The sequence below is a fragment of the Festucalex cinctus genome, chromosome 14 (genome assembly GCF_051991245.1).
Source record: "Festucalex cinctus isolate MCC-2025b chromosome 14, RoL_Fcin_1.0, whole genome shotgun sequence".
Lineage (NCBI taxonomy): Eukaryota > Metazoa > Chordata > Actinopteri > Syngnathiformes > Syngnathidae > Festucalex > Festucalex cinctus.
This window is the reverse complement of record NC_135424.1, coordinates 4420213-4492301: the sequence shown is the minus strand read 5'-3', so window position 1 is coordinate 4492301 and position 72089 is coordinate 4420213. Positions and strand designations below refer to the sequence as shown.

The 72089-nt window shown below is 40.1% G+C and overlaps 1 protein-coding gene across 2 annotated transcripts; it reads left to right on the top strand.

The window, feature by feature from the left end:
* Positions 1 to 28656: 28656 nt before the first annotated feature.
* On the top strand, positions 28657 to 71275 carry insyn2ab (inhibitory synaptic factor 2Ab). 2 transcript variants are annotated; one of them, XM_077495232.1, is made up of 8 exons: positions 28657 to 28931; positions 29033 to 29159; positions 39003 to 40134; positions 46486 to 46557; positions 59241 to 59711; positions 60828 to 61760; positions 70906 to 70998; positions 71115 to 71275. In XM_077495232.1, exons 3-5 carry the CDS (start codon positions 39008 to 39010, stop codon positions 59422 to 59424), a joined length of 1383 nt encoding a protein of 460 aa, XP_077351358.1. In that variant the 5' UTR covers positions 28657 to 28931; positions 29033 to 29159; positions 39003 to 39007; the 3' UTR covers positions 59425 to 59711; positions 60828 to 61760; positions 70906 to 70998; positions 71115 to 71275. The 2 variants fall into 2 exon arrangements, with proteins under 2 accessions (XP_077351358.1, XP_077351357.1); XM_077495231.1 differs by lacking the exons at positions 70906 to 70998; positions 71115 to 71275 and having other exon boundaries at positions 60828 to 62894.
* Positions 71276 to 72089: the final 814 nt, after the last annotated feature.

Here is a 72089-nt window from a genome sequence, read left to right as displayed (position 1 = left end):
CACACCCCCCCCCACCCCACCCATAAAAGGCATCAGGAGTCAGAGTGAAGATGGCTCGGCTCGGTGCTGCAATTGCTAGGTGAGGTAAACACTGTTTGGGTCGCAGGCGGCATGTGAAATCAGGATACATGATTGTCGTAGCGGAGGCGAATTAGTGTTGTACGAAAGCGCAGACCTGCTTTATAAACAATCCAAAAAAAGGTATCAGATGCGGAAAAGGACTCGTTTAAAAACAGCATTTGCAGAGAAAACTCAACACAAATTGTGAAGTATTATCGCTTTGTCTTTCATTACAGAAACGATGCATCATTGTCAAGTTTGTTGATAGGGCTATTATTAGGGGTGCACCGATCACACTTTTTTGGCCGATCACCGATCACCGATCTTTAAAACTGTCTGACCTGCCGATCTCGATTTTTGCCGATCCCGATTTTTTTTTTTTTCCCTCAAAACCAAGAGCATACACCTTAAATGTTCCTTTTTTTTATTGGAAAACACTGAGCAATACCTGTCAAACAAGGTAAAACATGTTTAAAACACATTTAGTAGTTCTCTCAAATATAATTGAAATAAAAAATAATAAAATAAAACTTGTGGAATAGGTTATAGCAAAGACCAGTTTTGAGAGTTTTCAAAAAAAAAAGTGCACGGCAGTATCAGTAAAGCTTCCTTCCTGAGTATTTTTTCCTTGTAGTGCAAAACGAATAAATGTCTAAATGCAGATGTGTCACAATCTAGATGTAAAATATCCATCCAAAAATATCTTGCACCATCAAAACCTCCTAAAGTAAAACATTCTACAAAAAAACAAAAAAAAAGTGCAGCATGCACAACATTTTCAAAGTCAACAAGTTGTCACAACAACACAACTCCAGTCACTTCTGCATTAATGGAAGGTTTTTCTTGATGAACAAAAGCATCTCTGCTTTATCACCAGACAAACGACTTCTTTTTTCATCGACGACATGACCAGCTAAGCTAAACAGGCGCTCGCTTTCAATGCTTGTGCATGGGGCAGAAAGATAGGCTCGGGCAAGTGCCGCAAGTTCAGGGAAACGATTTTCATTGAGCTTCCAGAAGGCCAATGGATCCTGGCTTCTGTCAATGGGGACCTCAGAAAGGTAGTTCTGTGCCTGCATGGCAGAAGGGCTGGCTAATTGCTGCTCCTTTTCAATGTTCTCTTTCAGGATTTCATTGTGTACTGAGAGCAGTAGACTACACCTCTTAGCTGGAGGCACTTCTATGTCAGGAGGTTCCGGTTGGGTCGATGTTTCAGTCGCGGGTCTCTCATCTTCGGGTCTGCATCTGGTCTCCTCCTCTGCAAGTTTGGCCAAAAGGAGCTCTCTCACTTCATCCTTCACCTCTGCTGAGAAGTAGCGATTCTTGTACCTTATTTTGTATAAAGAAAGATAGATCAATCATTGCGCTTTGTATACATTATTCCTTTTATGGCGACCATGTAAATAGGCAAATGCAGTTCAAAAAAACAATTTTAATTTTAAAATTGTTTTGTAAATAAAATAGTGTAACTAATTATTAAGGCTAAAAAATTCAATATTCAGAAATAGTTACTTGCCTTGGATCAAGAATGGTGGCTAGGCTGTACAGGGGCTCATGCTCAATGTTGCTGAATCTTCTCACAACAGCCTCCAGTAGTGTTGTTTTGGCTGTCGCCACACCACGGTCTGTCTCTGCTCGTCTCTCCAAAAGACGTTTGAGTGCAGTGACGGCTGGGATAACATCTGCTGCTGTAGCTCTTGATGAACTGATCTCCTTTGTAAGTTCTTCAAATGGTGCAAGGATGGTCAGCACATTTTCCATTAGCTCCCACTGGTGTGCAGTGAGTGTAGCTGGTAACTCGTACTCGGCAGCATACACGCTAATTGCACGTCTCTGCTCCATCAGCGACTGCAACATGTAGACCGTGCTATTCCATCTAGTGGTAACGTCTTGTTGTAGACGCTTCCTCGGTTGACCTAACTGCGTCTGTATGTCGTACAGTCGAGAATAGGCAATCGATGAATGTTTAAAATGTCCGACGATTTTCCTTCCCGTTGCTACAATATCTGCGATGCTGCGCTGCGCCAGTTGTCCCTCGTTGACAACGAGTTGCAGCGTGTGTGAGAGGCAAGGCAAACTCTTCAAGTTTGAATCATCCAGTGCTTTGGCCATATTACGAGCATTGTCCCGAAGAATAACATGAACTCTTGCATGCTCGATTCCCCATTGAGATAACATTGCCTTAAATTCTGCCGCTAAGTTAGCAGCAGTGTGAGACCCCGACATTTCTTTGCAGTGTAGAAGCACTTTATGGCGTTCAAATTTTTTGTCTATCCACTGCGTAGTAAGACTCAACATCGACATTAAACTTACATCAGAAGTCCAGATATCTGTTGTAAAGCTGAGTGTCTTTGCATCGGCTCTAAGCAGGCTGTGAGTATGGCTCCAAACTTTTTTAAACAACTCCGGTAACGCAACTTCTGAAAAGTATTTTCAACTTGGCAAATCATATCGCGGGCTCAAGTGCTGCATCAGGTTTCTGAAGCCTCGGTCCTCCACGACCGAAAAAGGCTGGTCATCTAATGCCATGAACTCCATTATTTTTCTCGTGGTCGCTTTGCTCCTTTCGCTGCTCATAAGCGCCAACAGCGGTCCATGGTCTGGCTCCTTGCTCGCGCTAGCTTTAGCTAAGTTAGCCTTAGCTTGGTTGCTAACTTCAAACGCCGCATACTCAGCAGTGTGGTGGGTCCTTAAATGACGAATGAGGTTTGTTGTATTGAATGCCTTGCGTGCAGTCCCACCACGACTTATTTCGACGTTGCACGAATTACAAATTGCGATCCTGGGCTCCTTTACTTTTATCGTGAAATACTGCCAAACTGTCGACATACTGTTGCTGCTGTTTGTATTGCAGCGCACACAAGTGCGCATTTGCACACGTGACCTTGTGAGCGGGCTTATGTCTCAGCAGAAGAGGGCAATGGTTGACTTTTTCGTACTTTTACGCGAGAGAGATGTGATCGGTAGACAAGATCGAATTTATTTTGAGGGATCGATCGATCACCGATCGCCCAAAATTACGAAAATTGAGGCCGATCGATCGGCCGACCGATCGATCGGTGCACCCTTAGCTATTATGGTAATATTGAGAGTGAAAATTTTGCGCACATTACACTGGAAGTAGAAACTTCCGCAGTGAGCTCTGCCAAAGTATTGCTTGCGGGAGCAGAGTTCAACTCAGAAGGCTTTTACCTCGTTTGTCTGCATCTGCTGGTTCATATAGCAAGAACCTTCGTCCATATGCTTCTCACTATAAACCTCCGCACTTCGATTTCCAGAACCAGATGCCGATCGGAAGTTTGCATGCATTTGATTGACACGTTGCTAATTTGCTGAATATACGTACATCTGGCTAAAGCGGAAACATACGCAATTTATGGAGTTAAAATGCGTGCCTTTGCACACAAATATTGTACGATTCCATCCAAAAAGCAATGCACTTATTAGAAAACTGACTGAATCAAAACTTAGACTTAGACTTGACTTTATTGATCCCTTTGGGATGGCTCCCTCTGGGAAATTTACATGTCCAGCAGCAATGAGAACAGATAATAAAAAATAATTCAATCAATCAATAAATAAGGTTATTACACCAGAGATTGAATTAATAATAATAATAAGAAGAGGAAAAATAAAATAAAAAATAAAAATTCAATCAATCAATAATTAAGGTTATTACACCAAAACTTCGCCGGTTTGGAAATACTTGAAAATTGTGAATCTTAAACTAAAAGAGCATTTTTGTGTTTTATTTTGAGCGTTTAAGACTATTGATGAGTGACTGTGCTGTTTTGTTTTTTTTTTGGTCAAAATTAAAGGAAATATATTTGTTTAAATATATCTTTTAGTGATTTTTTTTTATTTGTCAAAATGTACTACTGGTATCGGCAGTTGGTATCGGTGAGTACTGAGGGTCTAAGTATCGGTATCGGTCTGAAAAAAAAGTGGTATCGAATATCCCTAATTTTTACATTAAACACAATACTCTGTACGTTCTTCATTAGAAGGAAAATTTTCGACTCGAGTCTCATGGGAACATTTTTTCCACACTGATTAATCCCTATAAAGTGTGTGGGGGGGTAAACTATGAAAACAGTGCCAAGTTCCGGACAGGCATTTATAAACAAAGTGGCTTTAATTACGGCCAGCTGGATTGGGAATACCTCCCGTTGAGACAGAGGCGATGCCAAAAATCATTTTGTACGCACCGGTGGTTGTTGAATGTAAAGGTAATTATGAACGAGCCAATTCCCACTAGGAAAGGGAAAAAAATGAACATAAAAATAAAAACTGGACACCAAAAGACCGCATTTTGGCTGACCCGGCTGTATGCGACCAGCCGCAGCCAGCGCATAAGATCAAATATGGCGTCATGATATTTCAGCAGAGACTTGCCTGGCCCGGGTTTTTAATAATGGCCGACTATTAGCTTGCAGTGTTGTAGCGCTGTGCATTTCCCTCGAGACTGTATCGACACTAAACGCTGACTTATTCTACTCGCTAACCGTTTCATGCTCAGTGCTTACTTGCATTCCATAATATGATGTAATCATTGATCGATTCAACAAAAAGCACACGCAAAAAAAGGAAGCAGATGTTTGCATCTAATCCAGTTAGTCATAATTATTGCATCGCAGTACAAAAAGAGTTACTATTAATTTGGACCAACTTGTGCAAGTTTACTTTTTCTTACTCGACTAGAAGTACTTTTATCGCGCTTGTGTTAACAATTTAACACAGTTCCAGGGCGATATCAGTTTGCTTTAGGGCAGTGGTGTCCAAACTACGGCCCGGGGGCCATTTGCGGCCCGCCGTCCATTTTTTAGTGGCCCGCGACATTGCTAAAAATGGCATTTGACTGAGTTCAAATAAAATAAAAACAAAAAATGTTTGGAGATGGTCAAAGTAAGAAGGGAGGTGTCAAAAACACGGGTGCTATGAAAGGTTATTTTAGTTAACTCAAACTAACGAAGAAAAAAACCCAAAAATTCAAAAAAACAATTTCGTTAACTAAATAAAACAAAGATGCTTTTTTAAAAACGAAAACTAACTGAAACTACATTTTATGTTTGCAAAACTAACTAAAATAAAACTATAATTATAGCAAAAATGTCCTTCGTTTTAGTCTTTGGTAATTAATTTAATGCATGAGCCTTTGGGGATGATTTTAAATGTGATTTTTAGTCGATTTATTTTGGTATAAACTGGAATAATGACGTCGCGCCCATGGTGTTTTTTTTAAATGTTGCGCATGAGTAATACACACTAAAAAAAATAAAAAATAAAATAAAACTAATATGGAAAACTAACTCAACTAAAACTAAGCATTTATTAAAGAACTAAAACTAATAAAAACTAACACAGCCACCCTAAAAAAGAATTCAAACTAACTACATTTAAGAAAAAAAAACTTCAACTAAACTAAATATATAACGGAAATATATATAACTAAATATGCAGAAGCACAAATCAATTATTTGTCCAATTTTTAGGACTAAACACAATTTCTCTTCATAACATTATGTGGCCCTTGCGTCCTTCTGATTTTCTGTATGTGGCCCTCAAATGAAAAAGTTTGGACACCCCTGCTTTCGGGGATCTGTCTCATGTACTGCACCAGCTCTAATTCCACCCCAAATACTGCTGGTCTGAGTCAGAGTCGGGTTTTCCTTTGATGAGCAACAAGTGGGCTGCCAGTTTCTGGTCATCCGCTCTTCCGCCTCGCTCATCGTGAGTTGTTCAGCCGGCTGCTCGTTTCTTCCAACAGACGCAGAACACAGAGGGTGGAAAACGAAAATATCTCCGTACTGTGACCTTGACAGAGCTGCCAAACTATAGAGATTCACTTCCTCAATAATTTAGGTTAATATTTTCAAACTTCTGTCCGGAACATTAGAGTGGGGCTACACACGGGACTGTATTATACAGTATATATATTTTATATATTTGTTTCCGTTAACAGCATGGCAGCTTTTCTTAGACAAAAAAACAAAAACAATGGAACAATGGTTTGTTATGTGTATGTGATAGGGATGTAACGATAAGCGCAATATCATGATATTGTGATATTATTAAAACTGCCACAATATCGTCGTCGTCACGTTCACAACATTTAAATGCAACACAGCTGTTAAAAAAAAAAACAAACAGTCAGGTTGATTTCCCTTTGTGCAGTTCTAGCACCCTCTAGGGGCTAGTTTATTAGTGCGATTTAATTTTCATTAGGGATGTTTTGACCTTCTATGTTGTAAAATCTACACTAATTGTCAGATGAAGGGGAATGTAATATGCCTGTGAAGCAAGTCAATATGTGGAGCAACTTCATGTGTGCGTGCATTAACAACATATAACATAACATAATAATAATAATAATAATAAAATAGCGAATGTGAATAGCGAGATGCATGCGCAGAAGATCCCGCCATCTTGGACCGCTAGCTAATACTAATACTTTATCTCGGAGAATATAATAAAACAGCTGTTTATTCATTTTGGGAGTGAATGGAGTCGTCAGAAAGCTGGTTTGTAATCTATTAATAAAGTTTGACCTATGTGACTGCTTTGTTGACATTCCCTTTAGCGCAGCACCATCTAATGGATGCATAACGCAACCCCAGCCTCTACTGTAGCACCTTATACATGGAAAATTTGTCATTCATTGAAGGTGCGCCTTATAATGCGGAAAATACGGTATTTACTTTATTTTAATGAAGGTTGCAGACCAACAATGAGATTCTACCGTACTGTATTTTATTTTTTTCACCTGAGGCAACCGTCTCACTTCAAAGTGTCTGTACTGATTGATATTTTACAGATTTATTTATTTTAAAGATGATTTCATTTGTACCAGTGCCTGAGGGTAGAACGGGAAAGCGGTGATTTATGTCAAGGCTGCAGCTGGTTAATATTTTGAGTGTTGGATGACTTTGCTAAAAATAGCACATCATAGTAACATCTATTAATACTGAAATATTAAGTAAAGTACTGATGTCTAATGGAATACTAGGTTGAGCATGAAGGTTTTTTGGGGGGGGGAATTGACCATAATTTAATTGAGCATATGGCCATTTCTCTCCACACTTTACATGGAGACAGATGTGCATGACAGCTGATCATTTTTTTCGTATCTATAATAACATTTTGGAAAATAACGATTTTGGACGTCCAAAAAGCGCACGGGCGTTCAATGTCATCCAAAAAAAAAATAAAATAAATCACACGGCCAATGCGCACCTTCAAACTGAATCTGCATCTGTTTTCATTTGTGCTGAATGGTTTTCCAAAATAGGCTTGCCACACTTTAAAGAGCATTAAGTGTCTCCGATTCTCCACTTTCAGTGTGAAATTCACACTTTGGCCTCAAGCCTTCCTGGTTTAAACAATTTAAGAGAATAGAAATAAAGAATGACTGAACAAAACAGTTGGATTTCTCTTGCAGCTTTACCAGTGTTTAAAGATATGCAAAACCGATTTTAAATCAAGACCACATGAATAGATTTAGTTATTAGTGCCGACGGGCAAGACGCACAACAACCCTCAAAGAATGATTTACTACTTGGATTGTTAGACCTTGTCCTTGATATCAATTAAAAGACAAGAAATTTGGCATGCAATCATCCATCAATGTCTAAATGCTCGGGTCATTTTTCTAACATCCCTATTGAATCATTTTTTCAAGTACTTTATTATATTTAAAAAAATAAAATACAGAGATCATAAATTCTGCTTGTGAGCATTTATCAAATTAGTGAAGAGATTTGCTGAAAGCTACAAATGAATTGCTTCAATTAAAACTCATTCACTCGCAGCCATTTTCACAGAAGCAATCCCGTTCGCTCACGGCTGTTTTGCTGGATTTTGACTGGTTTTTGCAAGGCCCACAGAATATTGTGTTCTATTTCTATAAAAACATAGGAACCTATCAAAAGAAAGATTAACGTCTCTTCTTTCATCAGGGAAAAAAAACAAAAAAAGTATGTTTCCGTTTTGCAGCAATTAGCATTAGAAGAGCTACGTTTAATAAATTTTCATGAATCTATTTAAAATTCTAAGTAATTGAGCTTTTTTTCTACATGGCCCTGGTTGATCTCCTTTGCTCTGCTGCCACCTGCTGGCAGTTTGTATAATAACTACCATTTCTGCAACCGTTCTTTGCAGTTGAGGCTGCATCAAAGCCTTCAGTATGCTCTAGCATTAAAAAAAAAAACAACAACGTATAATTACGTCTTTGGGACACAAAACATAAAAAAACAACGTATTTACACGTTATTGGGAGCAAATGAGTTAAAGAGGCATCAACATTAAATACAGTACAATCTCATGATGGATGGATTGAATTATTTATTCACAAGGGAGATTACCTGTTCCAGTCCTCACAATGAAAATAACACAAACACAATTTAAGACTTCAAAGTCGATCTCCCCCACTCCCACCCCCCTCTCGGAAATGCCAAGTCACTCCAATTGCACTCATCAGCTAGGTTTGACTGAATTACTCTCAAATGGAGCCATTTGGTTCTCTTTGGCTGTTTCAGTACATACCTGTCTCCAAGAGACGGCTCCAGGGGATTTTTAAATCTGTCTGCTGTTCCATGTTGACCATTAAAGGAAAGGCTAAACAGCCATAAGTTTGGGGGGGGAAAAAACAAAAAAAACAATGAAGGAAAGGAAAGCCATTATAAGAAAGAAGGTAATCCATCCAGGTTGTCCAAACTAAAATAAGGTTAATAGCTTAAGTGTTTGGAGCTCCGGGAGAGGAAAAAGTGACCTGCCACCGAGTGTCAGGGGGCAGTTACAGTCTAATGTAATTTCCTGCTTACTGATCACCATAGGATGGGACTCATTTAAAGAAAACGAGCAAACATCCGGAGACGGGGTTGGGTCGGGATGCAATTAGAGCCGAGCCATAAGGGCTGGCCTCTTTTTTTATTTTTTATTTTTTTTTTATTTTAAATCGATCATCTTTTTTTTTTTTATACAGTCATGTTTATTATTTACAGATCAAACGTTTTTCTAAGTTTGTCGTCTGTTTTAGTAACATTCCTAACCTGGGCTGAACAAATAAATCGATCCAAATTGACGTCGCAAGGTAGAAGAAAGAACCTTTCAAATCGCAGATTCTGTATTTATATGGCGTCTGGTTAATTTCAGTGCATTCCACGTTTACATATCGTTTCATGAAACATGAAAAGTTGAAGTGATAAACCTTGACTTGTGCTTCCGCCACACTTGCAAGAATTTTGTGATGATGTCAGAGTGAATACGAGTTAAGACTTCAAAATACTGTTTAACAAGTTCACAACACCAATTTCAGTACTGTACATAAACTGTTTTCATGGTTTATTTGTTTTTTATTTTTGAGTAAACTTAACCTATAAGAACAAAACAAACACGTATAATCTTTTTTTTTTTTTTTTTTTTTGGGGAAGTTTATTGCTTGTTTAAAAAAAATACATGGGAAGAGGACCTTGAAAAACAAACAAACAAAGATTATTTTTCAAAATCATGCTGCTGTAATTCAGACTAATTTGACTAATTTGGACAACATTCAAACTCCACTCGTCTAAAATGTGATGCAGACGTGCTAACCACTCCTGTATTGGTAATCGGTATTTATTGAGTGGCCACATTCACCCATATTATGTTCAATAGTTATTATAATTATTATAATAATTATTATTATTATTTTCTTCTCCGTCATCATCGATGTTGTGATTAATTTAAAAAAAAAAACACAAACAAACAAACCCTAGAGCACAGGTGTCAAACTCCAGTCCTCGAGGGCCGTAGTCCTGCATGTTTTAGAGGTTTCTCTCCTCAAACACACCTGGTTCATCAGCAAGCTCTGCAGGAACCCGATAATGATCCTCATTATAGGATTCAACCGTGTTTTGAGGAGAGAAACCTCCAAAACATGCAGGACTGCTGCCCTTGAGGACTGGACTTTGAGACCTGTGCCCTGGAGCCAAAGAAAAAGCAAAACACGTATGCAGTTTCAATGCTTATGATGCAGATTTTCCCGGGAAATTTTGGTTTAACTCCAAATTGTGGATTTGACTTTGACTTGTGGGTTCCACTTCATAAATTCCTTTCACTTAATAATATATTGTTGTGCTAATCAGCCTTTGTTGCGTATTCAAGGACATCAAAATATAATAAAAATATAGTAAATCGTTGCATCATAACGACAACAAAAAAATTGGATGGTAAAACATTTGTAGATTTTTTTTTTTCTCTTCCCATATAAATTTTAAACAAGTTAATTAGACCCGAGAGACTATTCCAACTCACAAAATCGTTTAGCTACCAATGAAGTGGTATTAACAAAGCACCACTGCTCCTATGTTGTGCCTCAGCAATTTTGCAAGCAGAAGAAGAAGAAGGCAACTTGCACCATACTCATGTCTGAAAAGAACAATTAGCAGGGCACATTCTCCGCAGACTCAATGGAAGGCTGCTTTTCACTGACACTGTAGTACAAGTGAGGAGGTGGAAAAGAATTTGGAATGGGATTTTATTTATTTTTTATTTTTAAACGAGTGAAGCGGCGCACCGCGAAGAGTGATGCCGCCAAAGTGTGACCGATATAAAAGAAGACGAACAACGTCAAGCTGACAGGGAAACATCATTTGAAATAGTGCAGTGAGTTTATTGGTCTCCGCCAAGCAGCGAGATATTGTATTGACTCGAACAAAAAGCCATGCCTCAGGTGTGTCCCCACTTTAACAAACAACAAAGTGCCTCATTTCAAGTAGATGCCAAAGCACCATTTACTAATAAGCTTGCCGTTTTTAACCTACGGTATTTTCCGCACTATAAGGCGCACCTTCAATGAATGACATGTTTTAAAACCTTTTCCATTTATAAAGGCGTACAATAGTTACGTGATGCAACCATTAGATGGTGCTGCGCTAAAGGGAATGTCAACAAAACAGTCGAATAGGTTAGTCAAACTTTATCAATAGATTACAAACCAGCTTTCTGACAACTCCATTCACTCCCAAAATGAATCAACAGCTGTTTTATTATTTTCTCTGAGGTAAAGTATTAGTATTAGCCAGCGATCCAAGATGGCGGGATCTTCTGCCAATCGTGCAGGGTCATCGATTAGCGTATTGACAGCGAGACCTGTTGCGGCTTAATATTGATCCATATATAAGGCGCACTGGATTTTAAGGCGCATGGTCAGCTTTTGAAAAATTGAAGGCTTTTAGGTGTGCCTTATAGTGCGGAAAATACGGTACTGTAGTTATGCCATATGCTCCATTTTACTGTTTTATTTATAACATTTATAAAATAGTATTTTAAAATGACTACACTTTACATTTTAAATAATTACAATCAGGGTTATTATAGTTTTGGAATTTTTATTTTTGTTAGTTTTGATTTCATTTTCTTTTTTTTTTTTTTAATTAGTTTTCAGGATGCTTCTGTTAGTTTTTATTAGTTTTAGTTATTTAAAAAAATGCTTAGTTTTACTCATGCTCAATATTTAATAAACACCAGAGTAAAATTGGGGGGGGGGGGGTTGGGGAATAATCCTATGCTACTAAAGAAATTGAGCCACTCATTCAGCAGCAAAAAGTTCAATATTTATTTTTATTTTTTTTACATTTTATCCAGAATTAATTTGCCAAGTTCATTGTTGTTCAAGTACAATTTAAAAACTCATTTTTTCCACTTGCTGTTGACTGAAGATGACATCATCTGTGCTCAGGAAATGAATAACGACCAATCACGGCTCAGCTGCTTTATGGTTTTGGTCAGCAAACTGAGCAACAATTGGTCGTTACCGGTTGCTTTGAGCACGGGTGATATCATCTTCAGTTGACAGCAAGTGGCAGAATTAGTTTTAAAAGGTATTGTTTATGAAAAATAATGAAGTTATCACATTAATCAATGACAAAATATCTTCTTGCTGTTGAAAATGACTAACTGTGCTCTAAACTTTGTTTCTGCAAATTGTGCAGTCAGATAAAAGGATGCGCCAAGACCATGTATGCTTTTTTTTTTTTTTTTTTTTTGCATATAGCTAAGGACTATTTTAATGGCCTCGCCAGTGTGAGATAGTCTGCACAATCTCGTCATTGTTCCTTAGCAACCACGTTCCCCTCGACGCTTGCCTTCCAAGTAAGAGCGTTTCTGGTCGGCGGCGATCTATCTTCATCTGCATGCGCAATGATCACCTCCTCATCTCGGGGAAAGGTATTTAACTGTCAACAAACCGCCATCGCTTTGAACGAATGCCTCGGGGCTGCTGCGCCGTGTGCAGCGCTTGTAAAATATCTTGTAAAAATCATACGTTGTGAAATCAATGATGTCGAAAAGTCTTCAATTAGCCCGTCATTAGATTAGCCAGAATGATGCGTGCGCAAAGCTACCTCGAGCATGCTTTCGTTAATTGCCGCGTACAAATTCAGTTATTCCGGCCGCATTTAGTGTCTCTCGTTACCTGTACGCACAAAATACATTAGCACACAGATAGTATGTGACTATGTTATACAAATGCACCTTTTCAAATGTCTCTGGTCTGTCTAATTAGATTAGCCACCCAACCAAAATTATAAAAAATTTTTTTAATGTTTTCCCATCTCTTGATCAAGTGTGCAAACATGTATGATACAAAGATGGTTTGTGTAAACAATACATAATGGTCTTGTCAAGTGGATTTACTAACGTGCCCGGGATCTGTGACTTAGAGGTGTAATTACCGCCACCTAATTAACGATAGATCTTAAGCTCGGCCTACGGCGTCGCCGTCCGTCTTCAGGAATACGCTGGATCTGACACACTGGTTGACTTCCAAGTTGTTTTTATTCCAAAACGGGGGGAAAAAAAACATAACAAATAATGTGACATAAACTTGTGTTTTCCAGGGTCACGTTGTTGCCTATATGAAAAAAAAAAAAAAGTAATATTTTAACATTCGTAAATATCGTACAGCGGTACCTCCTCGTTACAAAATTAATTCTAGAAGAAAGTTCTTAACTAGAAAATTTTGTAAGTAAAGACGCATTTTCCATGTAAATGCCTTAATCCGTTCCAGTCCTCCCAAAATTCAGACATGAATGTCTTATAAAGCATAAAAATGCATCAAAACATGTCACTAATACATGTTATAATTAGATTATTGCACAATAAACGAGATTTGTGCATAATGTAAAAAAAACTAAGAATAAAGAATAAAAATGATGGTCATTTACCTTTTTAACCCCTGTCCTCATTGTTTTTGTTTTTTTTTGTTTTTTTTTGCCCTCTTTGGTTCATGTTCTCTCTCAAAGTGTTTTTTGCCTGTTTTGTAAAGAACTGATCCAAGAATGTTTTCTTTTTTTTATTTTTTTTTATTTTATTTATTTATTTTTTTATTTAAACAGTCCATGGCAAACATCATCATAGTGAGCGATCGCCCGTCTGGTGAACACTTTTTCTGGGCGATTCTTTCCGACAAATTCCAAAACTTTACGGAAACTTCAGGTACGGCGAGGCACCTTTTTCCAAAAAAACGTCAGTCTCGTCGCAATTAAAAACTTGCTGTGCAACGTAGCCTTCATCGATCACCAATTGTATGAATTTTTGCGCAAATGTGTCGGGCGTTAGTGAATACATTGACGTAAAACTATCTGAACACCTCGTGGGGCGAATGACGAGGACGCTACAATGTAGCGGCTACATTTACATATCTATTATCTATTTTACACACATAGACACATGCGGTATGCTAAGGTAATAGCCAATGGCAGAGCAGCTGTAAGTGTGTTGCGTTCAGGAAACTCTGGGAGCTGCGAGTAGCAGCCTACACTGTATTTTTATCTTTTGTAACCTGAAACGTCTTTTTGTAACGAGGCAATATTTTCCTGTTGAGGAGTTTCGTAACTTGAAAATTTCGTATGATGGAACGTTCGTAAGTTGAGGTACCACCGTACAAGACTAAAGTAAAGTTAACCATGTTGGAATCAAACTAAAATAAAGTAAAACTACACATTAACGAAAGCCTGACAGACGGTAATGGAGAGGAAAGAAATATTCAATACTGTCGCCTAGCGGTGTTTTATAACAGTTACTCCGTGTTTATTCTCACATCCATAAAATTGTACGACTGACTTTAGAGCTTCTGCCGCAGATATTTCTTTGACTTCTTTTCAAGCAAATGGTGCCCTTTCATCATAGTCGTGATTCTTAAGATCCGCGTGCATTCTGCTGAGTCGCAAGAGCTGCGAGACGAACCGCTGTGCGTTTGCGCTAACTAATAGCAAGGGCCTCCGCTGTGACAAACACACCACAAACAGAGAGATTCTCTGAAGTAGTCAATGGGAATTCTACTCGGAAACAGCGGTGTGTGTGTGTGTGCGTGTGTGTCCAGTCTGCGCAGAGAGCAGCGGTGAGTCTTCCAAGAGCACACATAGTCTGTGTGTGTGCGTAAAGCCCACGCATGAGTAAGCACTTCCACAATGGCCGCCGACAGATCTGGCAGCTTCCCTCAGCGATGCCAAGCTGCATCTTCATCTCGAGGGGCGCATGAATTCAGACACGCTATTTGCCCAGTGCTTCTGAAGTCGTCAATACAATCTGCTGTGATTCGCACCAGACGGCAAACGAATTTTACCTTCCACCGCACCGGTTTGCATGTTCCACGGTTATCTGCGTTTTTTTGTGCTGTACGACGATCCCGATGAGACGGAGACAAGACACCGGGGAGGGAGAGAGAGAGAGTGAACTGAAAAGGATGAAGAAATGGCAAAGGTGCTAATGGAAGTGCTTTCAGCAGGCTCACATAATCACGCATTACACACTTCTCGAGCCCGTATGGTCGTCTCCATTCAAGTAATGTATATTGCCATGTTTGTGAATCATTGACTGTAACTTCATAAAAAAAAAAAAAAAAAAAAAGTGCGGTAGAAAATAGCCTGATGCGCGGCACGTTTTCACGCCGGACGTACTGCAGGTCATCGTGTGAAAACTTCATTGTTGTTACCATGGAGATATGCCATGATGTCCTGATTTTGATTCAGATCAACAGTAAACATGCAATGTTAAACATAAACACTTAATACGGAAGCGCAGAGCTTCCAATGTGGAGTAAACATATTTGGCTGGCGAGTATGTTCGAACATACTCGCAAATATGTTCGAACGTACTCGCAAATATGTTCGAACGTACTCGCAAATATGTTCGAACGTACTCGCAAATATGTTCGAACGTACTCGCAAATATGTTCGAACGTACTCGCAAATATGTTCGAACGTACTCTCAAATATGTTCGAACGTACTCGCAAATATGTTCGAACGTACTCGCAAATATGTTCGAACGTACTCGCAAATATGTTCGAACGTACTCGCAAATATGTTCGAACGTACTCGCAAATATGTTCGAACGTACTCTCAAATATGTTCGAACGTATTCGCAAATATGTTCGAACGTACTCGCAAATATGTTCGAACGTACTCGCAAATATGTTCGAACTTATTCGCAATTATGTTCGAACGTACTCGCAAATATGTTCGAACGTACTCGCAAATATGTTCGAACGTACTCGCAAATATGTTCGAACGTACTCGCAAATATGTTCGAACGTACTCGCAAATATGTTCGAACGTACTCGCAAATATGTTCGAACGTACTCGCAAATATGTTCGAACGTACTCGCAAATATGTTCGAACGTACTCTCAAATATGTTCGAACGTATTCGCAAATATGTTCGAACGTACTCGCAAATATGTTCGAACGTACTTTCAAATATGTTCGAACGTACTCGCAAATATGTTCAAACGTACTCGCAAATATGTTCGAACGTACTCGCAAATATGTTCGAACGTACTCGCAAATATGTTCGAACGTACTCGCAAATATGTTCGAACGTACTCGCAAATATGTTCGAACGTACTCGCAAATATGTTCGAACGTACTCTCAAATATGTTCGAACGTACTCGCAAATATGTTCGAACGTACTTTCAAACATGTTCGAACGTACTCGCAAATATGTTCGAACGTACTCGCAAATATGTTCGAACGTACTCGCAAATATGTTCGAACGTACTCGCAAATATGTTCGAACGTACTCGCAAATATGTTCGAACGTACTCGCAAATATGTTCGAACGTACTCGCAAATATGTTCGAACGTACTCTCAAATATGTTCGAACGTACTCGCAATTATGTTCGAACGTACTCTCAAATATGTTCGAACGTACTCGCAAATATGTTCGAACGTACTCGCAAATATGTTCGAACGTACTCGCAAATATGTTCGAACGTACTCGCAAATATGTTCGAACGTACTCTCAAATATGTTCGAACGTACTCGCAAATATGTTCGAACGTACTCTCAAATATGTTCGAACGTACTCGCAAATATGTTCGAACGTACTCTCAAATATGTTCGAACGTACTCGCAAATATGTTCGAACTTATTCGCAATTATGTTCGAACGTACTCGCAAATATGTTCGAACGTACTCGCAAATATGTTCGAACGTACTCGCAAATATGTTCGAACGTACTCGCAAATATGTTCGAACGTACTCGCAAATATGTTCGAACGTACTCGCAAATATGTTCGAACGTACTTTCAAATATGTTCGAACGTACTCTCAAATATGTTCGAACGTACTCGCAAATATGTTCGAACGTACTCGCAAATATGTTCGAACGTACTCGCAAATATGTTCGAACGTACTCGCAAATATGTTCGAACGTACTCGCAAATATGTTCGAACGTACTCGCAAATATGTTCGAACGTACTCGCAAATATGTTCGAACGTACTCGCAAATATGTTCGAACGTACTCGCAAATATGTTCGAACGTACTCTCAAATATGTTCGAACGTATTCGCAAATATGTTCGAACGTACTCGCAAATATGTTCGAACGTACTTTCAAATATGTTCGAACGTACTCGCAAATATGTTCAAACGTACTCGCAAATATGTTCGAACGTACTCGCAAATATGTTCGAACGTACTCGCAAATATGTTCGAACGTACTCGCAAATATGTTCGAACGTACTCGCAAATATGTTCGAACGTACTCGCAAATATGTTCGAACGTACTCTCAAATATGTTCGAACGTACTCGCAAATATGTTCGAACGTACTTTCAAATATGTTCGAACGTACTCGCAAATATGTTCGAACGTACTCGCAAATATGTTCGAACGTACTCGCAAATATGTTCGAACGTACTCGCAAATATGTTCGAACGTACTCGCAAATATGTTCGAACGTACTCGCAAATATGTTCGAACGTACTCGCAAATATGTTCGAACGTACTCTCAAATATGTTCGAACGTACTCGCAATTATGTTCGAACGTACTCTCAAATATGTTCGAACGTACTCGCAAATATGTTCGAACGTACTCGCAAATATGTTCGAACGTACTCGCAAATATGTTCGAACGTACTCGCAAATATGTTCGAACGTACTCTCAAATATGTTCGAACGTACTCGCAAATATGTTCGAACGTACTCTCAAATATGTTCGAACGTACTCGCAAATATGTTCGAACGTACTCTCAAATATGTTCGAACGTACTCGCAAATATGTTCGAACTTATTCGCAATTATGTTCGAACGTACTCGCAAATATGTTCGAACGTACTCGCAAATATGTTCGAACGTACTCGCAAATATGTTCGAACGTACTCGCAAATATGTTCGAACGTACTCGCAAATATGTTCGAACGTACTTTCAAATATGTTCGAACGTACTTTCAAATATGTTCGAACGTACTCTCAAATATGTTCGAACGTACTCGCAAATATGTTCGAACGTACTCGCAAATATGTTCGAACGTACTCGCAAATATGTTCGAACGTACTCGCAAATATGTTCGAACGTACTCGCAAATATGTTCGAACGTACTCGCAAATATGTTCGAACGTACTCGCAAATATGTTCGAATTTTAAATGTGATTTTTTTTTTTGTAGATTTATCTTGATATAAACCAGAATAATGACTTTTGAAAGTATGTCACACAGAAGTGACGTCATCTAGCAGCAGCCAATAAAAAAGCACCTTCAGATGACGTTGCTCCCATGGTGTTTTTTTAAATATTGCGCACACGTAATACACATTAAAAAAAAACAAAAAAAACACCTAATACTAATATTGAAACTAACAAACTAAACTAAAATTAAGCATTTTTAAAGAACTAAACTAATAAAAACTAACTCAAATGAAAAATTCCAAAACTATAATAACCCTAACCGCCATATTACAAATAAATTGGTTTATATACTGTAGCATTTTTCTAAATATGCAAAAGCACAAATAAAATTATTTGTACAATTTTTAGGACTAAACACAATTTCTCTTCATCACATTATGTGGCCCTTGCGTCATCCTGATTTTCTGTGGCCCTCAAATGAAAAAGTTTGGACACCGCTGGCCTATTCTCAGCATATTGGCAGCAAGGACAAAATGCGATTGCTTTAGAACTGTCTTTTTTTTTTTTTTTTTTTTTTTTTAAGAAGAAAAAAAACTGTCTTTCTTGCACAGCAGGATTTATTCCACTATTTGAAATCACAGCATCCAAAATGAAGACTCACGAAGAGCCCCCCCCCCCCACTCCGGTTTGAGTGACATGTTAATTCCAGTCCATATTTACGTCTACTCAACCTGTGGCTGACAAGCTCGTCGATGCCGCCGCATATCTTTCGATTCTTCAATTCAGGAAGATGCCGCATCATGGCTTCGCCGGCGAAAGTCCCAGCGAGTCAATTCGTCTGCTCCGCTGCATCCCAGCCGGATGCCACTAACTGCTGAAATATGAGCTCAGATCGGGAAAGTGGATGAGTAGCAGCGGTGTTATTCGCATGAGCAGAGATGACGGCGTGTTCTGGCGCGCGGCAACCGCATGTACACATTTGGTGAGTCACGGGAAGAAGACTTCTCATATTAGTCACGGCGCAGCAAACGCGACATTAGCGTTATTGAATCTACCCTCTTGAATATCGTGCAAAACTCATCTCGAAGAACTCCTTTACAGATTAATTACGCTGTCGAGCATCTTTGTTTTGATAAGCTAAACGAGTGGACGCCTGATCTGATTCGCCGCACGGGCTGCAACTCAAACAGGCGCTCGGCTCGACGTTGCGTTTGAAAGGAAACAAGCGCACGAGGCTTAACTGGGCTCAGCGATGATCCTCTCCAAGATAAAAAGTTTCAACAAGTGTGGGCCGCGCGCTCGGATTGTGTTTACACTGGAATGATTACAGAAATTGCAATCTTTAGAGAGACTCAAAGCAAGAGCAAATGTGTAAATCAAACAACTGTCAGTCATGTTATCAGTCCACTTTTGCTGGTTCGGTGACGGTGCCATTCTACGGCTGGATGGACACAAGCCGTGAATAAATATAAACATTTGTTTTTGTGATCGTATCAGCAGCAATTAACTGTAGTCTATAATAAAATTAACGTTATATTTGTATGAAAAACACTTTTATGCCAAATAAAACGATGCAATAAGAAAACCGCTATTATTCCGGTAACTGAGCTTGCCCAGATTGTAACCTTGTTTATTAAACAATGTACCTGTCTTTGTCAACAGGTGGCGCACTTTGCGTTACGCTTACATGCACGAGGCTACAAAACTACAGAACAAGAGAGTAGTTTTCAGTGTTGCCAGGTGTACGATAATTTGACCCTCTGTACGATGTACGATCAATAATCCTAAAAAAAAATGGCAAATGTACGATAATGTGACCATTTCGTATTATTGCCGGCAAAACTGAAACTGCCAGAATTTTTTTGCGAACCCTAAAGGTAATTCTGTTAATTCTGTTCTGGCAGAATGACTCACCGTTTCCTTGTTGAATGTTAAACAGCGAGGGGCGCTTCGTGCGTTTCTAGCTGGTAAGATGTTCGTGTTTCCCCCCCGCCTTCGGCAAGGACAAACAGGAAATTTTCACCCGTGGCCGTGATTGGTTAAAACAAACGTGTAGAATGTCGCATCGTCCAATCCGATGGAATTATTGTACAGAATGTCCCGCCTTTTCCCGACGAAATTACTGTGGAGAGGTACCACATCTGGCTATTGCCAAGTTAGCAATGTACAATTTCCATTAATATGTGCCTTTCGAACTTTGGGCATTTGAACAGCATCTGGTCTAGTGATGTGATGTCATGTTTTGAGTTTTTGACACTAGAATGTGCCAATAGCTCCTCACGAAAAGTTGTGTATTTTGGTGCCCAAGTCAAATTTTTATGGATGAACGTCTTCTGAACCAGAACTTTTCCAAGTGAACTGGCTTTGACCTTCAACTAACTTTTGAATATGTCCAATTGTGAACATACAAATTCACAACAGGTGTTTGACCCATACACATTTTCAAGGAAGTCCACTTGTAAGCCATTCTCTTCTCGTCTGTCTCGTTTGCAAGCTGCAGATGACACTGTGGCACTCGAATCTCAGTGGCTTCTTCCCTCTGAGAACTTCCTGTTTGAAGCCTCCCAATGGCGAGTCACTGTAACATCAAACATGTTTTTTTTTTTTTCCCGTTCCATGTTAGCGAACAGCAAGTTGTGCAAAAAAGTACCGAAACATTGAACAAGTGGATTAAAAAAATCTTAGAGAAGGTCAACTACAGTTCACCTGCCAAACTCACATTTTGTTTTGCGTCAAACGAGCGTTGGTTGAATTCATTACAGTATTTAGGTACAAAACACGACATTCATCGGAGGATTTGTGTGGGAAAATCGTCAACAGAACGTGCTTTACGCAAATGAGCTTCACCTTAATTCTCTTTCTTTGAGCATTGTGGGTGCCCTCAAGGTAAGGTTTATTATTTTATCAGCCAGCTTCCGGATTTGCTACTAGCTTGCGCGTTTACCCCCCGAGAGAAGGAACTCGCGTCAAATAATGAAACACATTTTTTTTTTTTTTCACTTTGTCAAACTCGCCAAATTTGAATGGTTTCTTCCCCGTCTACGATAAAACGTGTCTTTGTCGAACCGCGCTGGCGTTAAAACAGGCAGGCCGTGCGATTTCTCACGATATAAAAAATAAAAAATAAAAATACGAGCACCATGGCTACTGTTTGACAGCTTGTACGCTGATAGTTCCATCATTCTTTTTCATGCGAGCACTCTCTGAGGGTGCAGTAACTGCTCAACTCTTTGCCCAAATTGAATCCAAAACGGTATTAAACATGAAAGAGTGCGCTCGCACATTTCTCGTCATTCATTTCTGTTGATCCGAGGAGAATCCCGCCCAGTGTCAGATTAGCCGGGCTTGAACGCGGCCTCGCGAGGACAGCGCATAAGTAAACACGATTATCAGACTGCAGTTTACACAGGAAACTCTTCACAGTTAAGGAGACAGTTTTCAGTGGAGGATCGAGAGCAGGCTGCCAGATTGTCATCCTCAGATTACAGGACAAATGACTGATTTTTTTTTTCCCATCGCGTCGTGCGTGGTTACCCCAACGGAATAGTCCGCAGCCAAAAGGGAAATGGCGTGTTATGTAACAACTTGCATTACTTGATTATTTGTCCCGTGTTTAATTATCAGCGCTTTATAACATCTTGACAAATTAGCATTTACTTTAACAGCCAATTTTCCACGGCCATTAATAGTGATGGATTGCGCTGATTTTAATGGTGTCTCGCTGGGGTAAAACTGCCCCAAGAGTCTAATAGGGCAGATTTTATTGCATTAACACTTGATTTAACCTATTAAAAAGAGGAATATAATTGAATATTATCTCATGGTCATGATCATCGAGACACAACAGTCGCTATTCTCCGGCACTATTCGGAAAATAAAGAGAGATCCAAATCAAGTGCAATTTACATTGAGTGGTTCTTGTGTATCGGATAAGCAAACTACAGAAATCTCCCACTAAATTGCAGATTTTTCTGTTAACATGTATTTTTCTTTAATTATATATATATATATATATATATATATATATATATATATATATATATATATATATATATATATATATATATATTAGGGGTGTTAAAAAAATCGATTCGGCGATATATCGCGATACTACATCGCGCGATTCTCGAATCGATTATTGAATCGATTTTTTTTTTTTTTTTTTTTTTTTTTTTTTAGGATTCACACCTTGAGCATGGAAGAATGTTATATGAATGGACCATTAAGCCTTAATATTTTATTTTAATGCTGTTCAAACATGAAACAGATTACAACCTCTATAAGACTGAAATTTCAGATAAATAAATAATACATTTTCATATAAATCTTACACTCTACAAGCTTACTGATTAGTATTTTCTAAATTTGAATGAAAAAAAATCGCAACAATCGACTTATAAATTCGTATCGGGATTAATCGGTATCGAATCGAATCGAATCGTGACCTGTGAATCGTGATACGAATCGAATCGTCAGGTACTAGGCAATTCACACCCCTAATATATATATATATATATATATATATATATATATATATATATATACACTGTATATCTGAAAGCCGCTCATTTCGACCAGGCATGGTGATGGCGTAAACCAGAAGTGCTGCCAACATTAAAAGAGTAAAACATTTTTGTCATCCGGCATAATAAAAAAAATAATAATAATGGAGTAGTATTTTCATAAATATATGTAAATTAATGTGAAATATCATGGTATGGTATGGATCGCCTTGAAGGCATGCATTGTGTGTCTCACGATACGTATCATATCGTGTTCTCTGTATCATGATACGTTTTGTATCGTGAAGTTGTTGGCAATACCCAGCCCGAGTGGTTATGGCGTACCAGACACAACCGGAATAGTATGCGTGTGTGTGTGCGTGCAAATACGTATAAATTTATACTCATTAATTCACCTAAAACCTAATAAAAATCCCATGACCCTTCACCTTAACCGGATACTTCAAAGTCTCGCCAGAGTTGCGAGGTTCAGACGGTCAGGAAACCAGAGAAAAAGTCAGAAAAGATAAAAAGAAAAGAAAGATAAATCAAAGTAAAATCCAGCACTGACCAAACACTTCCTGCCTTCCACGTGGTTACAAAATCAGAGTCTTACGCTAACCCCAGAAACCTCGAAATTCCAACAGATTAAAGAGATCTCAAGAGACCAGAGGAAAAACTAAAGAGAGGAAGGAGGGAAGGATCGATGAGGCAGAGTGAGATCCACGAGGGAGTCTTATTGTGGCAAGCTCGGCGTGCTGTTGATTGAGCGTATGGCAATGTCATCAAGTATCAAGTATTCTGATCATTTGTATGCCTGTCAACATATCTTTGAGCGTAATCCACCGAGTCTTATACATGCAGCAAGTGTGGAGAAGAGAAAAAAAAAAGAAGTCTTGTTTATTCAAGTTTGCTATTTCCAGTGATCACTCTTGTCCCGATCCCCCGGAGTTGGCGGTTGTACAGTAGGAAAACACTGACAAACAATTTAGATAAAAATGTACGTGCGCCCGCTTGGCTTTTTCATATGCTAATATAAGCATTTCCCTTCTCACCCGGGGACGAGCCGTGAACGTGGGAGATTTATTTGACGACGCGCGCGGCTCACCTTTGAGACTGAGGCGTTCCCTGTGGAAACGAGGAACGATCTCAGAAATAGAAATCGCGCTCGTGTCGGAACTTCCGCAAGTTACTCGCCTGCCATCTTTTATGGTACGTCTTCATTCAGACGCGCATGCTTGAAAGTCTGCGCGCGCGCGACGGCCCAGAGGCTCTCGTGCTCCCTTCCTACAATGAACGGTTAAACTGACAGTCATCAGTGAGCACTTGGAGGTCTTTTTTTTTTTTTTTTTTGCATTAATATGAGGAAGCGTTTTTATGTATTCCAGCCTGTGGCAAGTCAATCAAAGCAGTTGAAGAAAAGGGAATTACGGAATCGGTCGAGGGGGCGAGGCTCTACCCTAGTGGTGTCCAAACTACGGCCCGGGGGCCATTTGCGGCCCGCCGTCCATTTTTTTTTTTTTTTGCAGCCCGTGACATATGCTAAAAATGGCATTTGACTCAGTTCAAATAAAATAAAAACAAAAATGTTTGGAGATGGTCAAAGTAAAAAGGGAGGGTGTCGAAAAACACAGGTGCTAGTAGAGGTTATTTTAGTTAACGATCAAACTAACTATAATTAGAGCAAAAATGTCCTTCGTTTTAGTCTTTGGTAATTAATTTAATGCATGAGTCTTTGGGGATGATTTTAAATGTGATTTTTAGTGGATTTATTTTGATATAAACTGGAATAATGACGTCGCTCCCATGGTGTTTTTTAAATGTTGCGCACAAGTAATAATACGCATTAACACATTCACTGCCATTGACGGTTATAGACGTCAAAGTTCCATTTTATATAGGCTGGCAGTGAATGAGTTAAAAAAAAAAATAAAAAAATAAAAACTAAAACTAATACTGAAACTAACTAAACTAAAACTAAGCATTTATTTTTATTATTTAAGCATTTAAACAGAACCACCCTGAAAACGAATTAAAACTAACTAAATAAAATTAAAAAAAATAAAAAAAAACTCAAAACAAAATAAAAACTACAATGAAAAATTCCAGAACTACAATAATCCTACTGTCATATTACAAATAAATTGGTTTATATACTGTACCAATTTTCTAAATAGGCAAAAGCACAAATAAATTATTTGTGCAATTTTTAGGACCAAACACAATTTCTCTTCATAACATTATGTGGCCCTTGCGTCCTTCTGATTTTCTGGATGTGGCCCTCAAATGAAAAAGTTTGGACACCCCTGCTCTACCCGGTTGTCAACTGCGTTGTGCCGCTCATTACGCACAGCGAGATTTTCGAGGCAATCACTGACACGGATGACTTGCGCGCAGTGACAGTCTGAATGGGTGTCTGTCACTGTTGCTTGCCCTGTTGTTGTCTGCCAACCAGTCTAGGGTGTCGTCTGCTTTTCGCCTGAAGTATGCCGGGATGGGCTCCAACCCCCCCAACAACTCTGAACAGGATAAGCGACAGTGGTTGCCTGTCAGAGCCAGCAAGGCCTTCTCTGCTGACCTACATTTTACAACCTGAATTTAAATATTTGTTCCATGAAGTTGTAGTCACTTCACTTCATAGCGTGCGTTTCGGCTGCGGTGCTTCTGTTACATATCTGTGGATGTTAGATTTCACTTTGCAGCGACTGATTTTTCATCATATGCAAGTGGAGATCTTGCAAGTCCGTTATGCTCCCGCCATAAACGCCGTACATCTCGCCTATGCTGAATTAAAAGAAACGAGGTGGGCCACTTCAATTGGCTAGGAATCATCAAGTCGACTGTGTTCACTCCCACAACGGCTCGATGGCAATTTTCTAACTGCGCCTGTATATCACAATAGTCTAACATAAGCTAACGATAGCCACTTAGTGTAAAACTGGGATAACAAAAAAAACAAAAAAACAACAACATCCATCCATCAATTTTCTTAACCGCTTTTCTTCACAAGGGTCGCAGGGGTGCTGGAGCCTATCCCAGCCGGCTTCGTGCAGTAGGCGGGGGACACCCTGAACTGGTTGCCAGCCAATTGCAGGAAAAAAAACAACAACAACAAAAAAAACGTAGCAAACATATTTTCCCACTTTAGAAAATATGTTTGCTATGTGTTATCAAGTTTTCTCAATTTATTATATAGTGGCGTGACTCCTATGGTCACCCAACTATGTAAGTGGGCAGCCATTTTAAAGGAGAAGTCCCCCCCCCCCCCCTTTTTTTGTGGGGGGTGACAATAATGTGTTCTGTGCAGCCCCACTAGTCTAAATACGATATTTTGGTTAATACTGTGTTATCAATATGAGAAGGAGGCCATTTTGCCACTTGCTGTCTAAAAGTTACTCAAATCTCAGGTAACAACCAATCACAGCTCAGCTACAGAAAACATATGAGCTGTGATTGGTCGTTGCCTCAGCTGTGATGTCATCTTCAGTTGACAGCAAGTGGCAAAATGGCCGCCCCCTGAGATGGATAAAAACGGCTGGATTTTGTTGCATAACTCATTTTAAGGTTGACTTCACCTTTAACCATGCCCACAAAAAAAAAACGATAATGATAAAACACAGTTTTAATACTGTAATCTCAACAATCCAGTACTACATCGTTCTTTGGTCCTTCAAACGTGTCTGATACTTTTTTGGGCAGAATTAATCCCTGAATTCACAGCATCTTCAAAACCCCAGCGAAGGTCCAGCCAACCAAATGCGTGGCCCGCCAACTGATAAGCGATGGCGAAAATGGATGGATTTCGAGACGAGAATGAAGAAGGGGCTTGTTGCAGCTTTGCCATCAGCATGCACGCAGCGTCGTTGGCCCAGAAGCTTGTCGTCAGGTTTAAGAACATGCCGGGGCCGGAGCGGTGGACAGACAAGTAAATCAATAAGACAGCAGTCAGCAGATCACCGCAATGACCAATGCTACCCCCGCCTGACCTTGTGGAAGAAAACTCACTTAGAAAAAAAAAGCTTTTCTCTTGTTCGTGTTAAGACGGCTTACACGGGGAAATAATGATACGACTTTACTTTTCATTGTAATGCCACTCAACCTTCGGACCCTTTTTGAATCCTTTTTTTTTAAGCATTAAAAAAAATTAACTGGTAAGTCTTTAGCTGAGTTTGTAGCAGTAGATTCAGTGACAAAGAAGTCCTGCAAAATTGCCCCCGTAGACTTTTTTTTTTTCATCAATTAAATTGTTTATTTCAAGGTCACGCTTTATAAAAACTGCACAGTAGATTTACCTCAGGAACTGTACAACTATGACTAAGTCTTATTTTTCTTTGCCTTTTACACAGAAACCAGTAAAGCTGTAAATCGTCATAACTGTGGGTGCTTTTACACAAAGCTTAAATCAAGTATGTAAAATACTAATGAGACAACAAAAAGTGTGTTGAACTTTGCACTTTTGTCCTGCCTTATCCAGTGTTTCCATATAAACAGATTGGTTACAGCTGTGATATGGTCTCCAAAATTTCCAGGTAGCCTTCATATGTCACGGGATATGTAGCAATAATTGAGAAAAAAAATCAAGCAAAAGCCATTAGCCATTGCTAGCATTAGCAATGTAATTAGCTTGAGTGGCAATTAGAGATGCGTATCTCTCCACAAAAGACGATTTGATATGATTCTCGATACACATGGTACAGTACAATTCAAGCATCTGGATTTTAAAATATGATGATTCGATTTGGTTAGATTCACATGTGAAGTTTGATGGGAACTTCCACCGGTTCTTTTATCTTGAATGCTCGCGATACTAATAATAACAACCAGGAGACTGCGTATTCTCAGTTGAACTATTTAGTGGATGCCAGAAAGATCGAGTACACAGCTGTGGCGCTTTATCCGCTGAACGCTCAAAACAGTCGCTAATCATACTACCTTGGCCGGCCACCCCCACGGGGGTTGGCGCTGCCTTTCCCGTGTAAGAATGTGTGACCTGATGGTCCTAACTGGTTTCAACTGGATACATGTGTGCAAGAGCTATAGGAAGATGCCAAACCAGGACAGGTCAGAGCGACACAACGGCCTCGCTCAAGTAATCAATCGAATCATTAAGATCCCTAATCTAACACGGTGGAGGTTTAGTGTAGCCCAGCGGAGTCCATCACTTGAAAGTGACTCTGAATCTTGACCCAGGTTGCTGATCATGTCCTGGGTGGAAACAAATTTTGTCTGGGGGTGGTTATTATTATTATTATTATTATTATTATTATTATTATTATTATCCACCCATCTATTTTTTGACCACTTTTTCCTCAGGGGGGTTGCAGGGGGTGCTGGAGCCTATCTCAGCTGGCTGTGGCAGTCGGCGGGGTACACCCTGGATTGGATTATTATTATTATTATTATTATTATTATTATTATTATTATTATTATTATTATCATCCTTCTCAGTGTTATGTACACAGTAAATGAAATAAGTGCAACCGTTTCAAGTAAAACATTTCAAAGGGCATTTACGGTGACAAAACTCAATGTTGGCATCCTCAGATTAGATCAACTAAATCTCGCCAACAAATGTCATCCACAGACGCGTCAAATAAAATAACCCAATCAAGTTTGCACTTTTACTGCGGATAACATGCACGCTACATATTTAGAATTGATGCAGATGAAGTCCTCGATGAGTTTATCTATTGGCTTTATCGACAGGACTGTATACGTCATTAGGCCACAGAGAGAGCGAATGAATTTAGAGGCCGCCTAATAAATATCAGGTGGCTGCCGAATCGATATCAGGCAGCTACCCGAGCGCAAGTACATTTCTCTCTCGCCTTGACTCGCTGTCTCTATTACTTTCTCACATTATTTCAGTCTCCCACTCGTCTCTGTGTCTCATTAAGACTGCCGCTGCACTGGATCTCTTCCTCTTTTTGTGAACTTGCCCCCCCCCGCTCCAGCTTTGTGCGGCACCCTGGCTCGATTCAGCCCCCTTCATACCGCTCATAAACAATGTGTCAGATGTATAGACTGGCAGAGGTGGCAGCGGCGGTGGTCTAGAAGCGGGTGAGCGGGAGACATCCAATTAAAAAACATAATGCATTATCATTTTTGCAACCCCCTTCTCCCCTTTTCCACCTCCCCAATCCCTCTACCGTCCCCTCCCCTCGCCGCCGCCTTCTAAAGCCCCGTTCGGATTACATAACAGCTCAGTGTCAAAACATCCAGCATGTGGAGGACAAGTTAAGGGGGTCTTCACCAGCGATGCGGACCGCCGACTGGACTCTCCCCAGCAGCTTTCGTGCCGTCTTCCTCCACTCCTCCTCCTCCTCCCCACCCGCCAGCCCACCCTCTCCCTGCCTTCCTCCCTCGCACATACACACTTACACTCAATCATGAATGCACAGGGATTGCAGCAGCGGCGGCGGCGGCAGCAGCAGCAGCAGCACCGCGAGATGGAGATCTCCGCTGTGAGTGCCTGTAACCGGTGAGTGCCAGTTGGAGACGCGTGAAGGAGAAAGTCAAAGGGGTTGCGTGTCTCTGCCCGCTTCGTGTTACTCCCGTAACCTCCGATTCCAACTATTCCAGCTGTCACCGCACTGGCTGCCTCCCTGGCTGGACACAAGCGCGGCGCCCGATGAACGCTCGGATGGACACTTGGTACACGGGGGAGAGGCGCTCGCTTGTCCTTTGCACCTCTGATCTGTGTCTCAAGGTAAGAGTTGTAAATCCTCCCACACTTGCACATATTTCAATCGCGGCGGACGCCTCCGGAGGAACTTATGTGGATGCCATAACTGAGCATGAATTATCATGAAATACTGTCTTGCATGTGAATGTGTGGTCGGTGCCTGCGTGCATTTGGGAGGGGGCAAATCTGCATCCGGAATCAGTGGCATGTTAATTCGCATGCATGTAGTTGCATGTCATCATCAAGTACCTGTGGGAGGTGCAGAATTATGGATGAGGGTTCATTAGCAGCGTCTAATAACTGACTGTAGGAATGTCCGTCCTTCACGAGGGAAGACATCAGCTTTTATGAGCTTCGTGACACATTTATACGGAACGAGTGACGCGCTCCTCAAGGCGGACATACGCGTGGCCGGTTTCGGGAATATTATGACTGATCCTGGCGTTAATCCGGGAAGCTCAAGGGTACTGCATCACGTCCAAAGCAAAGCCGCACTTTTCGTTTTGTCTGGGCACGGTCGTAGCTTACCTGGAATGATGGGAATCACTGAGGGCGAAGCTTTGAGGTGCCAAACGTACTTGCCGAGCTCAGCAGTTTCTTTTTCACTTGTTACATAAATCCAGATACGCATCGCACTCCATCATCAGGTTGCGTGCTCGGAGCCCAACCCCTTAAATACTCGACGGATTCATCAGGGTGATGCACTGTGTGGGTGTGAAAGACACTCCAAACATTAAAAGACATCCACGAAATTGGGTTTAATCCCCAAATGTTCCTCTCCAGCTCGCCCTGCCTGACTTTAATTTTACAAAGGATGTTGTGGATTCCAAATGCTCGCCGGAGCCAAAGGCTTTGATAAATCGCCCAAAACAATGCGAGAGCGCAAAACTTCCACAGTGGTCGAACACAATCTGTTCCGTGACACCGGTCGACCTGCTTGTGGACTTTGCAAAACAAAATCTCCTAATGAAATCCTATTTCATTACAGACTGTCACCATCATAAAACCTTTATTTACTGTAGAGGCAATGTTGAAACATTTTAACATTATTAAGTGTCATTCAAGCACAAGACGACGTTGGTCATTTTAAAATGAATACATCAGAAACGATAAAACACTCTTTAAGCACACTTTTAACGTTAACGACAAACGATCAGGAGTAATAAACGCCAATCAGCATATTTTAACTGTCTGATGTAATACGACAAACATAAAACAGTGTGCATTTGCTTGCTTGCAAATTAGCATTTAGCATTAGCAATTACACCCCTCAACTCATTTTCTGAAAAATTGTATCATTTTGGAAAAACTGGTCACCCTAACACAACCAAGCCCTCAAGCAACCCTCGAGCAATCGCGATTCTCCTCCTCCCAAGGCAGATGTCGGCCGAACTACCGAGGCTTACCTGTGAGGGGCGACGTAGTGCCGCAGGGCATCCAGACTGCCAGAAAATACGAAGAAGAGTTGGACTCTCACAGTCGCAAATAACTAAAACCCACAAATGGTGCCGCCTCTAAAAAAAAGCTTATAATTACCCATAGATGCCACAAATCACAAGAGTCAACTCACTTCAACATTGTTCATTGTTCATGCCACAAGATGGCGCCCCAGCAATAACGATAGATGCCTTTTTGCGTGAATAATGGCGGTTAGGGTCCCCCCAAAAAAACTTTCGAACAGGTAATTCTGTGAGGAGCAAACTACAAATGCAATATCGTGATATCATAATATTAAAACTTCTACAATATCGTCGTCATCATGGTCACAATATTTAAAAGGAACACATACTGTTAAAAAAAAAGTCAGGTTGATTACCATTTGTGCTGTTCTAGCACCCTCTAGTGGCTAGTTTATTAGTGCAATTTAATTTTCATTAGGGATGTTTTGGCCTTCTATTTTTAAAATCTATGCTAATTGTCAACTCGACTCAACTTTATTTATAAAGCGCTGTAAAATGAAAGCTTTCACTCATTAAAGGTTTGGGAACACCGCTCGGCACAACCAGTAGCTCTTCTTGAAGGCGCGTTCCGATTGGCTACATTTTGTTTCACAATCACGGAGTTTGTGGCTGGGCCAAACAAACTGTGCGATGACCATACAGATTTGTGATTCTAAATATTTAACAGGTTTAATATTTACTTTTGTCAGGATCGACCAATTCATCAGCAGATCTGGGAGAGAGAGAAAAAAAAAACTTTCAGAGGCATTAGGAACAAGGAAGGAAACGCTCGACTTTTTCCCACAAAAATTGGACTTTGACTGTCACACTACACATTCCACTATAACTGCACATAATTATTGTAAATTTTGTGTGCGTGAGAGCCCAAATCTGACGATATATCACACAAGGTATTCCCATCCCTACGTAGTGTTAGAGCTTGTCCTTTACGGTGCACTTGTGAAGACGTTGGTGCAATGTCACACACTCGGAAATGTATGCAAGAAAACCCTGTGCATGCACAATGACTACACCGCATGCGGCGCACAATGTACGAGTCGGCCTAAATGCCGGGCTGGTGGGGGGACTTGAGCACAACCTGCGAGATAATGAATACAGCACACCCTCGCGTATCCGGTGACGACGCAGCGGCGGGTCTCCGAGTAGGCCCAGATGCTGTAATAGCATTACTTAAACGTTAATAAGATGAGGCAAGACCGGGTTATCAGATGTAAATATCCATATAGGCCGACGAGTACGTAAGGCGATGCGAGCTAAGCCGCCGCTTTCACTCCACGGCTGGCTTAAAATGGTGAGTCAGCAAGTTTCGCAAACTCCGATTGCATCGAAAATGGAAACACACCCCATTGGCATTCCTTTCGGTGAGTTTATGCAACATGGTGGTCATAATAAATCAATCACTGCGCCATGGCCCAAGGTGTGTATTTTTAAACCCTCGTACACTTCAGCAATGAAGGAGCGAGGGGCAATCGGAACAGACAAACACGGTCTGCCAGCGCACATAAGGAGATTTCAGAGGATTACTTTTGCAATTTTAGAGTCAATGCATTATTCATAATCCTTTTGGATAGCCGGGGCCAAATCGGGGAAGGACCTCGGGTCATTAGCAGAGATACGGCTGGCCCGGGGAGAGGGAGGAGCAAGATGCAGAAGAGGAGGAGAAAGGAGACTCTCGTCCAAGCGTGCGGGAAATATCCATCACTTAAGCGTGTTAGCAAGAGATTTTTCTTCAACTGCTTTTGTGTGATTACCACTTGGCTGCTTTACATGATTTTTACGGCTACATGAGACACTTTTTTCTTTTTTTTTTGCTCTCGCAGCGAACGTTGTGCCAACGTGATTACCTCTTAAGTGGTGTGAGATTGGAATTTTTTAGTACCGTATTTTCCGCACTATAAGGCGCACCTTCCATGAATGACATGTTTTAAAACTTTTTCCATATATATGGCGCTATAGTAGAGGCTGGGGTTACGTTGTGCATCCATTAGATGGTGCTGCGCTAAAGGGAATGTCAACAAAACAGTCAGATAGGTCAGTCAAACTTTATTAATAGATTACAAACCAGCTTTCTTGACAACTCAATTCACTCCCAAAATGAATAAACCGCTGTTTTATTATTTTCTCGGAGGTAAAGTATTAGTATTAGCTAGCGGTCCAAGATGGCGGGATCTTCCGTGCATGCGCGTCACCGATCGTGCAGGGTCACCGATAGCGTCTTGACAACGAGACGTGTTGCGGCTCATTTTTTATCCATATATCAGGCGCACTGGATTATAAGGCGCATGGTCAGCTTTTGATAAAAATTGAAGGCTTTTAGGTGCGCCTTATAGTGCGGAAAATACGGTAATAAAACAGTAGACTCCCATGTGGAATCAAGCTCATGCAGTCGGTTCAGCAGCACATCCACAATCGCTTCTGACAAGCAACCTATTGTGAAATCAAAGTGCACGTCAGGCAAATCCAAAATCCAAGCTGCTCCCTGTTTTCAAAACAACTGTGTGTAAATTCACCAGACAGCAAAGTATATTGTTTGTGCATAATGAGGATGAGCAAAGTAGCGTAGCGGTATTATCCTCATCGGGCACTGAATCCACTGCGGTGACTTAAGGCCCGCGAGATGAAACGCAGTTGTCTCTAAATATATTCCCGTGTCGTCCTCCGCAGTTTGAATTGAGGTGAGGTCAACAGTGGACGGTCTGCAAGGTGAAACGCATGGCACCGGTCCCGAGGACTCGCACTTGAGATGAAAGCGCTCTTATTTAGAAGGGCGACAAAAAGGCACATCGCACTCAGATAAACTTGGGCAAAAACATCAACAGCGGTCTTTTTTTTTTTTTTTTTTTTAGCTCATCTGTCTGCATATGCAAAGCAGGGAAATATCTTTGTTAGCCTTTTTTTTTTTGGTGGGGGAGCCGTTGGCCTTCTGTCAGTGTTTAAAAGATAATCGGATCTTCTAGAAAAGCCCCAAAGACCCTGTAAAGTGAATCAGAGATTTGGTTGGAGTATATTATAGATGTTTAAAGATAATTGCTGGAAAACGTGGCAAAGACTGAGAACGGTTTTGTACTGAATTGTTGAGATTGTCTCCATTTTTATTGACAGCGCACCTGCACGGTGTGCGCAAATGCCAGCAGTTCTTGATTTTCTTATCAGCTCATAAATTGTTGTGTGTGAGTTTGCCAATTTGGCAAACCAGGATGTGTCTTGGGGGCGGACTGGCAATTTGGTTGCAAAAAGTGGATCAAAAACCTTACGGCAGCTTCGAATACATTAAGTGCCCAGTGCAGGGTGATGTTTTTACGGTCACAACTCACCTATTTTCTTGTTTTGCTCATGTGAGCACAGCAAGTGGCCAAATGGCCGCCCATTGAGATAGCTAAAACAACGGGTGGATTTAGCTGCTTAATTCATTTTCCAGAAACATTAATCAGAACGCTGCGTTTAGACTTGAGCGCCTCCAATCGCATCAGCGGTTATCTGGCACAATTGTGAATTACTTGGTATTATTACTAGGTCCATTTCTACCACTACAATAGTCATTTAGCTAGCTAGCTAACTAGCTGTGCCTTCAACCTGAAATACAGATTTCCCACATGGCATAATTTGCAAAACAGCTTGATGACATTATTTAAATCCCCAAGCTAAAGACAGTTTCACCATAGACAAGCCCGCCACCTGTCCACCGATCGATAGAATGCTCCAGAAGTATTCTAGCTTGCAAGCTAGCTGGTGGCTAGCACTTCTTGTTGCGGCGTTGTGGCATATATTCCGCATCCACTCCAGGCTTTAAGCAGATATATTTTCGTAGCTCAAACATGTCAGAATGTGTAGGCAACAGAATGATGCTAGGAAGTAGCATCCATTTTTCGGTTGGTTTTAGCGAACTCAGCGGACACACCCACAGCGTTTGAGAGCAGAGAACCTCCATTGTATGTACTCAATTTTTTTTTTAAATCATTCAAATTTGGCAAGATGGTTAATAACACTCTTCTGGTGTGTCAAATATAGATGTTCACTTTACATGGATTTAACAGTTACAAAATGTAGCACCGTTCCCTAGCTTTTTTTTTTTTTTTTGCAGATAAAAACACAGATGAACAACACATCAAAAGTGGTCTATTTTTACAGCTGTGCCAGCAGCCGATGCCCACTGTAGAGACCCTTCTTTCTGTCTGGAATTGATCTAACAAAGCCTTGAAACTTCAAAAAATGCCAAGTTGCGCCCTATGATTGGCTGGCAACCAGTCCACGGTGTCGCTCGCCTCGCTTCCCAAACGCAGCTGTGACAAGATCGGGTACCCGTGACCCTTGCGAGCACAAGCGGCGTAGAAAATGGATGGATATTTTTAGTCAATTTCACGCATGTAAAACCATAACAGCAGTGAATGCAACGTAAATACTGCATAATTTGTTGTCACAGCAGAACAACACACAAACTGTCCAGCTAAAAATTCGTGAATTACTTTGGTGTCTTTTCAACGAGCTGCTTTCAACCACATGGTGTGGAGTATAGTTCCCTTGAAGTTCTCTGTGCATTACTTCACATTTGATGAGGAGGCTCACAATTTACTGTGTCACTTTGCATGTGTGACAACCGAAAACAAGCAACGCTCGGTTGGAATCCAAATGTCAATTTGATCAAAGCATTTTAGGGTTCATTACATGTAAACTCGATTACCGTGAAAGGGTGGCTTCATTATACATTCCTAACAATGACAAATTCAAGTACAAACATTCCTCATGTTTATATAAAGGAAATAAATCGATGCACAAACACGAGCTCTGATTCCATTTGCAGATAATTCCGAAATTCTGTCATAGTGAGTGCTCGTTTGCTTTCAAGTCATGCATAAAATTATTTACTTCCACTGCATTAAAAAGGATCAGGATGCGCTCGGTAGCCTTTTCAAGTTTAAGGTCAGATCGGACAGATTTGTGATAGCCCGGTGCAGAGTTTATATTTGGCATTGCAGTCGATCATTTTGCTCAATACTGCTGAGACTGCATTGAGGGCGTGATGACAGTAATGTCGCCCTGGGGAACTCCAGAGCGTACAGGTGGACACTGGTGGAGCAGCTCACTTTTTTACATAGACGTGATGATGTCTTTTGTCCTTCCCTTGCTATAACAATATTATTTTGCAAAGACATACATTGCCTGGAGCTATCGTTTAATCCCAAGTGTGTGCTAGGAAAATACCATTGAGTGACCTGCATTAGCAAAAAATGCTGTAATGTAGGGCTGTGCAATTAATCGAAATTCAATTACAATTTCAATTATTACAAACCACGATTACAAAATTGCCATAATCGTTTAAAAAAAAAATTATTGAAATTATTTAAATGTTACAACAGTTCTATGGCAATTTACAAGTGTACAGCAATGCAACTGCAATGCACAATCTTTGTTTATACAAGGAAACCATACATGAATTTACACATTTGTATTTTTTTTTTTTTTTTTTTATTATAAAAACTAATTTTATAAATTTTGTTTGGTCCAAAAGGAACTTTCATGATTAGTGTTTCAAAGAATTTTATTTGAAACTTAAAAAATAAAAATAAAATAAAAACAATAATAATAATTTAGTGTTTTATTCACGTTTTTCTTTTGTGCCCAAAAAAGATAAGATTGTTTGATTAATCGTGATTTCAATTATTACCGAATTAATCGGGATTAATATATTTTTTTTTTCAATAATTGAGCAGCCCTACTGTAATGTATAATAGCACAGATAAAAGTGAGACCGTAAAGGCGTAGATAATACAGAGAACGTATGGTTACTATTGCGCACAGGAGAGAATAGAAGCACAAAACTGTCACAAAAAAGCATTAGTTGGAGTGCTTCCCTAACACACTCAGCAACCCAATATACTATGTGTGGACAAATGTTAATGTGCGTACGAGCAGCCTAAGAGGCACCCCCCATACTAACTGAGCCCTAAACACCCACTAAATAGAAATATGAGGGCTTGTGTTTTATCATTGCGGCAGTAGCGCATTTATATGGAGGGGGAAAAAAAAATCTCATGCAGGTCTAGTGGAGTGCAATAAAACTGCTTTGCAGCAAAGCACACAGGGACCACGTGAACGTTAACAATCAGAGCACTCGGAGAGCTCAGACCGCCGCCAAGATCAATGCCGGATCGTGCGAGATTTCACGCTCACAGCTTAGCGGGTGCTAATACTGTATGGAAGAGAAACAACGGAGTAGGCACAAAACGGATATTCCATTTGTCAAATTGTTCTGAGGCAAACAAAAAAACAAAACAAAAAAAAAAGGCAAATTTAAATAGTCATAGATTGCGGTCTGTAATATCCACTCAGCCTTGTTGATAGCGGTAATGCACCAGTGACGTGCAGTGAGGTTTATGGCTGGTGAGGCACTGACAGAGTGAGATTTAAAAAAAAAAAACAGAGTGAAATATTTGCCAGTGAATTAGCAGCCTGACATTGTGAACTAGTATTTTCTGACCTGACGTTTGGAGTGGATTTTTAATAACTGGAGTTCGTCTTCATTTAGTGATTAGATTCTGTTTGGACGGGTTGTCCAGTTTTGAGGATGTTTTAAGGATGCAGAATATTTTCCAGGCACGCACAGACTGCAGCTGCCGCTTCATTTTCCTCATATCACGCTGACAAGTTTGTTTACTTCTTCCAAGTAAGAAGATGATAGAGTTCATTGCATGGGAAAGGGAGTGAGAACAGGCAAAATGATCACGATAAAGTCAGCATTTAGATGCGTTTTGAGGGCATGAATTAATACGAAGGAAATAATAATTGCTTTAGTTTTTTATTTGAGGGCCACATACAGAAAATCAGAAGGACGCAAGGGCCACATCAAGAGAAATTGTGTTTCGTCCTGAAAATTGTACAAATAATTTATTTGTGCTTTTGCATATTTAGAACAACGCTACAACATATAAACCAATTTATTTGTAATATGGCAGTCGGGTTATTATAGTTTCGGAATTTTTTATTTTAGTTTATTTTTTTTTATTTTTTTATTTTTTTTTATTTAGTTAGTTTTAATTAGTTTTCAGGGTGGTTCTGTTAGTTTTTGTATTAGTTTTAGTTCTTTAATAAATGCTTAGTTTTAGTTTAGTTAGTTTCAGTATTAGTTTTTTTTTTTAGTGTGTATTAATTGTGCACAATATTTTAAAAAAACACCATGGGCATTATGGGTCATTATTCCTGTTTATATCAAAATAAATCTACTAAAAATCACATTTCAAATCATCCCCAAAGGCTCATGCATTAAATTAATTCCCAAAGACTAAAACGAAGGACATTTTTAGTTAGTTTTATAAACATAAAATGTAGTTTCAGTTAGTTTTCTTTTTTAAAAAAGCATCTATGTTTTTATTTTATTTCGTTAACGAAATTCTTTTTTGAATTTTAGTTTTAGTGAACTAAAATAACCTTTAATAGCAACTGTGTTTTTCGACACCTTCCCTTCTTACTTTGACCGTCTCCAAACATTTTTGTTTTATTTGATTTGAACTGAGTCAAATGCCATTTTTAGCATATCTCGCGGGCCGCTAAAAAATGGATGGTGGGCCGCAAATGGCCCCCGGGCCGTAGTTTGGACACCACCTGCTTTAGTTGAAACTATTTTCGAGATTCCCTGTTTCACCTACAAGGCCCCTCAATGCAGTTAGTGAGGAATTGCGCAATCCGAGGTGAGGCTCAGCCGCTCTCTGCGGCACTTCCTGTCACACCCCCTTTTATTTGAACAGGAAATATGCTAATTCATCCATTTGGATGAAATCACAGACGTTAAATTTAAAAAGAACATCAATGTAAACAAGAGAACCGAGATTGGAGCCAAAGCGCTACTTTTCTATTTGACAGGGGTTTTGGGCACCATCTTAGCTGTTGAGGCAAGTTTTTCCAGCAAATAACGGATGATAGATACCCACAAAAAAAATCTGTTAGTCGCAAATTGAAACAATTGTTACAGAAAGCGCACAAAAAACACTAATATAAACTAGCGTTTATCTCTGAAGTGACACTTTCCTTTAAGCCATCCATTATATCATCTTCAGATAGATTCATTGAGAAATGAATGTATATTTCTCCTGAAGGGAGAATTTATTGCAGTACGGCATCCATTTTATCCACATCCGGAGGCAGCTGAGCGCATGTTATATAAAGTGCTGTTTTGATTATTTTTGGGCATTTATCACTAATTGCTATCAAGTACTTTCACCTGCATTTGCATTCACTGTGTTTCTACACCCGTCCGACTTGCTTTTTATCATTTTATATTTTTATTATTGATGACTGTATGCTGCCATTTAAATTTCCCAGCTTGGTTCGACAGCATCTGTGGTACCAAATCAAAAATATTTGACCACACCGTAATCCTGAATTATACTCGTATTTTATGTCTTCCCGTTCTCAGGAAATATGGTGAGTAAAGAGGACGGCAAATGCATGGTTGCGTCAGACTCCGATGACTCCGATTCCGACACGTGCCTCGCAGACAACCCCGACGCGCAGCAGGTGAAGAAGAAAAACAAGGCCCTGCAGGTGCGATTTAAGGATATCTGCGAAGCGCAGAATGAGTATCGAGGAAAACACGCTAGATCCATTTCCTGTAAAGTGACACACCGTCAGTACATGACCATGCCTGCCAGGCGATCCATCCCGAACGTGACCAGGAGCACCGGCGTGCAGACGTCGCCGGACCTGACCAAACGATACAAGACTTTCCCCTTTGAGAGGAAAAAGGGACACACGTTTAAACACGCCGCCTTAGTGGAGGACTACAAAGGACAGAACAACGGCTTTTTGAGCGATATCAAAGCAGTCGGAGAGGACGGCCAACCCGTCGGGGTGTCTTCAAAGTGCAAGGGTAAGATCGTGGGGCAGACCAAAGCTTTGCTTCATCACACCGACGACAGCAGCGACACGGAGGATTTGATTTGCGACGCCAACTGCGTGGACGGACCCTCGTGCGCGGACTCGCATTTCTCACAGGAGTCCCGCCTCAGCAATCCTTCCACCAAAAGCGAACCGGAGCAGCAGGATTGCGGGACAAGGACCAAACACAAAGGATTACCCCGAGAAGAAAGCGACGCCGGCGCTTCGTCCAAGCGTCCGCTGGCTACCTCGGAGTTTGCGAAGGGCCGCGGCCCGGTCGCGTGGAATTCCTTGACCCAAGTGGAGTCTTTAGGAAGCCCCTCCAAGGCTTGTAAACGGAAGAAGGGACCGCAGCTGAGCGAGCAGCAGTCGCAGACGCTTCCCCACAGCGGCAAATGTTCGGCGCAGTCGCAAGGACCGTGCCGGACGAGGCACGCGTCGGCGTCCTCCAAACTGCAGCAGACGCCGGGGACGGGCGAGGGCTTTCCCTCGGGAAATACCGGAGCTCCGGGCGTGGGCGGCGGCCAGCAGATAATTCCCTTATCTGACGACAAGGATATCAAAGCACAGCTGCAGGCGATGGAGACGCTGATCAACTCCAGCCAGGAGACCATCAAGGTCCTGCTTGGAGTTATTCAGGAGTTGGAGAAAGGTGAAGCACAGCGAGAGGGGTGAGTGGCGTTGCATACAATAGATATACAGTCAAATTCATGTTTAATGCGTGCCCATCCCTCAAAAATCACCTTTAAAATGCAGCTTTTTTTCTCTGTACCCGTGTATATTACGGTCACCTGATTTGTTGGCATCTTTTATCATACGGACCGACATTTTTTTTTTTTCTCCGAGTGCCAAGGACATTTTAACGAATTGAGTAATTCAGGGCGGCTGAGTCTGAAAATGGCATTCATTTCTTGAGTTGGCGCTAATTTTAGAGAGATTGATATTCTTGACAATTCAGTGATTGATAATTCATTTGACAAGACTTGTTTTTTACAAATAATGCCCAAATTTCTGATTCCCACAAAGGTTTAGCTAAATCGCTCTCCACAGATTTTGATCAATAAAACGAAGTGACGTCGGTGTCAATTTTGCAGGCTTAAGCAGCAATTTGAGTCAGTTGGTTGGTAGCGACGATTTTTTACGTGTTGTTTTTGCCTATTAAACGGCCTTTGAAAAGTAAACTAAGCGGCTAGTTGCTAACGCTGGAGATGCTAACGCAATGAATGCTGGCAACAGACACCGTATGATACAGTGTTAGCATCATTACGTTTTTTTTTTTTTTTAGCATCCTTAATTAGCGGATCGATCTTGATTTCAGGATAATGTTACGTTGTTGACGTTGGCGGCAAAAGTTTGCAAGATACCGCAACTGGTGTGACTCAAAAAACGAGTCAAGTTAGCGGTCACGCCGCGACACGCGGCTGGGAACAACTTCAAAATAAGAGCAAATTTTTCTATATCATCTAGGCATTGATAAACGTCTATAAAAGGCTCCTTTTTTTTTGTATGAATCCGTGTATGTGGGATCATTTTATATAGGAAAAAAAAGCATCTTATCCACAGGATTTTACGGTAGCTAGAATACCAATTGCAAACCACTAGGGAAATTCATTACAATGCAAAATGTGTCCTTGTTTGTACACAGATTCCTCAAGTTTGAAGAAAAATATAATCAGAGAATCATGAATTTACGGTTGAATAGGAAAATTGATAATACGACACTACGTCAACCCAGTTCTGTTATGGCTCCGAAACTACCTTGACTGCCTTGCCCTATCCAATCTGTGCATGTGCTGTTCATACAAAACACCTGGAAAAGAGGCTAACAAATTGCTCGAACAGGCTTTTGATCCATTGCACAAGTACCTACAGTGTGTTTGGGTCACGATCATGTACTCCTCCTGAGTCTTGCCTTTTTCCATTTCCTTTAGCTACACGATTCCGCTTTGATATTGGCAATTTACACCAGGCAATGAACAAATATCCAACATTGGTTTGAAAGGAATAACAATGACTTTTCCAACATTGTGTTAGTGGGATGAAATATAATGACTAAACTGACATGCCAGATTACTTTTTTTTCACACTCAAGTTGGAAGGTAAGTGGATGATGTCTCACATCCATTAGCGGCCATTCACGTCGCCAAGTAAAAGCGGAATAAAGTACACAACAGGCTCCCTTGACAAGCAGCCAGTGTCTCTTGTTGAGTGAAAACATCCAGAATATCCTTCAGGGTTTAATGGTGTGAACCAGCTACTCCTGCGATCACCTTATATAACTCATTTGCTCCCAATAACGTATAAATACGTTTTTTTAATGTTCTAAGTGTCCCAAAGACGTATTTATACGTTTTTTTGTTTTTTTTGTTTTGTTTTTTTATGCTAGAGTATACTGAAGGCTTTGATGCAGCCTCTCAACTGCAAAGAACGGTTGCAGAAATAGTAATTAGTACACAAACGGCCAGCAGGTGGCAGCAGAGTAAACGAGATCAACCAGGGCCATGTAGAAAAAAAGCTCAATTACTTACAATTTCAAATAGATTTGTGAAAACTGATGAAACTTAGCTCTCTTCTAATGCTAATTGCTGCAAAACGGAAACAGATAGAAACATACTTTTTTTTCCTGATGAAAGAAGAGACTTTAATCTTTCTTTTGATAGGTTCCGTGCTTTTATAGCAATAGAACACAAAATTCTGTGGGCCTTGCAAAATCAGTCAAAATCCAGTAAAACAGCCGGGAGTGAACGGGATTGCTTCTGTGAAAATGGCTGCGAGTGAATGAGTTAATTGTGATATAATTGCAAATGTACATGGAATCATCTTGTTTGTAATGTTCTAATCAGGTTTTTACTGCTTTAAATGTCACAATGCACGAATGGGCTTCGTAAAGTCGACGTGCCGAATCAGCCAAGGCGTTCATCATTAGGGTCCATCTCTTAAACCTATAGCAACAAGAGGTAAATTGTATTTAAGCCTAATTCATATTCAGTGTCCAAGCGGGTCTGCTCTCGCGTCTTTCCTTGTTCTTTTGCTTTTTTAAGGCCCAATTAGTGCAGCCTCATAACATCGTGCCTTTCATCTCCCCACACTTGAGCCTGCTGTAGCTGCTCCGCTGCGCTCTTCCATCAGGGTTATTAGAGAGAGGTGAGGTCGCAGGACAGGGAGTCGTACTTTCCACGCGCCTCTCCAACTTTCAAAAAAAAATATGATGTGATATTTTTTGAAGACAGTCCTTTTACCCTAGATACATTTGCGAAAGGTTAGAGTGGTGTGTCGTCAGTCCCGCTAGGATGCATGTGAAACAACACGTGAGGAAGATAGTAACCTTTAACTCACAAGCTTTACCACCAAAATGATGACAAGTGAATATAAAAAAAAAAAAGGTTTTATCATATTGCGCTGCACATGGCTTATCAGAGGTCAGACTTGTAAGTGCTCTCTTGCCAGAAGGAAGCAAAACTAATGATTCTCTTTCCCAAATGTTACGTTATGAAAGCAAGTTTGATGAATCTTCAAGGCAGCGATACAATCTTAGAGTAGAGTAGGAATTTATACAAAAAAAAAGTTTGGCTTCATTAATCATGGTGGCCGGCCGGGAAATGGGAAACATGTTTTTTTTACAGGACTTCAAAACATTGATGGTAGTTGTTTTTGTTGGAGGAATGCATTAAATGTTATTTATTTATATATTTGTTTGTTTTTTAAACAGCGTTTTCAAATAACTTTGTATTTTATGCTTAGTTTTCTTTATTTAATTAGAAAATTGTACAAAAAAATATGACATGATTTCATTGATTTTGACTTTTCTTGTATGGCGGTTTCGAGTGTCGAATGAGATTGGTGGTGCACATCTTTGACTTTTATCAACATTTTTTTTTTTTTTGTTAAAATGTTGAAATGTTACTTAAAACGTTGCCTGTTCAAGAAAAAAAAAAGTAGTACTCCACCTCTGGCCCTAAATCACACTCACTCAGTATGAAGGAGTTGCGCAACAATGTAACATTTCCAGCATGCCCATATTTGGAAGGGATGACGTAGCAGCCAACCCAGCAAGTAAAAACGGAAAATTTGCATCTGTTTGTACCGCAAATTGACAAGACAAGCCTTGACTTTGAGGAAGTATGAGACTTGAGCAGCTGAGAAAATCTAATGGCTCGGTGAGAATATGTAAATAAGCCCGCCAAAATAACACAAATTCACTCTACCAGCTTTTCTCCAATTGGAGGCGCTTGTCTGATGTTACTCCGCCGACACTCGAAAAGAAAATTGCCGCCGCCCGGGCCCTCACCCCATACACAATTAATGGGGTTGATGATGGTGTGCTGCGCTCTGCGAAATGTAGTACGAAAAAGGGGTTTAGAAGAAGCACTATAGAAAAAGGAAGGATGTTGTTGGTGTTATTGTGTTATATGAACTGAGCACCTCTACAATTCGTGGAAACATCCTCGAGCAGTTGAAAACTCCCTGCTCAAAAAGGTTTAAAATGGCAGCAAAGCACTGAATAAAGTGTCACACAACGATAGCCCCTTGACACCAAGATGCCATAACATGGTGGCAAAGCACTACTTTTGTCCAAATGAAATAGCGGAATTTAACTCATTTAACAAATTTTTCATGTTTTTTTTTATTTTTTATTTTTTATTTTTTTTATGCAAGAGCATACCGCGGTCTTTGATGCAGCATCTGACATTAAAGCAATGGTAGTTCTTACAAAAAATAGCTAGCTAGTGGCAGCAGAGTATAAGAAATCAGCCAATTAGCATAGATTTTAAACATAGACGGCCAAAACATCCCTAATGAAAATTAAATTACACTAATAAACTAGCCCCTAGAGGGTGCTAGATCTGCACAAATGGAAATCAACCTGACTTTTTTTTTAACAGATGTGTTGCATTTAAATATTGTGAAAATGACGACGACGATATTGTGGCACTTTTAATATCACGATATCACGACATTGCCTTTATCGTTCCATCCATATTGGATAATATTTGCATGGCAGCACATTGAAGCTGAAATCTGATTGGACAAAAATAAATAAATAAATCAATCATGTGTTTTAAATGTATGTCCGTGCCTGTGTAGTGTTCATGCCAACAGAGGACGCCTTGAAGGCCTTGCCCACGCACCAGCGCATCATCATAATCAAATCCAAAACGTGTGTTAGCACTTGACTGCGATCCTTTCCGCACATTACCTCCGCAGGCGTACACAGGTTAGCAGCGGAATGCTTATTGTAGTGTGCAGCAGGGTGTGCGGACAGCGAAACAGACGAGAGGGCAGGACATCTCCCAGGACGGCTGACGTGGGCAAACAACACAACGTTGGAATGACGCCAGCAGTCGGCTTACAGAATGACTTTCAGAGGAGAAGCGTCGATTTCTCTCTCTCGCTCTGGGTCACAAGTCTGATTTAATAGCAGCCTGGCGCCACGCCGTCGCGCGCATCCCGCCGCCGCGGTGGAAAAGTGATATTTGCATGCGGTAATTATAAATTCAGGTTCACCAGCTTTGATCATCGGAGCAAATCTGCTTCAATTACGACACGGGAGATAACAAGGCAGCTTGCGAGAGTACTTCAGGTGTCGCACCCGGTGAGTTACCGTCGCCTCTTGATGCCGAGCGGGCCGGGATGGACGAACCCGGTGACCTTGAGCGCTATCGGCAGCTGCACTCGGCCCGCTCGCGCTCCTCCGTTGAGGTCACCTCTGGTCGAGGTTCGGCCCCGCCACATATCATCTGGCAGGGGCGAGGGGGCTGTAACGTGACAGCAGGCAATTACACGCGTGCACGAGACGCGACCCACTCCCTTGCAACTGCGGTGGGGGGGGGAGAAAAAAAAAAAGACAAGTTCACAAAGCATACACTCATGTTTTTGGTGGCTTAATGCAGCGCAATACAACTGTCAGGAGGATTGTAACGTTGCCCGTTCTTGCAGCTCTCGCACGACTGTAAGTGGACCCTCGGGGTGATCTTAGCCTACAGAGGAACTAGAATTTATCACGCTGATTGTCTTGCATCTGCGGCAAATTGGGTTGAATAACGACTTGAAAAAACTGGTGCGCAGTAATGTGCTGAATGTAAGAATCTCTGTATTGAACCAAATTCTTTGAGGTGGAATCGTCGTGGCAATTCCGGAATATTGTGTTAGTGGAATATGAGTTAAGCAGCAAAATCCAGCCATTTTTATCCATTTTAGGAGGCAGCCATTTTGCCACTTGCTGTCCACTGAAGATGACATCACAGTTGCTCAGGGCTCAGGCAATGACCAGTCACAGCTCACCTGTTTTCTGAAGCTGAGCTGTGATTGGTCGTTGCTTGAGCCCTGAGCAACTGTGATGTCATCTTCAGTGGACAGCAAAATGGCCGCCCCCCCTGAGATGGATAAAAAACGGCTGGATTTTGTTTCATAACTCCTATTCCACGAATGTAATATTAATCAGAATGTCATGTTAAGACTATTTAAGGTTGACTTCCTCTTTAGAAAAAAAGAGAAAAAGCGCCACTGTAACATTTGGTTTGAACATTCAGTGATACGTTTGTGTACCACAAGAAGGAGCCCAAATGTGTGTATACCACACTTTGAGAATCACCGAGTTTTCGATTTAAAAACAAATAATCAACCACTTTTTTTCTGTTTTTTGATTTTACATTGCCAATTAAGAATTGAAAGAAAAAAAAAACGATACATGGATATGTAAGGACACTCTGATATACTCCATTAAACTTGATTCATTTTGCACTGACTTACCGTCTGTCACCGAGGATGGAAAGGCCAAACATTATCAAACAATGTCACGGAGCACGACAGGTAATTTGATTATGTAAAATCAGCAAGTCTACACACTTGATTAAAGGAAATATGAGCAGACTGCGGGATCAGAACCCCCTCTGATGGGAGTAAACAACACGGATTATCGAAACAACCTGAACAAATTTGGCTGGTGGCCGATAGCCCGCGGCTATTAACGCTCTTTATCTTTTTTTCTTCTTCTTCTTCTTCTTCTTCTTCTTCTTCTGCAGGCTCACCTACCGAACAGGACAAGACACGGCGAACTGTGACACTTGTCGAAACAGCGCATGCATCATTTACAGGTGGGTAGCTACACCGCAGGTGCGTGTCATTAATTCTGCATTTAGTTTCTGTTTTTGCACGCTGATGGCTCAGTTCAGTATGCGAGGGATGCGCGCAGCAAATGTTGCTGCAGAGACGCAAATGCTTTCGAGGAGAATCAATATTTAAATGGAATAGAAGCAATATACTGGGGACTGTAACTGCAATGTTCAGTTATCGACAACAATGTAATCACGCAGGAATGCTGGAATTAGACGGGAACTGGAATGCCAAATAAGGGAATTCCGGTTTCCAAGCCAGTGTTGTATTCCGTATACTGATGCTGGAACAATTAACCACATGTCACGTACGCCTGTTTAGACAGCAAACGATCCGCTTGTTTTCTGTCGCCAAAATTACCTCACTTTTGTTTTGGTTTAATTGAAGGAAATTCCATCTAGTTATTCATTTGTTTCGGGAATATCAATAAATATAGCTGTGTATTACCCACACAGCAATAATAACATTGGCGTTCTGTAAAATTTGACCCAAGAGTTGCTTATACAGGCGGAACAAAAAGGGTCCAAGGATTGACCCTTGAGGTACACCACACATCATGGCCATTTGTAAATAGGTAATCATTTTCATTCCACTGCTATTACATTTGCAATCATTCTTTATAGATTTTTTTGCAGCGCATTTACGTACTGTGATGCCCTTGCATTTGGGAAAGGAGAGCCACAATCACAAATGCACTTTTCAGCCGTTTACAGAATGCCCAGTAAACAGTGGGACACTGACATCAACGCAGATGTTGCAATTAGCTTTTTTTTTTCTTTTTTTTTTTAACTATATATATATATATATATATATATATATATATATATATATATATATATATATATATACATTTTTTATTTATTTTTTCCTATATTGGGTCTGTATTGTATACAGAGTTAACTGTGCCAGCAGTGTTTATTATTAACTGCCAAACAAAACAAAAAAAAAAGTTAACCATTGTAATGTTATTTTTAACCACATTACTATTTCGTCTGTGTAAATATATCATAACCGCCTGGAGGTGATGCACTGTTATGTTGTGCTTGCACAGCGTTCTTTGACATAATGCTTCCAAGCGAAATCAGAAAAACGTGTGGGAAGGGAGGTCCCGAGTCAAGGCATTCAATACAAACATGTTGTTGTTGTTGTTGTTTTTTCATGTAAAACACACAAAAGAAAATTTAAACTATTTGGGCCTTGTGCTACGTGATGGGATACATACCTGTGAAAAGATATTTTAATAGAGGAAAAGGTTAAAGGAATCAACTCAGATTTTTTTTTTTTTTTTTTCTCTCTCCCCCTCGACAAACGCAGCATTTCTCGCTGACCTAGATTGTGGTTTATTTGGAACACAAAAGAGAGAAAAAAAAAAGATCACAGCTCAGCTACAAAGATGAATATTTAGAATTTCATATCACATTCAGGAGGATGACAAAATCATGTTTATTATGTGGGAAAGCCTCTCCGACATACTGTAGAATTGTGGATTTAATTAACACGGACAGACAGTTATTAATACATTTATTGTTCGGAGTGTAGTTTGACATTTTGTAAATGTATGGAGAGGTGCTCTGGTAATTTGCAAAGGTTGCCTAAATATGAGAAATAACCCTCAGTATGATGGATTCAGATAAGGGAAGAATGACTCTTTAAATGTTTAGAATAATATTGCTAGCATCACCAGCATTACTTTTGGACTACAAGTAATGAAGTCTTTATTTTATTTATTTATTTATTTATTTATTTATTTTTTTGTTAAATAAAAATATACTATGGCAGTGTTTCTTAAAAAAAAAATGCTATGAGGGCTTCATTTGTTACATAGATTTCAGGTATATTTACTATTATTATTTTTGTTGGTCATTATGGTGCTTAGAGCGCAAAGTAGTTTTTTGATGTGGTACTTGTATAAAGTTTGAGAAGCCTTATTTTCGGGTAATTGTAAAAGGCTTTGATTGTTGGGAAAGGATCGAAATGTACTTGAATGTCCCTTTAGGGAAATTTGTCTTGGACAAGCAGTGTTCTGTTTTTGTTGTAATCACGATCTCATATAAACAAAACCCATTTGAGCCCAAATCACAAGACAATATACAAGTGGAAAATGACAATATTACAGCGGTAAATTAAAACAAGTCTAAAATGTATATTGAATGAAGGCAAAGTCACGTTCTGAAATTAGATATTAAAAAAAAATGTCCCGTAGTATATTTGAGGTAATGTAAAAATGATTAGCTTGTCGTCTTTTCAGCTGCGTAAACATTAATGAGTCCGGAATATAAATGTAAATTTATACCCAATATAATTGCTAGCAATGGAAACCAAACAAAGAAAATAATGTTTTTGTGTCAAAAGATGAAGTTTTAAATGTTGTGTTTTGGAGCTGTGCCACTTTTTGTTGACGCTTCAGGCAACAACCTTCTCCACAAACCAAGCGCTGCTACCAAAATGTACAAAGCTAATGTTCCCTAGCATCTTGTCATTGCTGGTCAACGTTGAACTGTACCTGCAACAACAACTTGTGCAAAAGCCGAATTCTTTCGGCTCCGTAAGACTCTTTACCAAACATCACTAAAAGAACATACGAGCCTTTTGGGTGTTTTCACGTCCGCGTTCGACTGCGCCGCTGTCGTATGCTTTTTCTCCGTGAGCGTGTTACTGGAGCACTGGGTAAGATTTCTAATGAGGAGAATCTAAGTGTGCAAACTCCGAAGAAACTTAATTGACCAAGTGAACAAATGGCGCCGAGTGCCACTAAACCACAAGATGCCTCGTGGCGATAAAAGCACAATGAAGTTGCGCTGCATTAGCCAAATGCTAATCAAGTGGGAGATCATCATTTCATATGCGGCGTGTATCATTAAATAGTTGCCGATTTCAGCTGGTCCAACTGTTTTTTTTTGTTGTTTTTTTTAAGAGTCATTGAACAGAGCTGGCAACTCAGGCCATCTGCCGCTACTCTCTCCATCTCTGCCAAAACATGATGAGACACTTTGAAATCTCCAAACAGTTTAGTGCTCTTCAGCACAAACCTTTCAAGGCTGACTGATGCTGATGGGCCCATTTGAAGCAAAGGGTCGCTTTTCATCTTTTCCCTTGATTCAACGAATATCCTGGATGCCCGCTCTTCTAAAAGCTCACAAGTAGCCCCTTTTTTTTTTTTTTTACACTCTTTGCCGTTCCGTATAATAAGCACCCAAGCGGAATGGGCGGACGGCTATGCAATTTTCCGCTTTAGTTGGTAGTATCGGAGCCATAGTAAAGGTTGGGCGGTGTCAGTAGCCCCTTACACATTAACCAAGACTTTTTACTTGCCTGCTGTAAGGCAGTAGTTCTCAAACTGGGATCTATGAGCCACAGTTGGGGGGTTTGCTAAATAATTAGCAATAAATTATCTTGTAGCCTACCATATCAAATGGTATTTGACGCAGTAGGTTTGAACCAATTAGTTGACCAGTCAAGGAGCCGACTGTACCGCTCCGCATCAACGTTGAGGTTGACTAATCGCAAGTTGTTATCGTGTCTTCCAATTGGCCCACTTACAGAAAACTTTCAACTCGCCCATCCTCTGTTTTCGCAGGACTATATCGCTCTGTGGAGCAGTGAAATGTCGGGCCGACCAGGCGACGCAGTCTTCAAACATTCTTCGAAAATAGTCTGGTTGTGGAAAAGCATTGCGGTTAGCCTTGCTAGTTGGCTATTCTGATCGTTCCTTTCTTGTAAAGTCACCATTATTACACTACCCGTGTCTTCTGTTCCCAGCCATGTTGTTTGTGGAAACAGTGCCCATCAGCTTTCTTAATAACTCATTCAGTGCCATTGACGGTTATAGAAGTCAAAGTTCCATTTTAACTAGGCTGGCAGTGTATAAATTTGAGATATACTGTAATGTATTCAATTCAACATCTCCCTGGACCCAAAAAGTTCGAGATTCTACTGTAAAGTGCCAAAGTGAGATGAAGGGATTGAAGTGGGCCGGCACATTTTTTTTGCCTTCTGCGATGTAATATTCATCGGCAAAACACTGCCAGTGTGTAAGGTGAATACTAAGTCCACTCCCTGTCCAGGCCCCTTTGTTATCATTGTAGCAGTTATCATGGTCTCTCTGACATCATCGTTATCTAATTATATCATTCCGCTGGGTTGTGACGCCCGCGTGGACGCCCGCTTCAGACATAGCAATGTCCTGCTTCGGTGCGTTCTGTTTGAAAGGGACAGGAGAATAAATCCCTGCTCTATTGTTACGCCTCTGATTTCACCAGGAATGCAGCGTGAAACAGCTTGTGTGCAAGGAGGCAATGTCGGAAAGGCAGAACAGAGGCGTGAAGTTTGACAACCCGGCACTTACTTCTCCCACCTTGTTATGTTGAAAGCAATTTTATACATCACACCAGACGGCAAACGCTGGTGTTACCTTGTATCAAATTGTCAGATGACAGGATGACACTGATAGCGTTGCGGTACACAGGACTGATCGAGTCCCGTTCATAGGCGTGAAGGTGAATGGTTGTCTCTCTGTTGGTGACCAACCCAGGGTACAAGGGGTTCCTGGTAGAAACAAACTAATGCTGGGATTACACCTAACGATTTTCACCGTCTCAGACTACACACTGAAAGTATTAACTCATTCACTCGCCGCCATTTTCACAGAAGCAATCCCGTTCGCTCCCGGCTGTTTTACTGGATTTTGACTGATTTTGCAAGCCCCACAGAATATTGTGTTCAATTGCTATAAAAGCATGGAACCTATCAAAAGAAAGATTAAAGTCTGTTCTTTCATCAGGAAAAAAAAAAGTATGTTTCTATCTGTTTCCGTTTTGCAGCAATTAGCATTAGAAGAGAGCTAAGTTTCATCAGTTTTCACAAATCTATTCAAAATTGTAAGTAATTGAGCTTTTTTCTACATGGCCCTGGTTGATCTCCTTTGCTCTGCTGCCACCTGATGGCCGTTTGTGTAATAACTACCATTTCTGCAACCGTTCTTTGCAGTTGAGAGGCTGCATCAAAGCCTTCTGTATGCTCTAGCATAAAAAAAACAAAATAACGTATAAATACGTCTTTGGGACACTTAGAACATAAAAAAAAAAAACGTATTTACACATTATTGGTAGCAAATGAGTTAAGGACATTTGAGGGTTTTACAGCATGCTCCCGTCATCGTTTAATGTAAGGTGGGACTCCGTTTTAGATCAGTCTTCGCCTTATAATATCAAACATGATTGACATTAAGTCATTCAGTTTCGCGTAACACAAGCAACAACCAATAGATGAGATCTAACGAGGGTGGCATGGACGAAGGGGAAACACCGGCAAAACCGTGTCTGCTTCGAAGAACGTGGACCGTCCAGAACGCGGAGCGAATGGTAGAGGTGTGGTCAAACAGCCCAGCCTGTTGTTCGTTGTCGCCAAAAGCTTCTGCTTCTCCATTTTGTAGGCTTCTACCAAGACCATAATGGTTAAACAAAGAAAAAGCCTAAACAAATCTAGTTGTAGCCTTGTAAATACTGATCCTGCAAAATTCACTCTTTGTAAAATCTCAGTCGGATACTAGGCTATGATTAAAAACTCGAATTTGTCGTCATCCGTAAGCAGGAGTGAGATGATTGTTTTCTAAGGGTCTTTTCCGAATCTTCTCAAAATCTTCTGACGTACAGGTAGCATACATAACATATGGACGTAACCAAATAAGGACCAAGCCTATACTATACAAGTCAAGAGTAAAATGTAACGATGAAAGAAACCGAATCTAAACTCCACAAGTAGAGAGAATAACAGGACCAAGATGAAAACTACTTACATGAGCAAGCACCAACAGGGAAAGAAAAATGATGCTTACGAATGATACAGGGGAGCACACGATGAGCAAAAACATAACGTAAGCAAGTGTGGCAAGTAGGCAATAGTCCGGCCTCGATCAACTGTTTCCCGTGTGCTTAAAAATCTGGTTATCCACACTACCCAGGTAACTGGAACCAAAAAAAAGTACACCAAACAGACAAACAAAAGGATCATGACAATGTCACGACCTCGAAACGTATCATCCTAAACCAAGCACCTTCTGTACATTCTGCGTTTTGTCCACAATCCACTATGATCGGCCAGCTTTTCTATGACCCTTAACAGGATAAGCGCTTCAAAATGGTGGATTGGATGCTATGTTGCCGTGTCAACGCAATCTCCTGCGTTAACGCCTTCTGTTTTAAAGGCAAAGTCACATCAATAAATCCGGCGTCTTCTGTTGCAACTCCGATACGGCTATTTTGCAGTATCTCCTTGTGAGAACCGACTTGCAAGGCGGCAGCCGGTGGAAGAGAACGCGCTGTGACTGACGTACATTTAAAATAGCAGGCGGCGGCCAGTGTGGGGGGAAAATCAATTATTGCTCAAAGTCGGACGGGCGGGAACCGCATGTTGCAGCCATACCACAGATTAGAATCCCCCGAGATGTATCCCTTTAATTTCAGAGCACTACAACTTCTCGAGTGCGCGTCCGATAAAATCAGGAACCCGGCAGCTGCCGAGCTAAGGTGCTCAATCAGAGTCACTGGGTCTAATCCGGACCTCGGCTCTCGCCTTGCCTGACACCCGCCCCCGCACCCCGTCACCTCCCTTATGCCGCTAACTATCATAAATCACCGCAACAAATGGGGGTGCATATTTGGCAAAACAAAAGAAGGGAGAAAGACTCAACATGTGGATGATGAATCAGGGAAAATAACCGTATGTTGTAATTTTTACATCGAACCGGGAGAGAAATGAAAGAAAAGGTCATTCCACGCACATTTTTCACTTTCCTCTCCTGATATTGAGACACTTCTGTTATTTGTCTGCTGCCTCTGTCAATACAATGGAGGTGAGCAGAAACTCATTTCTGCTTCACAGCAGTTTCAGTGGAAATTGGAGTTGTTGAGACTTTTACCACCCGATGTTCTCAATATTCACTTTACTAAGTGCATATTACACAACAGTTAGTTCCGACAAAGCAGTTTGATTGAACAAGAGTCATTCAATGACTAATGTTTCACCGTACAACAGCAGTGCGACTTTAAATTCTACCGCAAGCTTAAAAACTTAGATTGTAAAGATGGACATATTTCCAGAAATAGCATTTGATTCAAAGTATGAGTGATTGTCAGATGAGGATGAAGGCAAGGTGAGAAGTGTTTGTGTGATTTAATGACACGTTAAGTTTAGGTGTCGAACCGGGAACAGATACACGCTAACGAAGCTAACAAATGCGCAGTTGTCACGTCACTCGGCTTCATTTTGCATTTCCGGACTACTTTGTGTAACTTCTCCGCAGGGTGGAGTGCCCACTTACCAACCTGATGCATAAAAGTAAAACGGCTTCATCTGCTTCAGTTTATTGTCACTGTTGGCTTTGGCTAGTTAGCATGTCATGCTATTGGCTAACAATTAAGAGACTAAACAAACCTAAACAAACCTTTTTTTTTCTTCTGCTGATTAACGCTCTAAAAGAAAACGTTTGAAATGTGGGAGTTTTGTTTTCAGTAGTTTATGGAATAAAACAAACATAAAATTGTTTTACTCCAGCATGTATATGTAAATAGCAAAATCAAAGGAACTGATTATTTTACAGTGGTCTCATTTTTCCCAGAGCTGTATATATTTAAAAATAAATAAATAGATAAGCGTGTCTATGTGTCACTGAGTCAAAAACAATAAACTGAAGACGAAAATAGTAAAAAAAAAAAAAAAAAAAAAATCCGGTTGTGAAGTCCTCGCATTTCCTGTAGGTCTACATTTTTTTTCCCATTTGTATTTTTAAATTATATTTGCGGGTATTCAGGGATTTAAACCATTATTATAGGCTATTCTAAAAAAAAAAAAATGAAGAGGGCGTCAGTTATTTGTAGAGTTTCAATATTCATTTGGGGATTTGGTATACTTGCATACCGCTGTAAGTTTCTGTGTCATATTGTATATTTTGAGCACAATAACGTTAGAGGCGATATGGAAGTACGCATGGCCCACTTGTTCTTAAAGCACATTTACGACTTTATGAGCGGCCTGCTGCTGGGTTCGCTGCACCTTGCTTGATTACATCATTACAGGTATCATCTGCTATCACGCTGTTGAATTAAATACAAAAACAAGCAAACGAAAAAAAAACGGCAGTTGTATAAAAAAAAGTACACGGTGTAGTTTTTTTCAAATGGGAACAGACAATAAGTTTGAAGAAATGAAATGCGGCCGCTGTGTCGTGTGATGAGAGCGAGGAGCTCATTAGCTCCGGTGTTCCCACGTTGAGGCGGCGGAGCAGAGGCTGTTTTGGTGAACAATTGTTAAGATTTGTGCATCCTGTTTTGTTCTCATTAATGAGATTGGCTTTTTTTTCCTGTGTGTTTGCGAAGTACGGAGCATGTAATAGACGCCGTCGGCTTGCAATTTACATGACAAAGGCAGCCTTTCTGCATAACATTTACATAACCTGTGGGGAATTTTGGTTGTTGTTGTTTTTTGTTTTTTTTTATGCTTCAAACTGTCATAAGAGGAAATAGCGTCCGCTCTGGCGATTTAATCCACTGCGTACCACTCCGCAGTTGGGACGGAACCACTCATCTTGTCAAGCCAAGGACTTTCAAGTGTGAAATGACCAAAGGGGAAGTCAGCGGTGGAGGTATGACTTTACGATGAATTCCGCTGAAGCAGGGAAAAACATCTTTTGATTAAAAAAAACAACAACAAACAAACACAAAAAGTGTTTAGCGTAATACAAACAGTTTGCCGCCTAGCTAAACAAATGATTAATCTCCCTTTCTGAGTGCCCTAAAAAAGCTCCAGCTGGTGTGTGAAGGTTCTCTTACTGTAGTTAGTGCCTATGTTTGCTCAAACACCTGCGCCCCCCCAAACCACCTGCAGTAAACAGCGTTGTCTGCCCGGGCATTTGTCCACAGTATCCACTAACTGCCGTGATCAGCCAAGTAATGAATTGCTTAATAATTACTGGGGCTATTTGGTGGTGCTCCATACTGATGTGCTGCCTGTTCACACAGTGATAGTAAAAGACACTGTACATAAAGAAAAACAGAGCGATGGTCTGACTTTCGTTAATTAGGGATGGACAATGTAATCAGCTGGATGGAAAAAACAAAATAAATAAATTTTCTATACTCGCATGGGAGCTGCTTGAAAGGCAGACTAAGCTTTGTGTTTATTTCTGCTTGAGGCCAAAGCTGCGTTACGTCAAATTATTGCTTTGGAATCATCTTTGTTGCCGAGGAACTGTGATGACATGAGTTGAGGAGTTTCATATAGTGCTTTGGCACTATGTTGTGGCAAAGTAAAGCTTTTGGGGGATGTCGATTACTCTTAGATTTTCGGTCCCTATGCTAATGTATTTATAGCTTCTGTGAGTGTAGCTGGCTAACATGCTAAGCTAAGCACGTATGCTTATTGCTGATAAATTAATCGTCCTTGATCATATCGTAAATATTTTGATGACCGTGAGGTTCATCATATGCTAAAACTCTTCCAGGCTACAAAAGTATTACCAAGCTATCCATATAATTCTATTGGACCTTTTGGACGTATTAGGGCCACGTCCATTTTTTATTTTTATTTTTTTTTAAAGAGGGCAGGGTCAATATGACCGCGCGGCTGTTTGTGTCGGCAGAAAGGAAACGCATATGTCACACTACACAAGTCACAGTTTTCAAAATGTCTACGGAGGAAGCACTCCTTAAAATGTACTTTTGGGTCGGGTTTTCAAACAAGGAGTTATTAATTGCTTGATCAGACAATATCATAGTTGCCAGTTTATAAAGTGGCAAATTTGCCACCTTTTTCTCGTCATATTAAAAAGTGGCAAATTTGCCACCTTATATATTGCCCCAACCCCTAAAAAAATATATATATATATATATATATTTGTACATGGCCCTAATACGCCGTCGTAGACTTTTGTTCTTAACTGACATTTATCTCCGAGCTGAGAACAGTCCCCAGGATTCATGAGGCCACTGTGATTGTTGCGTATCTGTCAGCAGGCTAATTGCACTGCCCATCACAGTATTTAGCCCATCAGGCCCGGGGTAAAGCCCGAGCGTGCATCTGCCTGCCAACGAGGTTGACCTTGATGCATCAGATGTCATCTCTTTTGGCTGCGTGTCTTCTTTAATCCAGTTAGCCTTTTTAATATTGCTTCAAGCGTTGTAAATGAGCGCAAGGGGCCCCAACAGCCCCAAAACGGCTTCATTTTTTATTTTTTTTTCCTCGCAGGTAATGCTGAAGGCTGTCATGTTAGCAGGCAAATTGCCCGAGATTCATTATTTCATATTCCTGCTATGACAGTCTTGAAATATATGGCGCATAGTCCTGGAATAAATACATTAACGGAACCCAGCAAATCAATAGCAATACGGCGAAAGAAAACGCGGTCTAATGGTGGATTTATTCCACGCCGGAATACGGGCAGTTAATCACGGCCTGCTTGGCCTCTGCCTGCTTGCATTTGGTTGGGAATTAAGCTGCACACTTCTCCCGGGCCAGGCAGATTTAATCGGCCAGAGAGTTCAACTCCGGTGCCGCTACAGAAACATCACACAATGACCAGCCCGGGATTAGACTGACGGACGGATGTGGGCGTCCGATGTCGGGTGAAGCCGCGCACAAACAAGCACTAATGTTTTTTTTTTTTTTTTTTTTTTTTTTTTAAATGGAACTATAATCTAGGCAGGGGGGAAGCCCTTTGACTGCATGCGTGCAAAATGCCGACTGGAGGAATTTCGGGGATTGTGTGTCACAAGAGATATGTGCTTCCCTTCCCAGCTTCCATCTGGATCAGCAACTTATTAACATAAAGAACAAGCCAGAAAACACAAAGTGATGCATGTGACAGCTGCATAAAAGACGAGTCGCGAAAGTTTGGAGCTGCCGGAATGAAGTTGCATCTTGACTGACATCCTATTAAGACTGGAAAACTACTTCTGCCTTACTGTGTACTGGATAATAAGGCAGTGGGGATTTTACATGAGCTAAAACGCTAGAAGGGCAGTGCTTGTTTTAGGATAGTATAGTGAAAAATATATTTCTATAGTTCTTTTTTTTTTTTTTTTAATTAAATCATAGTAATAATAATAATGTTCTTAATTTGAGCCAGGAAATGCCAGTCTTCCGCCCAAAATTATGCCCAGCAAAAATCACCTTAGGTACACTATAGCTAAACGCACCATTTCTTCTGAGCATTTTCATGCCAACTCTTCTTTCTGTATGGGTCAGTAGAGCCAATAAAACGGCATATAGCGAGTGTCTTATCCCACAAATTGTACCTAGCAATAATAAATGACCGCATCATTAGTGCTACCTAGCTATAATTCACTTTCTTCTGAGCGTGTTCATACTGTCTCGCTGTCCCTTATCTGCTGGATCGCCGACGTCACAAGCTTAGCTCCCGCGGCGCCTCCCTGGGGTCAAACATCCCATAAGAAATGAATGTAGAGAGCTTGATTTTCGGCTGACGTTTTCGTTAAAAAGGTGGGAAATATGTCAAGTGTCACAAAAAACATCCCAGATAGGACACTACATTACTGTGAATCATTGAAACCAGTCGTTTGTAGCCGCTAGCTACACGAAAATGGAGTTTGTTGGAGGGAAAAGTGGAAGTGGAAGCTTAAGGTATGTTGTTTTTGGTTGAAACAGTGCGTCGATCACTACTTTTAATGGTGTAAATTGTCATTTATTAAATGGTTTGTGTCCAGATATACTCATCTTGCTGTATATCGAAGTATTCAAACTATCTTAGCTTGCTAGCTGCTAACAAACAGACCGCATGTTTACTAAACATTCCTTGGGCAGAAATCAAGCCCGAGTTAAAGTGTTAATTGTGATAATGGTGTTAAATCCTTAACTTTTTGTTGAAAATTACTTGAATACTTATGCAAAAAAAGTATGAATGATTATTCCACTAAAGATAATATGGCACATTCATCACGTCTGTCAGAGGTTAATGTTATGACCAACTGTATATGAAAAAGAGAAAAACTAGCTGTTATAAAATGCTGATTTATCAACTGTTTGACCTGTTTTCTAGCTCACACTGATTGTTTTGTAATTCACTCGCATGGACACACTGACCCCCCACCACTAGGGGGCTCACTTCAACGTGACGTCACACTGGAAGGGTCTATTGTGCCCTCGAGACCACATCAGGCATGCTAACAAGCTAAAAGTTCCTGCCAAGGCCGCCTGAAGTAGAGCTAAGGAAACATCACTGTTTATTGTGAATTCTGCCTAGCAACAAGTGAGGATATCAGGAATGACCTTAAACTGGCAATAGTTACATTTCTGGGCAGTGGAGTATTCTGCCCCACTTTGCCAAATAAATGGAGGGAGGGAAAAACATAATGTAGGCCAGATTTTCTACCTAGCAACAAGTGATCGCGTCAGGAATGCTAACTTGCTAAATTATGCGGCTTCCTGTCATCTGTCCCAGTCCTTTCTCTGCCGTGTGGGACATATAAACAACAATTTGTTGAATAACTACTTTTGAAAAAAGAATTTGAGTTTGTTCTGGCATCAAAAAAAAAAAAAAAAATGCCACCAAATGCAGCATTCACATTTTTGTGACAGTTGACAACGAAAGCAGTCGGAGAAGAGTTTCAGTAATTCTTCATCTAATCCCATTCACGGTCCGCTCTTGTTGCAGCGTGGAGCTGGACTTCAAGCTGCAGGAGGACAAGCTGCAGCCGCTGATGAAGAGACTTTGCCCCCAGGACAGCCAACAATGTCCCGCCCTGCCTTACTCCAACGAAGTCTTCACATCCACTCCCAAGCGCAAATCCAAGTCTGACTCTAAGAAGCACGCCCGCTGGAAACTGTGGTTCCTTTGAACGCAACATGAATGCATTGGAAACGGCCTTTTATTGGGCGCGCTAATACCCCGTGCTCGTCTCAAAATGGATGAAAGAATATTCCGGAGGAGGAATCAAGCCAAGAGGATGGATAACACAGTACAGTAGAGAACCGTTCGTTTTTGGGGTTCTGAGCTGGGACTGCACGTCAAGTCAGCGGGGAGAAAACAACACAAAACAAAACAAAAAAATATATATTTCAAACTCTGCCAAACCTTTTTCTGGCATGTTAGTTGGAGAGGACGGATGAACACCTGCAAATCTAGGTGAGTCTTGGAATATTTTTTATTATTTTTTTTTGCTATGACTAAAATTGCACATAAAGTTGTGAGATGGTGGTCAAATTTTTTTGGGGATTTCAAGTCAAATTATTCCATGCAAAGTCATATAAATTATAATTCAACATCCTTCACATTACAGTTCTCAGTTGTCATACAAGTCTAAAAAAGTGTTTATACCGATACCACTAGTTTTGCTAATTAACATTTCACTTATAATGACGACAAAAATAAAATAAAAAAATGAACACAGATCTTTTATAGCGCCAACTACTGCTGAGGAGGACTTGATGGCACATTTTTGAATGATAACGTCAGGTTTTTTTTTTTCTTTTGCCTTACATATCAGTGGCTGATATCGACATCCTTGATTATTTTTCCAGGAAATTGTGGTCAAATGCATCCACTTGCAAAGTTGTAAACTCTACTACACAAGATGTACAGTATGTCATTTAAAGGGATACTTTTCCTTATTAAGCCATTTTTGGCAGTCAAACATTAATATTTTGCCTATAATAAGTTTATTTTCATTATTTTTCATGTACAATTAGTACCTTTTAAAAGCACATTTTGTAACTTGCTGTCGACTGAAAATGACATCACAAGGGTAACCAATCACAGCTCAGCTTGTGAATGTCACATGACCAAACCTAGAAAACAGATGAGTTGTGATTGGTTACCTGAGCCCTTGTGATGTCATTTTCAGTCGACAGCAAGTTGCAAAATGTGTTTTTAAAGGTATGATTTGTACGTGACAAATAATGAAAGTATCAAATTAATTATAGACAAAATATTAACTTTTTATTGCTATAATGGGCTAAATAAGTGAAGTATCCCTTTAAAGATTCATTTATTAAAGTAGTTCAATTTAAAAAGGGAAACTTGTATATTTTACAGATATATTAAAACACATAGGAAGGCTCATTTCTATATTGGCTGTTTCCCATGTAACATTTTCCATTTATTGAGGTGGTACCACCTCAATATTCTTTAGCCGTAAGCTATCATCATCAAAAATATCATATATAAGGAAATAAATGCAACCTTTTAATTCACACTGTAATGCAAAACAATTTTTTTTTCTTCTCTTTTTCATCTTTCCAGCATACTGCTTGGCAACAAGAGGAGGCGCCACATAACGTTGAGGGGCCTTTCATTGGTGAAGGTGTAATCATTGAATGGACACCACCTCCGGCAAAGCACAACAATTGACTCTTTTTCGAGGAAAAAAAAAGAAAGAAAAAAAAAAACGTGTCAAGGACCGAAGTCCAGCACGGTACTTCCCGCTCGGCCGAGGGCTCGCTCGCCTCTTTGTCATCTCTCATCCCTCTGTAACTTCTTTTAAGTCAACGCTATATGTGCAAATAACCAACCAGCATCGCCTTAGACATCATGTTTATTCCCGCCCACCGCCACCCTTAATGGATGGTACACGGAGTTGAGAATGTGTGAATATTTTGCGCACTGGCTGTGTTTACTGCACCGTAAAGTATCTTCCGCAGGCTCGACTGAAGAGGCGACATGATGGAGAAAGCTGCTTTGAATTTGGTCGATTTATGGCTCAGATGTCATCGGGTAGAGTTGAGGTTATTAAGTTTGGCTTATAAAAATGGTCGCACACGTACCAGTTGTAAAAAAAATAAATAAATAAATAAAAAAAATGCAGAAAATACACGCCGTAAATACAGTACGGGCACAGTCTATACTTTAGATTATAATCTCCATATTTATAGCAAAGATGATGACATTTTGGCAAAAAAAAAAAAAAGGCATGAGTGAGCCTCACCTTAATTTTTTAAAAGGGTATTTTCTGGATGAGCTCACATTTTTAACACCACATGCAACATTTGTATTTTCACGATGATGTGATGCTTTGGAAGGAAGGAAAGAAAGTAAAGACTGTTTTTTGAAAGGGCTTCTTCATGTTGTGAAGATTTTTTTTTTATTGTTACCTTGCAGCGACACTTTTCCGAGGGGATCGCGCGACGATGTTGGCGTATTGTACTGTAATGCCGCTTTTCTCCTCCAGAGGCAGCAGTGAGTAGAAATCAGTTTGTTTTGTGAAATGTGTGATAATACATGAAAGTTGTTGCGTTTTAGTGCAAACTGATTTTTTTGGCTTTTAGTTTCACTCTCCAGCTCAGGCTAAGGAATTTACTTTATTTATGTGGACGTTGCGACATTCTCTTACAATGTTGCCCCCTACTGATGTTCCGAGTAGATGCGTATCGTAAACATTGTTTGATGCTCAATGGAATATAATGTGATTTTCTCCACGTTTCTCTTTCAACGAGTAGAAGGGCTATTCAGTCGCTCAAGCCAACAATCTAAAAGCAAAAGTGTAGCCAAGAAAACATTTTTTACAAGCAGTAAATGTGGCCATTACTTTTATTTCATTGAAGCTTCTCATCTTCCTTCATTGTAGTTTCTTGGCACCAAAACGCCACAGGATTGTAGCACTACTTTTGTCTAAATGGAGCTCCTCAAAGCTTGTTAACATAGTTCATCAGCACCAAATTGCCACAAGATGGTGGAAAAGCACTACTTTTGGTCGAAATTAAAGGAATACTCATTTAGCAATTTTCAGCAATAAAAATTATGTATTTTGTAAAATTATGTATTTTTCATATACAATAACACCATTAAAAAGTCATTTTGCTACTTGCTGTCAACTGAAGATGACATCATTCAATATAACAAAATAATATTTTACTGCTGAGAATTGTAAAATTAGTCAACTATCTGATTGGCTGTTGATCAGATAAAGAGATTAAAGATTCCTGACATCACATAGCTTCTGACATCACATAGCATCTTACCAGTTGAAACTAGATGTTGGTTACATCAGTTCAAAACAGACACTTGACCTCACGGTCATGACCCAAACATAACCCTTGCATGACCCTAGTCATGACAGTAAACATAACCCTTGCATGACCTAGTCATGACAGTAAGCATAACCCTTGCATGACCCTAGTCATGACAGTACCTCTCCCTCAAAGGACGCCTTCTGGCGGACCCTAGGTTAAAATATAACCCTGACATGACCCTAGTCATGACAGTAAGCATAACCTTTGCATGACCCTAGTCACGACAGTAAGCATATAACATAACCCTTACATAACCCTAGTCATGACAGTAAGCATAACCTTTGCATGACCCTAGTCATGACAAACAGCCTGTCAAAAGATTGCATCAAAGCTCTACTTTTGTCAAAATGAAGCTGCTAATCTCATGTCATCACAGTTCGCTGGTACATGATGGTGCCAAATTAACAATTTTATATCAAATTTGACCTGAACACATAATAGTAAATAGGCGAGAACTGATGACTCAGCAAATTGCGACCATGCAGGAGTTTTCTGTACTTGCTTTGAAATGGATTCATGTGATTTTCCAACTCGCTGTAACACATCACATTGTGTGTTTTAGAGCAACATTATTCTTTTTTTTTAGCCATTTCTTCATCTCAATTGAGTAGTTTACAATGGCACATGCTCAATCGTCAGCCGTCAGCCTTCTCATGGCCCCTTTGGCGCTTTGGAGCATGACCGGTGCTCAGGTGCACCACTTTCAAGTCCTCGTATCCTGTGATTACCCATCACTGCGAAAAAAAAAAAAAAAAAAAAGCCGCCTCCACCGAGCGAGGAGCGTAGAGGTTGGGGGTCCCAACTCATCAAAGTGAGTGACCGTACCGTGCGCATCTTTCCTCCTGTCCTTATCGCACCCCCCGCGGCGTGCCCGTCCGTCTCTTTCATTATTCTCGAGGCTCAGCAGATTTCCTCCTGTTTTATTTTTGCGTTCACTCTCTCTCACACTCTTTCTTTTTTTTTTTTTTTTTCTCATGTCATTTGATTCCTGCAGCGTTCCCCTAATCTATTTATTCCACAGTTCATAATTCACCATGTTTAGCTCCTCACGCTGGCTGTCTCTTCCCCGCTTGTAAACAAATAGAAAATCTCATTTTCTGTCTGGCCAAATTGACGCGTCACAGTTGGAAATTTTTCTCATTTGGGACAATTATTGCTAATTTTATAAACCTGTAGTTTTTTTGTTGTTGCCTTTGTTCCCCAACACTATTCGTCATTCAGCGATTTCTTTGGTGAGACGAGTTGGAATTTTTCATTTGAGACACTCCACGAAGGGATCATGAATGCTTACAAATTGAGAGATACTTTTTGGGTACTGTTTAATTCAAGGGACTAACAGTTTGATAAGTATTTCTGAAAAAAAAACAAAAAAAAAAACAATATATGTTGCAATTAATAAATCATGTGATTCCAGACACACATCACGTTAATGATTGAGGAAACAGATGATTATAAATATGCAACACTTAAAACATGACACTGTTCAAGGGTATTATTTCTTGTAAAATTTATTTAGATATTCGACACAACTTCATTGTGGGAATGCTGAAGCATTCCCACATATGTAATTTTGATTTTTATTCTCCACACTTTTTTTTTTGCCGCGTAACAACTCCCACATAATACTTCCAATTTACATTTTTCAAATTTCAACTAGCTTAAAAAAATTCACTCCTCCCGGGGTATATATCGTCTGATTCCACATTACTTACAGTATTTGCACAATTTAACATTTAATATCAACTTTTTTTTTTCCCCCATTCATTTTCAATGGGACAGACTTTTAACTTTTTCTCAGTATCACTTTCCACGCCCACTTCTATACATCATGTAACTTACGTCTGATACTGCTCGGTGGTACAGTTGATAAAGCGCATTATCCAGTAACCAGGAGATTATAATTTCATAATTTACTTCAAAAGCATTCCACATGCATTCAAATCTTAGCATTCAGCTTTCAGCATTCCCATACAATTTCTCTAGAAATTGCACTTAGTCTAGTTTAACACAATGTTGAAGTGAAGATATGTCGCTGAAATGCTTATAAGACAAAATATTCCTTTCCTTTATTAATATAAGTAAATCAAATTATGAAGGCAGATCTGCTACAAGTCATAATGTCTTTTGAAGAACCAAACAAAAAGTAATTATCGTGATCAGGATCGTGTTTACATTCGCCTGAAACGCTTTGAGGTCGCGACTGGAAAGTGGGATAATTCCGATGTCCAAATTTTACGGAGTACAGCATAAATACAAAGAAAATTAAGATAATAAGGAACACCTGGACAAGTTTGATCACATTAATGAAGTTGAAGAACTGAAGAACAGTGCTGGTCTTTACCAGTCATGACGGGAAAATCCAGAGTTTGACCAACATTTTTGGAGTTGAGTTTCACATTTCTGCGCAACAGGTAAGTTTATCACATCTTTTTGATTTTGAATTGATAGTACATTCTCCAAAATGAAACTTTGAACCGATAACATTTCGTATTATAGTAAGTAGGGGTGTGAATTGCCTAGTACCTGACGATTCGATTCGTATCACGATTCACAGGTCACGATTCGATTCGATACCGATTAATCCCGATACGAATTTATAAGTCGATTGTTGCGATTTTTTTCATTCAAATTTAGAAAATACTAATCAGTAAGCTTGTAGAGTGTAAGATTTATATGAAAATGTATTATTTATTTATCTGAAATTTCAGTCTTATAGAGGTTGTAATCTGTTTCATGTTTGAACAGCATTAAAATAAAAATATTAAGGCTTAATGTTCCGTTCATATAACATTCTTCCATGCTCAAGGTGTGAATCCTAACCCGAAGTCAGACGTTTTGTTGAATATTTTTCCATTAAAAATGGAAGTTTAAAAATCGATTCACACACACACACACACACACACACAAAAAAAAGGCAATGATGATAAGACTACCGAATGAACAATTCTGAGCTCTTAAAAAAAAAAAAAAAAAAAAAATCGATTTTTTTTTTATTTAATCGATTCGAGAATCGCGCGATGTAGTATCGCGATATATCGCCGAATCGATTTTTTTTAACACCCCTAATAGTAAGTAACCCTCCATTACGAATAAGTGATTAGTGAAATGAGAATCCATTCAAATCTTGCTAGCAGTTTAAAAAACGAAAAATTGTCCCCCTTTTTCCTGAGGTCTGCGGTGACTTCATCCATCACGTCGTGATCAAATTCCAATCGTAGGATGTTCCACTCCAGTTGATCTGAATGTGACAAATTGGGTATCGCGGTGTGGATTTTTTAAAGATATTAAAACGGGGGAAACACGGGTGGCGCAAAGTCAACCATTTGCATGCGCGAGGACATCTTGGCTCATTATCGCCTCATGAAGAGGATTGCCTACTTTGCGGGACTCTATCAAATAGAGCAGATTACTCACCACGCACACACGCGCGACATCATGTCGTCGAAGGCTCATCTGGAGGATAATAAGAACAAAATGACCTGCTGCTGGATTTCAGCGCGTGGGGGGGGGCTTTCATGTAGGGTGCAATCAGTAACTTCATCAGCCATGCTGCATGTCGCGGGATGAATGTTTAATCAATCAGCCGTTAAAAAAAAAAAAAAAAAAAAAAAAGAATTGTCCTTTCACAATGCACTCTTCTTAACCCTCGTGATATATCATGTGTCAAATTCACCCGTTTACATTTTATAATGGGAAAAAAATGATTATAAATGAGAAAACTTTGTGCAACACAGACAGGCAAAACAATCGTCATATATTATTTATCATCTGCAAAGAATGACTAGTAGTACTGAGGAGTTTTGACCGATTGCATTTATCTGTATTTTTTCCCAGAAGGAGCAGCACAATGTCCATTGAGATGAAACAAAAACTGCGGCAAAAACTGTTTATTTACTGTTTATTTACATATATATATATATATATATATATATATATATATATATATATATATATATATATATATATATATATATATATATATAGGGGTGTTTAAAAAAAAATCGATTCGGCGATATATCGCGATACTACATCGCGCGATTCTCGAATCGATTCAATAATCGGCAAAATCGATTTTTTTTTTTTTTTTTTTTTTTTTTTTTTTTTTTTTTTTTTTTAGGATTCACACCTTAAGCATGGAAGAATGTTATATGAACGGAACATTAAGCCTTAATATTTTATTTTAATGCTGTTCAAACATGAAACAGATTACAACCTCTATAAGACTGAAATTTCAGATAAATAAATAATACATTTTCATATAAATCTTACACTCTACAAGCTTACTGATTAGTATTTTCTAAATTTGAATGAAAAAAAATCGCAACAATCGACTTATAAATTCGTATCGGGATTAATCGGTATCGAATCGAATCGTGACCTGTGAATCGTGATACGAATCGAATCGTCAGGTACTAGGCAATTCACACCCCTATATATATATATATATATATATATTTTTTTTTTATTTTTTTTTTGGGAGGGGTTGACATTTCCAATTGTTTCAGTGGGGAAAATTATTTGAGATACACCTGTAATTGTCTTGACTTGCGTGGTCAGGAAATGAATTAGACTCATATCTCAATGCTGTATTTCCTGTCAGCTCTTTCCCATGTGATTAATAGAGACAAGGCATCCATAATTTAAGAAAATACTGTAATATTCTTTAAATGTCCAAAAAAAGAGCAATGTATGTCTATGGTGCTGCTGTTTTGGTTAGCAAATGTGTCCAAATGGGCTTAATAGTGTGCCACTGCTGAGTAATTGGCATCAAATCGTGCTGAGTCCGCTATTCTGATTTCTGAAAAAAAGCAGTTCATGTTCACAGGTCATCATAAATGGTGCGTTAGCTTTTGAATTTCCTCTCACATGACTTTATTAGGCACCACGATGGGATTTTAAGCACATCTCCTTTTTGTTGAAAAATAAATGCCAGATTGCAACTGTAATAAGGAAATAAGAAGAAAAACACTTTTAATCACATATTCCAGGTTATCCTCCCTCTTGTTTTTGACTGAATAAAACATAAAGCGCCGGCGCTAATACGCCCCATCCATGTTTTCGCTTGTGTACTCCAATCAATAATGTAAAGCTTTTAAACAGAAACTCTTGAAACTCATTTAAGGCTCGCGGGCAAGCAAACATTCATCGAACACTAATAACCTTGCTGAATAATTCAACGTATATTTTATTGAGCTCGCACGCCAGATCGGGCAAAGGAGTCTTGCTAAGCGTCACGCGCCGCCAGAGGCCGAATGAACGACGAGCGGCCTAACCGAACGTGACAAGTCGATCCGTCGTCGTCGCGGGCGGACGCGACGCGCAGATGCGACGAGCGCCATCTTGACGGCGCCGCGTCATACGGCGGGTGTCAACACGGGGACGAAAACAAAGACTAAACGCTTCGGATGATGAACGGCGGCCATCGTGCTTGTCGCCGTCTGTCTCTGTCAGCTTGACTTCACATACACAAACAAATATATTCGCACACAAACACTGGCTGCAGGCCTCTGTTCAATGATGAGAGGCTGAGTGGGGGTTTGCATCTTTAAATAACTTCATCACTAATTATCGAGTTCACTTGTCAGTTAGGCTTATATACAGTAGACAGTGAATCGATCAGATTGGCTGTGGCTAGACATGTGGGTAACAGGACTGACATGGAATTATGTGATTGGCTGTTGACCAAATAAAGAGATTAAAGATTCTTGACATCACAAAGCTCCTGACATCACATAGCTTAAGACCAGTTGAAACTAGATGCAGGTTACATCAGTTCAAAACAGACACTTGGCCTCATGGTCATGACCCAAACTTAACCCTGGCATGACCCAGTCATGACAGTACCCTCCCCTCAAAGGACGCCTCCTAGCGGACCCCTAGGTTTAAACATAACCCTTACATGACCCCAGTCATGACAGTAAACATAACCCTTGCATGACCCTAGTCACGACAGGAAACATAACCTTGCATGACCCTAGTCATGACAGTAAACATAACCCTTGCATGACCCTAGTCACGACAGGAAACATAACCTTGCATGACCCTAGTCATGACACTCTAGATCACAACCCATTGGATACTAAATTTGCCACTCGCCCAAAGAGTTTTCATAATTGCCGTTGGAAGCCACAAGATGGTGGTAAAGTGCATTTTCTATTAGACAAAGCTATGGTCTGATTAAATGAAGCTTCTCCACTTAGTTCAACATAGCTTGCGATTCACCAAAAAAAAAAAAAAAAATCAGTTGAGGAGTTTCATTTAGACAAAAGTAGCGATTTGTTGCCACCTTGGTGCCAATGAACAATGATCAAGTGAGTTGCGGAGCTTCATTTAGCTAAACACAGTGCTTTGCTGCTTTTTCCTGCTACAGTGCTGCTGTTTTGGTTAGCAAATGTGTTCAAATAGGCTTGCCTAGCAGTGAGCCAAGCAGTTATGTTAAAGTGAGTTGAAGAGCTTCATTTAGACAAAAGTAGGCTTTGCCACCAACTGGTGCCAGTAAACAATGTTGAAGTGAGTTGAATAGTTTCATTTAGCCAAAATCAGCGCTTTGCTGCTTTACATGCTGCCTGTGCTGCTGTTTTGGTTAGCAAATGTGTTGAATGGGCTCCACATTGTGCCACAGAAATATATTGAAGTGATTTAAAGAGCTTAATTTAGACCAAAGTAGTGATTTGCCATCAGGGTACAATAGAAAGAAGAATTATTAGCATTTAAATTATGTTCAATAATAATAATAATAATAATAATAATAATAATAATAACAACATTCTGTAATAATTCCCGACTACGCCAATGAGAAGAATTGGTCGATGTGAAACTATCCAACTTACTTCAGCAGACAACATCTGCTCTAACTTGTAATTGCCTCCATTTGGGAGATGACAACAGAGAGCACGATTGTCATCCGCGCATGCATAAAAATCTTTCTCGGGGAGGTCGGCTTCGGGTCCAGGATGGACTCAATGGAGCCGCGTGTGACAGCAGGCGGTAAATAATCATTTGGCCCACACAAGTGGCGGAAGGAGGCACATTGTCTGCGCGCCCGCCTTTGCCGCAACAAATGAGACGTAGGCCACATCTGACACGGCGTCCGTCATTCCGTATGCACGCTCGCTCCGCCGCCAGAGTAACCTTGAGATGAAACGAGCGTGTCGCTTTTGATGCGAGCGGTTTTAGCGAAGGCGTGCAAAACAATGCGTACACCTGCAACGTAGTAATGAGACGTGTTCGCCGCCTGCTCGTCATTTCACAAAATGAAATGGAAGCTACAGTAAATGAGGTGCTTTAGCAGTTCTATATCAAAAGCTGCATTCATGTCTTTCTGTCCATTCATACCCAGCATTTTTTTTTTTAAGGCAGAAAATTTCATACTCATAAATGTTGAGGAGAACGTCATGGCAAAAAAATGTAGGAGTAGGCCACAAAATATCATCCTGAGGGCCATAAATGGCCCCCAGCCTGCAAGTTTGAGACCACTGCTCAAAATTGTCTGTAGCTTTAAATTTAACCTGGGTTCGTTTTAAGAGGCTGAAAAATAAACTGCACTACCCTCAATATATTACGTTTATTCGACCAAATTATGTTGCACACAATTCTAGTCATTTTATTTATCCATAATAAATTAGTAAGTAAAAAGATGATTTCATGTGGGGTAGAGGGGACGTAGAATATTTTTTTCCCTCCCGAAAAGTCATATTTCACAAGAATTAATTTGAGAGAAAAAAAAAAAAAAAAAAGATGGATTCTTTGGGGAAAAAAAGGACTACATTTTCAAGATTAAAGTCATAAGTATATGGAAATAATAGACTTCTATGAGGTGATGGTCTTGGCTACTTTCGTGAAAATTCAAAATCTATTTTTTTGTTTGCAATTGCGATTTTGTTAAAAAAAAATGTCTAAAAATAACAAATAAAATTGCTGTTACTCTCATGAAATTACTACTACTGTATCTCAAAGATGTACTTTAAAATTCTAAAAAAAAAAAAAAAAAAAAAAAAGAACTTTGGAAAAACTATAATTAATTTTAAAAATAACGTATATTTTAAAAAATTATGAAAATATAATATTTAATTCTCATGGGAATCACACAAATATACAACTTTTTATCTTGGAAAGATTACTAAAAGTCCCAAAAATGTACAACTTTATTTTTGTAATATATTATTGTGATTATATCTTGCTGTGGTGTCGAACTGCACTGCACCATGACAAGAGCTGTTCCAAATATGTTTTTCTAATTTCTTCCTTTGTGTTAAGATTATTATTAGAGCTAACGTTTGTTACAATGCTTGTGTCGGCATTGGCTTGTGAAGTCCCACATTTAACGGAAGCCGGTGGAGCAGTGAAATCTCCTGCGAGTCCTTCACAGTCTGCAAATCCTTCTCAAACGTAAACGACTGCCGCAGGTAATGAGCTTACGCGCACGACATGTGTGTATCTCTTTGTATGCTCACTCGTGTGTTTTTTTCTTTTCTTTCTTTATGGGTATTTGCTTAATCCGCCTGTCTCTAATTGATTTCAGGTGGCTGGCCAGGCCTGTCGTTTGCGGCAAAGTTGGCCGATGCTCTCTTCTGACGTGTGGGCTGCAGATGGCCGCCGCGTTGAACTGGCTGCCAGGAAGCGCCGCCGCTTTCTCGCCCGTCTCATCCGCTGAGCCAGGGAACTGTCACGGTTGGCCACGCTTTTCATCCAAGCGCATTGAGCATCACTGGTTAGTGTTCAATCCTATTGTAAAAGTGGAGAAAGAGTGGTAGTCCGCAGTTTAGGAGGAGGTTTGAGGTTCGAATCTCGGCTTTCTTCGTGGAGTTTTTATGTTTTGTTTTGTTTTATGTTTTGTCCTTCCTCCCACATTCTAAAATCATGCATGTTCAGATGTCACATGCCACCCCATCAGGCCTCGCCTCTTTTTTTAAGAGGCCCCGCCTCTTAAAGGCCCATGAATGTACATAGAAACTAGTTAACTTTTGTTCACCTATGTTTACAATGTGTTTAAAGGGTATGTTTTGAAAAATTTCAATGTATTTAAAACTATTTTTAAAATTCCAATATGACCTTTCTACATCATGTCTTTTCACCTATTGCACATGGGTGAGGAACGTACCGTCCTGTGATAAATGGGAGTTGACTCTACTTCAATTTGCCTATCATGTATCCTATTTAAGTGGTTGGTGCCCCACTAATTGGTTTCATATGAAAATGCCATCGAGCAGGAATAAATAGGAGAGGTCAGCAAATGCATAACAAACAAGTGCTCAATCAACGACGCACTTTGGAGCGCTTTACAGTAAAGACCCGAGCTGCCACCAAGAAGCCATCGATCACAAACGGGGGTGGGGGGGGGTGGGGGCATTGAGGTGTCAGGCTCGCTGAGTCTCGCTATCACTCCGACTCTCTCTCCATCAGCATCGCGCAGCGGCCGCTGTGCGATGTAATCGTTTATCTCACACACGGGGGCCGTGGTGGTCCTCAAGGCGGGTTTGTCATGTCACGAAGGTTT

Excerpts from the sequence above, each read along its gene's own strand:
- insyn2ab (XM_077495232.1), top strand. The coding sequence starts at position 39,008 with ATGGTGAGTAAAGAGGACGGCAAATGCATGGTTGCGTCAGACTCCGAT. Across the intron at positions 40,135-46,485 it reads GGTGAAGCACAGCGAGAGGG|GCTCACCTACCGAACAGGAC; the intron begins GTGAGTGGCGTT and ends CTTCTTCTGCAG. Across the intron at positions 46,558-59,240 it reads AGCGCATGCATCATTTACAG|CGTGGAGCTGGACTTCAAGC; the intron begins GTGGGTAGCTAC and ends CTCTTGTTGCAG.